At 39.5% G+C, this 71,900-nt stretch overlaps 3 non-coding genes across 3 annotated transcripts; 1 reads left to right on the forward strand and 2 right to left on the reverse strand.

The window, feature by feature from the left end:
• Nucleotides 1-23,138: 23,138 nt before the first annotated feature.
• LOC148555264 (small nucleolar RNA R71) lies at nucleotides 23,139-23,245 on the reverse strand. Its single transcript, XR_015887837.1, has one exon. It is a non-coding gene; the product is annotated as a small nucleolar RNA R71 (small nucleolar RNA).
• A 15,162-nt stretch (nucleotides 23,246-38,407) lies between these two features.
• Nucleotides 38,408-38,514, reverse strand: LOC148555265 (small nucleolar RNA R71). The gene has a single exon (XR_015887960.1). It is a non-coding gene; the product is annotated as a small nucleolar RNA R71 (small nucleolar RNA).
• Nucleotides 38,515-47,764: 9,250 nt separating this feature from the next.
• Nucleotides 47,765-47,868, forward strand: LOC148555266 (small nucleolar RNA R71). Its single transcript, XR_015886446.1, has one exon. It is a non-coding gene; the product is annotated as a small nucleolar RNA R71 (small nucleolar RNA).
• Nucleotides 47,869-71,900: the final 24,032 nt, after the last annotated feature.

Here is a 71,900-nt window from a genome sequence, read left to right on the forward strand (position 1 = left end):
ATTAAGGAACTGTTGAGTTCGGAACTGAAATGTGAATGAACAGTGGTTGAAAAGAGTCGAGGGCTCTGAATGAAGTGATGGATTCATCTTGTATTAAAAATGTTTTTAAAAACCAATGCACTACTTTTCATTGAGATTATGAGATGCTATGCGCCCGGCAGGGGCCGAGGTTGGATCCCGCCTGTCGAGGTAGCGGCGGCGGTGTAAGGGCGGTGGTTCGTCCCGCTTGTGCTTAGATGTGTGGCCGGTGGCAATAGATCTCGCTCGCATCCCTTCGAATCATCAGAGCGTACAGGCGCAAAACACTGGATAGTGATCCGAGCACTATATCTCGGGGGTTCCCACACCATGATTTCGAAGGGCAACATCTCCATGGAGATGTGTCGGGTTGGCAGTTGAACTGACAATGGGATATTGATGAGTATTTTGGTGAAAAATAAATTTCCCCCAAAACACACAAATCTAACCGGCAAGTATACCGGGTCGTATCAAGTAATAAAAACTCACGGGAGTGAGGTCGATCCCACAGGGATTGAAGGATTGAGCAATTTTAGCTTAGTGGTTAATTTAGTCAAGCGAATCAAGGTTTGGTTGAGTGTTTTGTGATTTGCAGAAATTAAATTGCATGGAATTAAAGAGAACATGAAATAAATTGCTGAATCTTAAAGAACAAGAAATTAAATAACAGAAACTTAGAATGCAAGAAATATAAATTGCGGAATCTTAAAGTGCAAGAAATGTAAACAGCTGGAATTGTAAAGGGAATTGGGGAATGGATTTGCAGAATTTAAACAAGGAAAAGTTGGATTGCATTAAACAGAAGAGGAAAAGGGAATGGGGATTGAAACGGATCTTGAAGCAGTAAAGTAAATGAACATTAAAAGCAAGAAACAGAGAATGTAAAATTGAGATCTCAGGGCCCAGAGACTAGAAAACCAAGTCTAGATCTCAATGCCTTCCTAGATCCAACAAGAACAATTGCAAAGAAAATGTAAATTGCAAAGAAAAGAGATGAAGAGCAATTAACAGAAAATTAAATTCAATTATGCAGTGAGTAAAGCAGAGGGATCCAAGGATAAGATTGAAATAGAATTTCTTCAATTCTCCAACCCAAGATCCAAGACAAGTGTAATTGAAATTGAAAGCAATAAAACTAAGAGGAAGAGAAGTGAATTCTCCTTCCCCAAGAAATTAAAGATCACTCAATATCCAAAGCTCTCCGAAAACTATTATGAAAATTTCAAAAGAAAAGCTCCAGAAGAACTTGAATTCTATCCTATTTATACACTTTCTTCAAATGATCTTCAAGCCTTGAGTTGGGCCTTTGCTCTTGGTGGAATTGGGTTGAAAGAGGCCTTGGTTGATTGCTCTTGAAGTTTGGAGAAGAACCAAAGTGAACCAATTGAACCGGTTTTGAAGTTAGCAAAAGTTGGACCAAAAGTTTGAGCCAAAGTTAGGGGTCTAACTTTGGCTCCAACTTTTCATATCAGCTAGCACAATTTGCTGATATCAACGTTGGTGCCAACGTTAGGGGTCTAACTTTGACCCTAACGTTGGCCTTGCCTAGTGTGCTTGTGGCGCCAACGTTAGCCACCAAGTTAAGGGGCTAACGTTGGCGCAAACTTTTGCTCCTCTCCCTTGAATTTTCATGTGCCAACGTTAGCCTCCAAGTTAGGGGTCTAACGTTGGCGCAAACTTTTGGTGCCCAGGGGAGAAATTCATGTGCCAACGTTAGCCTCAAAGTTAGGGGGCTAACGTTGGCGCAAACTTTTGGTGCCCAGGGGAGAAATTCATGTGCCAACGTTAGCCTCAAAGTTAGGGGGCTAACGTTGGCGCAAACTTTTGGTGCCCAGGGGAGAAATTCATGTGCCAACGTTAGCCTCAAAGTTAGGGGGCTAACGTTGGCGCAAACTTTTGAAGCCCAGGGGAGAATTTTCAAGTTCCAACGTTAGCCTCCAAGTTAGGGGGCTAACGTTGGGGCTAACTTTTCAACCAAAAGTTTGTGCAAAAGTTTGATGCTAAATTTAGGTCCAGCTTTTTGCTTCCTGGTTCAATTTCACTTATTCCATTGTCCTCTCTTCACTCCTAGCCATTCCTTCTTGCTTCAACCTTTCTCCAAGCTTTCTTCACCTATCATTAATCAACCAAACTCATCAAAGCTATGCTCAAAATCATGAGATATTCATTCTTTCATAATATGCAACAAATATAGCATAAAACCTCATGAAATGGCATGAATTCATATATGGTTGGTTTAATCAAGGGAAACATGAAAATCTACTCAATTAGCTTGCTTGTAGCTCAAGAAAGTGCATAATTCTAATGAAAACAAGAGAAAAAGACTAGCTAAAATAGGCTAGGATGACTTGTCATCACAACACCAAACTTAAAGCTTGCTTGTCCCCAAGCAAGAAAAGATTTATTGAAAAGAAAGAATGAAATGGAAGAGGATGTTCATGCTAGCAGAGTATTATTGATAGTTCATAGGGTTTTGTGTGGATATGCAAATACTCACTTCTTATTGACTCCTAGGCCTAGAAAGTCTCCTTCAAGCTTCAAGTGACATATTGCTATGACCTCTCATTATTCTTTTATCCTTGGCTATTACTTTGTTTATAAGCTTTATTTGAGTGTCATGTGTAGCAAGTTCATTTTCTTTTCTTTATACTTGACACATTATTCACCATAGACACTTGGCTCACATTTCTTCTTAAAACATTGATGCCCAGCACCTCTTTGGGTTACTAAATGCCTTGTAGTTAGGTTGCTCTTGATAGTGGACTTTCAGCTGATGATCCCGGATTAGTTAACCCAAGTCACCGAGTGTTGAGGCACTCCTAAGAGCTTACTAATCCAAGCAGATCCTAGTACAAAGACATCACAGGCATATATTTTAAAGTTCAAGCTATTGGTGTCCAGCTTTGTTTCTTTTTGTTTCCTTTTGTTCTGCCACTTTTTGGCTATCTTTTTTTCTTTCCTTCTTTTTGTTTTTCTTTCTAACCACGGAATTTAATTCAATTGAGATTCATAGACAGTAAGCCACTCTTTACTTAGAAGGAGATATCCTGGCTCTTTATTCACTAAAAGTGAGCTATTATACAATCACACACATACCACCACTTACTTTTATTCTACTTCTATCTAACAGAGACTATCTTGCTTCACATTCAAACTGTTCTTTTATTGAATTAAAAGATGCAGGGGACAACACATGCTTCTTGTCAAGTGAAAGTGAACACACAAGCACACACATAAGCTAGTTTACTTATTTTAAAAGAAACAAACATAATGCAAAGACTTTTAAAGGACTACTTAAAAATGCAAAGACAACTTAGAACAGATAGATTTTATAGTGATGAATAAGGAGCAAGTCCACCTTTCATTTGTCATGCCTTTTCTTTCTCCTTTCATACACTTGGCTGCTAGTGTTCCCACCATCCTTGTTTGGTGCCTGTTGATCTTGCCAAAAGCCAGCTTTATTCATAGCCTCCTCCACTCTATCTTCAAGTCTCATAGCCCTGCTTACTTCTACCTCACTTCTCATTTTGAAGAATTCATCAAAAGTTGGGAACGCCGGATCCATGTTGTGCAAATGTTCTCCAATATAGTTCAGTTTGATTTGGCTATTGACGTTGTAATCGGCTTGCACTTCATACCTTGCATCTTGGAGTGTTGTGAACTCTTTAAGAGCCTTCAAATTTTCAGCTTGCATTTGTTCCAACTTCCCAAAAGATTCATGAGATTGAAAGGCATGTTCTTCTTGCATCACAAGGAATCTTGACTCGAATTTATTTTGTTTGTTCATTATTCTTAGCTCTCTTTCTTCTTGTGCTTGTTGGTTTTTCATGTACAGAGAATGGTATTCCTCTTGCCTTTCTTGGATTCTCGTGTACTGTTGAGACAATCTCCCTATTGCTTCTTGCATTTGAGTCATATCCATATTGCCATGTGGGAAAAAGTGTGGCTGTTCCTCCTCCTCTTGTGGCTCTTCTTCTATGTGTGGCTCATCTTCTTCCATTGGTTCTTCTCTTTCCCTTCCTCCATGTGGTCTTCGGCCTTGATGTGCTTCAAGGGGCATCATCATTCGTTCAATGGTTATGGGCATGCCTTGGCTTATCCACATTGGATTCTCCTCTTCCATTGGAACCTTAGCCTTTGCACACAACCTCCAAATGGTGCTCGGATAGTACAACCAAGATCCGGCCGAATTCTTTTCAGCCAGCTTTTGAATGTCTTTTGCAAGGATTTCATGAACTCTTATCTCTCCTCCCACAATGATGCAATGCAGCATCACGGCTCTCTCTCTGTTAACTTCTGAGGTGTTCACAGTGCCCAGAATTGATCTTTTCATCAACTCATACCATCCTTTTGCTTCCGGAGTGAGGTTACATCTCTTCAGGAACTTGTATCTATTCTTGTTATCTCCTTCCCATTCTGAGTTCTCAAAACAAATGTCTCTCGCAATCTCCTCATAATCTTGATCCTCATTCAATCTTTGTTGGTATCCCGGTTCATCAAAGCGGACTGACTTTAGTTTCAAAACTTTTTTGATTGCATCTGGGCTAAAGTCTACTTCCACCCCCCGTACATAGCTCTTGTACGTTGGGGGCTCACGCATGTCAAGCCTTGGGACATTTGCATAGAACTCTCTTATGATATTGGCATTGATTCGGGTGGCTGGTGATGCAAGTTCCTCCCACCTCCTCTTCCGGATTTTGTTCTTCATTTCTTGACATCCATCATCCGGTAACAAGAATGGAATTTCAGGATAGATTCTTTTCTCGTTCATCCATTGAATTTGCATTTGATGAAACCAAGACTTGAACCTCCGTTGGTCATATTCATGTGTGTCTTCCTCCACTATGGGATCTTTTCCTTTTCGTCGTTTGGTTCTTGAGGAGGAGGCCATGGTCACTTGGTTGGTTGAGAAAGAGTGTGAAGAATGTTGGATAGTTTGATGTGTGTTTGGAAGAAGAAGAAATTAAGGCCGAACTTGCTATGACAAGAAATAATGAAGAGAAGTTTAAGTGGTTGGAGTTTAAAGTAAGAGAAATGTTGCACTAAGCTCGTTATGTTGAGGAGTGATGAAGGGAGTGAAGTTTCTAAAGTTGGAGTGATTTGATCATGTGCATGGCTTGAAGGTGGTATGCTTTTAAATGAGCAATGAAGGGTTGGGATGCAATTAGACTTATGGAGATCAAAGGTATGCATGTAAGGATGAATGAAGACAAAGTTTGCTCCTTCCCTTGCCTTTGCCGTGATCATTCTCAAGGAGTGGCAGATTTCTTTCTTGGAGCATGTGATGGGATTTTGTCCTCATGCTATGCTTTCCTTTGTCTTGTCTTTTTCATTGAAGATTCTTTGACCTCCTAGTCATCACAACAAGACAACATACATTAGTCTTATCCAACCGTAGCAAGAGTGTTCTTTTAGTAATACCATGTGAACCATAAATTCTTATATTAATTGAACTGTGACACTCTCTCTTTAAGACACCAAACTTAGTGTTTGGTCATATATAAAGAAAATGAGTATCTTCCTCCAATTAGTGAGATTCAAATATTAAATGTTCATAAGAATTGTTTTCATCATACTTTCTTTTTCTCTTTTCTTTTTTTTTTCATGAAGGATCAATTGTATCCCTAAATCGGTGCATCAAGGTTTGGTGAACACCAAACTTGTTTCTTGTCAAAGGGTACATCACAATCAATGCCTTCATTACCAGAAAAGAATTTTTTTCATTTATAAGATTTTGAAAAACAACAATTGTATGATTATTGATGCATGAGTTTCTACTTTTCATGAAGCTATGTGGACACCAAACTTAGTGTTCGGCCATATGCTTTGTCAAGATGCTCCAAACATGCAAAATGGGATTATTTGTAACATTGGTTTAGTGTGCTTGAAGGTACACCAAACTTAGCATATGTTTCAAAATAGTGCATGCAGTCAATGGACATGTTCATGAAAAGAGAAAAGAATTCATGCTCAATTGATCATAACTTATTGAATTTAAAATGACATGAATCTTAAAGCATGGGTTGCCTCCCATGGAGCGCTCTTTTATTGTCATTAGCTTGACATTGAGGCTTTCTTTTATGGTGGTTGGTGCTTGTAGGGCCTCAATTTGTCTCCTCTGACCGTGATCCTCTTCTTTGTTTTCTGGTGTTCAATTTCAGCATGCTCTAATGATAGTATGTTGCTGACAGTGTAGTAATCCTCAGTTTGTTGATTTGCCCCCAGCTGTTGATATATCAGTTGCACTTTGTCACCTTTGGAAAGCCCCTCTATTGGAATCTTTCTATTCTTCCAGCCCCTTTTTGCTTTGTTTCTGCGTTTCATCTTTCCTTTTGTTGATCTTTCTTTTCTGGCCATAGGCTTTCCTTGGGGGCCTCTCTTTTCAGTGGCTAATACTCTAATACCCTCTTGGGCTTTTTCATCAGTCTGCACAATCCTTAGCATTGGGATGTTGCTGTGACTTTCCTGGTCATTTTTTATATAGTCTTTCTTCTCCTTGCTAAATTGTGCCTCTGGTAATACCTTCAGAGTGACACTCTGGTCATGCATTCTTAGAGTTAACTCCCCTTCCTCTACGTCTATGATAGCTCTAGCAGTGGCCAAGAATGGCCTTCCCAGTATAACAGAGTCACCATCATCATCGTTTGATTCTAGAACCACAAAATCAGCAGGGTATATAAAACTGTCCACCTTGACCAAAAGATTTTTAATTACACCCCTGGGGTATACCATTGACTTGTCTACCAGTTCCAGAGACATTTGTACTGGTTTGACCTCCTCTATATGCAGCTTTTTCACCAAGGAGGATGGTATTAAGTTAATACTTGCTCCGAGATCGCACATTGCTTTAGTGATGGTCAATTCCCCAATGGTGCAAGGCAACAGGAAGCTCCCTGGGTCCTTAAGCTTGGGAGGAAGCCCCTTTTGAATCAAGGCCCTGCATTCCTCAGTAATCATTATGGTTTCTTTCTCATCCCAGCTTCTTTTCTTGTTGATAAGATCCTTCAGAAATTTGGAATATAGAGGCATTTGCTCAAGTGCTTCAGCCAAGGGAATATTGATTTCCAGCTTCTTAAAAATCTCAAGGAATTTGTGAAAATGCTGGTCTTTAACCTCTTTGTTGAACCTCTGGGGATATGGCAGTGGAGGTGTGATGCTCTTTCCTATTTGCTGCTGTCCCTGAGCTACTTCCTTTGAGCTATGTGGCTGGTTATCTTTCTCTTTAAGTTTCTCAGTGCCTTTGTTTGGCATCATAACTTGCTCCTTAGCTTCATCTGCCTTTGTTTGATTCTCATCCTCCGTTGGCTCTTTGATGTTCTCTGCTTGCTTCCTTGTAGTGTCATTGTTGCTTATCAATGTTCTCCCACTCCTTAATTGTATTGCCTTGCATTCCTCCTTGGGATTTGGAATTGTGTCACTGGGCAGTGAGTTTGAAGGTCTCTCAACAGATACTTGCTTGGAGAGTTGCCCCATCTGTCTCTCTAGGCTCTTCAGGGAGGCTTCCTGATTCTTGGTTACCATTTCTTGGTGTTTCAACATTTTGTCTATCATGGCCTCCAAGTGAGTGATTCTTTGGGCTTCAGGTGATACTTGAGGTGGGTTATGAGATGTGGGTGGTGGATGGTAGGCATTTTGGTTGGTGGGTTGGTTATTAGATTGGTATTGGTTGAGGTTGGGGTAGTTGTTTTGAGGTTTTCTGTAGGGGTTTTGGTTAGTCTGCTGCTGGTTGTGATTTTGGTTGCTTCTTGGGTTGTGTTGGTTTGAATTCCTCTGCCATGGTTGTTGGTTTTGGGTATGGTTATCTTCCCATCTGAGGTTTGGGTGGTTCTTCCAGGATGGATTGTATGTATCACCATACACTTCATTTGGTCCTTGGTTGTGCATATACTGTATTTGCTCTTGTTGTTGTTCTTCTTGAGTTTCTTCACTCTGTCCCCAAGTGGTTGATGGTTGGCTAGTGTTAACTGCTGCAACTTGGAGACCATCAATCCTCTTGGCCATTTGCTCAAATTGTTGTTGAATTTGCTGCTGCATCATCTTGTTTTGAGCTAGGATTGAATCCACTCCTTCTAGCTCCATTACTCCTCTCCTTTGTGATGGTTGGCGGCCTCTTTGATGAGCAAAGAAATATTGGTTGTTGGACACCATATCAATGAGTTCTTGAGCCTCTTCTGCAGTTTTCATGAGTTGCAAGGAACCTCCAGCTGAATGATCCAAAGCTTCCTGGGATTTCAGTGTTAAGCCTTCATAGAAGTTTTGAAGCTTCTCCCACTCATTAAACATAGCAGGGGGACATTTCCTGATCAGAGCCTTGTACCTCTCCCATGCCTCATAGATGGGTTCGGCCTCCATTTGTGTAAATGTTTGTACCTCAACCTTTAACCTTATAATCCTCTGAGGTGGATAAAATTTGGCAAGAAACTTAGTTACCAAATCATCCCAGTTGTTGATGCTGTCCCTTGGAAAAGATTCCAACCATTGAGTGGCCTTGTCCCTGAGAGAAAATGGGAATAGCATCAGTTTGTAACTGTCAGGGGGCACTACATTAGTTTTGACAGTGTTGCATATCCTCAAGAAAGTGGATAAATGTTGGTGTGCGTCCTCAAGTGGTCCTCCACCAAAAGAGCAATTATTCTGAACCAAAGTGATGAGTTGTGGTTTGAGTTCAAAATTGTTAGCATTGACATTTGGAGCCAAGATGCTGCTCCCACAATGTCTAGGATTTGCAAAGGTATAGGAAGCCAAAACTCTCCTCTGGGGTGGGTTGTTATTGTTGTTGTCTTCTCCACCTGGTGGATTGGTTGAATGTTCCTCCATCTCTTGGAATTCTTCGTCTGATTCCTCTTCTCCAACAATATTTTTCCCTCTTTCAGCTCTTCTTAACCTCCTGAGAGTTCTTTCGTCTTGTTCATGAAAATTGGGTATGGTTCTTCTTGTACCTGACATACAAGCAGAACATAAGAAACGCACAGAATCAGTGGCACTTCAATCTATTGCTAGAATGAAGTTCCAGTTAGCTTAAACAAAAATTCAAACAGTTAGTGGGTTAGTCAAAATTAGAGAAAAATAAAGAAAAAGTGCTTGATCTAGATCACCACCTTACTTAATCATTGTCAATCTAATCAATCCCCGGCAACGGCGCCAAAAACTTGATGAGTATTTTGGTGAAAAATAAATTTTCCCCAAAACACACAAATCTAACCGGCAAGTATACCGGGTCGTATCAAGTAATAAAAACTCACGGGAGTGAGGTCGATCCCACAGGGATTGAAGGATTGAGCAATTTTAGCTTAGTGGTTAATTTAGTCAAGCGAATCAAGGTTTGGTTGAGTGTTTTGTGATTTGCAGAAATTAAATTACATGGAATTAAAGAGAACATGAAATAAATTGCTGAATCTTAAAGAACAAGAAATTAAATTCAATTAAAGAAAATGTAAATTACAAAGAAAAGAGATGAAGAGCAATTAACAGAAAATTAAATTCAATTATGCAGTGAGTAAAGCAGAGGGATCCAAGGATGAGATTGAAACAGAATTTCTTCAATTCTCCAACCCAAGATCCAAGACAAGTGTAATTGAAATTGAAAGCAATAAAACTAAGAGGAAGAGAAGTGAATTCTCCTTCCCCAAGAAATTAAAGATCACTCAATATCCAAAGCTCTCCGAAAACTATTATGAAAATTTCAAAAGAAAAGCTCCAGAAGAACTTGAATTCTATCCTATTTATACACTTTCTTCAAATGATCTTCAAGCCTTGAGTTGGGCCTTTGCTCTTGGTGGAATTGGGTTGAAAGAGGCCTTGGTTGATTGCTCTTGAAGTTTGGAGAAGAACCAAAGTGAACCAATTGAACCGGTTTTGAGGTTAGCAAAAGTTGGACCAAAAGTTTGAGCCAAAGTTAGGGGTCTAACTTTGGCTCCAACTTTTCATATCAGCTAGCACAATTTGCTGATATCAATGTTGGTGCCAACGTTAGGGGTCTAACTTTGACCCTAACGTTGGCCTTGCCTAGTGTGCTTGTGGCGCCAACGTTAGCCACCAAGTTAGGGGGCTAACGTTGGCACAAACTTTTGCTCCTCTCCCTTGAATTTTCATGTGCCAACGTTAGCCTCCAAGTTAGGGGTCTAACGTTGGCGCAAACTTTTGGTGCCCAGGGGAGAAATTCATGTGCCAACGTTAGCCTCAAAGTTAGGGGGCTAACGTTGGCGCAAACTTTTGGTGCCCAGGGGAGAAATTCATGTGCCAACGTTAGCCTCAAAGTTAGGGGGCTAACGTTGGCGCAAACTTTTGGTGCCCAGGGGAGAAATTCATGTGCCAACGTTAGCCTCAAAGTTAGGGGGCTAACGTTGGTGCAAACTTTTGAAGCCCCGGGGAGAATTTTCAAGTTCCAACGTTAGCCTCCAAGTTAGGGGGCTAACGTTGGGGCTAACTTTTCAACCAAAAGTTTGTGCAAAAGTTTGATGCTAACTTTAGGTCCAGCTTTTTGCTTCCTGGTTCAATTTCACTTATTCCATTGTCCTCTCTTCACTCCTAGCCATTCCTTCTTGCTTCAACCTTTCTCCAAGCTTTCTTCACCTATCATTAATCAACCAAACTCATCAAAGTTGTGCTCAAAATCATGAGATATTCATTCTTTCATAATATGCAACAAATATAGCATAAAACCTCATGAAATGGCATGAATTCATATATGGTTGGTTCAATCAAGGGAAACATGAAAATCTACTCAATTAGCTTGCTTGTAGCTCAAGAAAGTGCATAATTCTAATGAAAACAAGAGAAAAAGACTAGCTAAAATAGGCTAGGATGACTTGTCATCAGATATCACAGCCAGTAGGACAGGCATTCATCATGTTCATTTTCTATCTGTTTGTATGCTTTGCCGACTTGAGATTGTTTGCCTATTTGTATAACATGCCTAATTGCTACTTGAATTAATTGCTTATTATGTTCCTACTTGTGTTTTACTTGCATTGTATATAATTGTGCTTTCTACTGGGATTGAGGAGGTTCGGAAGGCGGAGGCGATAGGATCGCATGGAGGGTAGGCTGATGAAGGCTGTGGGACAGCGGTGTTGGTTTAGATTAGAAACTCCCCTAAGATGTAGTACCCGGTTTATTTATGTTAAGGTTTTATATAATTATGCTTAATTGTTTAGTATGCCTTAAGTTTGAATCTTGTGATGGATATGGAGCTTAGAATTGCCTTTGGCATCCCGGGGTCTTATATCCTACATCACTGGGCACTATTACCATACTGAGAACCTCCGGTTCTCATACCATATTTCTGTTATATTTTTCAAATGCAGGTCGCAACCCACCTCGGTGAGTTGTTTTAGATGGTGACAAAAGCGGAGGATCTTGGATTCTTTTGGAGTCTTTTTGGTTTATTTTGTTTATATGTCTCTCACTTTTGTATTTTGGTTTTGCCTAGAGGCTTGTATTTGAGAGAACAAAACTGTATAAGATGTTTTTACTATCAGGTTTCTGTATGGTCAGTATAAGTCTAGCCGGCTTAAACTTCGCGATTCGTGGCTAGATTTCTTATGATATTACACTATTATACTATTATGTTTGTTTATATCACACCTGTTTCTTGTGCTTTAAGTTAAACGCTTCGTTAGTACATTTTGCGCTTTTAAATCGAAACTTTGAGCTATATCTTTCATCGGGCTTCTAGATTATTATATTATTCCTTATATATATATATATATATGATGACATGTCACCATGTCATGTTTTTCTATGCTTTTTCATACAAAAAATTTATGATTAGTGCTTAAATATTGCATTCTTTGGTGCTTAAATAGTATATTTCTTTGATCTTTTGATTTGATAAACTTTGTAGGAAATAAGAAGAAAAAGAAGCAAAAAGAGCACAAAATAAGGTAAAAAGAAGAAAAGAGGAATTTCGGGCACACTTTGAAGTTGGAGCACATTTTAGAGGCTTAGGCCACACTTTTAAAAGCGTGGCCCATGACCAAATCAAGGAAGAGAAGCATGGCCCAAAGGAAGAAAAACGTGGCTCAAAACAAGGAGCAAGAGCACAAAGCTCTTGCCGAGAGCTTTAGAGCTCTTGTGGAGAGCTTTACTTCAAATAATCAAAAGCCAAGCTCTTGCCAAGAGCTTAAAAGCTCTTGCCCAAGAGCTTTTTCGGGCTTGCCTCAAGGAAAATGAGCATTGGAAGCAAATTTTCTCTAAGTTAAAATATGGGCGCTCACAGCATGACCATGCCTTCTTCAAAGGACTATAACTTGAGCTACAAAAGTCTGATTGATGTGCTTTCAGTTGCGTTGGAAAGCTGACATTCAGAGCTTTCCAACGATATATAGCAATCCATATTTGGCATAGAATTGAGGCACGAGTGGAAGGCATCTTTAAGGGCTAAAAACAAGTAAAAATGAATCAAAGTGCTTCCACCAGGATTCGAAGAGGGATACCAAGGGAAGACACTAGGCGCTACTCTTGTGCCAAGGAAAATGGCCAGCAAATGCTTCACCCAAGACTTGAACCATGGACCTCAAGGACAAGTAAAGCTCTTGGGCAAGAGCTTTTAAGCTCTTGCAAAGAGCTTTGTTCTCTTGTCACAAGGAAGGAACGTGCGCACACTTTGGCAAGGAAGGGAACCAAAGCTCTTGGCCAAAGCTCTTGCCAAGAGCCGAGCTTTCCCCTGGGAGGTGGACCATGGGCCAAAATTCAACCAAAAATTCCAATTAAATTCAATTCTTCACCAAATTGAATTGAGGCCAACCAAACCCATCTCTCTTCAAATCCAAAGCAAGCAAAGCCCACATCATCACTCAAAGGCACAAGAACAAGCTAGAATTAGGATTTTTATTTAATTTGTTTTTCATTTCAATTTCATTTTATTTTGTAAAACGCCTATATAAAGGCATCACTCTCATTTTCAAAAGGGGAGCTCGATTAGAAAAGAGGCTAGCTCCAATAGGGAGTTGTGCACTCTTTAGTTTTCATTTTTCTTTCTTTCATAGTTTTCTTCTCTGTTTTGAAATTTTGGATTGAGATTGGAAGGAATTCTGTTTTCATTCTCCATCTACAACTTCTCTTGTTCTTTTTCTGCAATTTAATCTTCCATTTTCATTTTGCAATTGTTCTTGTTGGATCAAGGAAGGATTTGAGATCTAGACTTGTTTTCTAGTCTCTTCCACTCCTGAGATCTTCAACCTTCTTTTAAATTGCTGCAAATTAAGCATTGCTTTTCTGTCTTTACGATTCTTCAAGGCATTTTACTCTTCTGTTTAAATCTGTTGCATGATTTTGCATCTTTTACTTCTCTGTTTGATTGCTATTTACACTTTCCTGTTGAATTTTACATTTCCAGCACCCACTCCCCTTTATATTTCATCAATTTACATTTCTTGTCATTTAAGATTTTTGCAATTTACATTTCTTGCTCTTTAAGTTTCTGTCCAATTTACTTTCTGCAATTTATAATTTCTTGTCATTTACTTTCTGCTGCTTTAATTGTCACTCAAATCACTCAATGTTAGCTTGACTAAACTAATCACCCACTAAAGTTGCTTGATCCATCAATCCCTGTGGGATCGACCTCACTCTAAGTGAGTTTTACTACTTGATACGACCCGGTACACTTGCCGGTTAGTTTTGGGTGTTTTGGAAAATTCGTTTTTCCACAAAAATACAATCTAATTTTTGGCGCCGTTGCCGGGGATTGATTTAGATCAACAATGATTAAGTGGGTGAGAAGTCTAGATCAAGCATTTTCTTTATTTTTGTTTTCTATTTTAAATTGAAACCAAGGTGTTTGAGTTTTTGCCTCACTAAGAAATTCTCATCTCTGATATGAGTAATTTCAATTTTTCTTGGTGTTGTGTTTTCCAAAATTCAAATTGAGTTCAACTCATCTTATGATCAAACAAATTTTATGGGATATTACCCACCATCACCAATCTCTAATGGTGGCTGGGAATATCACCAAGAAAATACAAATTCTAAGCAATCCATGGAGATTTGCTTCAAAGACACAAGATGAGCAAGAGAATCATATGGGATATTTTCCTCCACCACAAAATGATGCAAGTCATTATTCTAATGGTGGCTGGGAGTATCACCAAGGAATGAAAGAGCATCCACCCTCACGTCCCAGTTTCTCATTTGAAAGATCTTCATCACTTGATTATGCCTCAACACAAAGTTTCCTCCAAAATCCATACAAGTCATCACATCAATCACACAACTCATTCCACACCCCTCAACACAACTTCACCATAATACATACATGTCACCAAAATTATTCTCAACCTTCATCTCTTGAACCAATAGATGAGGATTACCTTCAAGCCATTAAAATACACAGAAAGCTCGTGGAAAGATACACAAAATCCCCATCCTGGAAAGAAATCGTCTTCAAGAAGATGAATGGGCCCTTAGAACAAACAAGGGGGAACTTAAAATCATCAAAAATTAAGGATGAAGACCAATTAATGGATGTGAAGGATAAAGTGGAAGAGCAAGATGAGGAGGCTACTGCATCAATTTCAATGAAGAATGAGATGGTTGAAAATGAAACTGCACTTGAGGTGACAAGGGAACATGAAGACTCCCAACTCTCACAAACCTCCCTGACTCAAAAACTCTCAACAATTGAATCTGTGATTGAAAAATATGAAGAGGAGATGAAGAAATGTTGGGAAGATCAAGAAACCTCCTCAATGAAAAAGCTATTAAGTCAAATGTTGAGTGCAAAGGAGGAAGTAGAAGAGCAAGAAAGTGAGAAAGACAACCAAAGAATTCCAAACTCAAGTGAAACAGAGAAGTACATAGAGGAAAAGCTCATGGAACCACCAATTCAAAAGGCTCTGGATGAATACAACACTCCAATAATCACACAGCAACCAAGTTTTGAATTCAAGGAAGTGAAGGCAACTAGCAAGAGCACCAATTCTGTCCCTAATCCAGCAAGCAAGATCAATCAAGCCATTTGTAAAAGGAAACTTGCTGAGGAAAGGCCAAGGCAAGGGACACGAGCTGAATCTTCCCCCCCCCTTGAGGTCATTCCTCTTAACAAACTGGAAGAAGAGGAAGAAAGTGAACAACATGTCAACCGTAGGTATAATTTCTCTTCTCTGCTTTGTTTTCGTTCTTTGTTTTGTTTAAATTCAATAAATTGGCATATGGTTACATTCTAAGTTTGGTGTTGCCTTGCAACAAATTATTTTCAATCTTTTTGGATGATTGCATCAAATCAAAAATGAAAGTGACACACCAAGATTCTAAGTTTGGTGTGCCACTAATTTTCTATGCAATTCATTCAAGCAACACTACTTGTCTGCATAATCATAATGCCTCTGCAGTTTTATTTTTCTCTTTTAATTTGACACTTTTTCATTCTACTTTCTTTAGTCATTTTTCTTTGTTTTAAATGCTTTCATTTTAGTTTTCTTATTTACTGTGTTTGTTAATACATCACCAAGAGAGCTTTATTCATGACAGATTCTTGACTTGGTGATTGTACTTAACAAATAACAGTTTCATTTGCTTAGTTTTAATTCAAATAAATTGACATGTGGTTGCATTCTAAGTTTGGTGTTGCTATGCAACAAAATTTGGTTCTAATCCTTACAAGATACTTGCATCAATTCCAAGTGAAAGTGTCACACTAAGTTTGGTGTGCCACTTATTCTTTATGCAAAGTATTATGCTCACCTTCTTAAGTTTGCAATCATAATGTCTCTGTCTCTTGTGCCTTGATTATTATCTTTAATTTTGCTTGCTTAGAACACATGTACTACTAACTTTTCATTGTGTAAGACATTCATGATCCATCTTAGCCCCATAGCCATTGTTCTAATTGTTGCTTGAGGATGAGCAAGCATTCTGAGTTTGGCAAGGGAAGGAGGAAGAATAGAGGAAAAAGGACAACAATAATGAAGATGAACTACAAGGTTGTAGAGTTCCTTTTCTCCTCATTTGTTTCCAACACTTAAAATGCATGATTGTCTTTATATTCTCTGTATGCATGTGTGGTATGAATAAGCATAGCTTGAATATTGATTTGTAACATATTGCCATGCCATTATGACTACCAACTTGAGTTTTGTAAAGCTTAAAGCAGTAAAGTATCATGATCATAAACAAACAAGGAATTAAAGAAGAGTTTAGCATGTGCATGTAAGTTTTGGAAAGCTAGTATGATTAATTGTTGCTCAATTGCATTGGATTTTATTTAATTGAAGTTTTCATCTAGTACATTTTGTGAAATCTTTTGAAAATCATAAAAACCTTGAAGAAGTAAATACAAATTGAGGCAAAAAAAAAAGAAAGAAAAAGGGAAAGAATGAGAAAGCTGAAGGCTCTGAGTACCAATGACAATATGTTAAGTACTTGTGGTGTTTATGTATCAAGCCAAATGCTTGAAAACAAAACACTTAGAAGTCAAGGCTAGGCTCAAGTGCAAAAGCACTCCCTCAAAGCTCAAGGTTCTGAGCATCAATGATTAGAGAGTCAAGAAAAGAAAAGAAAAATGAGCTTAATGAAGTCCTCTAATTCAAATGCTTGTGGTGCTTATGTATCAAGTGGTAATACTTGAAAACAAAGCATTTAGAATCGTAGCTTTGTTATTAACTCATGGGGCAAAGCACCCAAAAGGAGAAGCTAATAAGAAAATCAAAAGCTTGTTTCAAGGGAAAATTATAAGGAAAAAGATTTCATAAATTGAGTTAGATAGAAGCATCAATCATTTATATTTCTTTTGTGATTGTAGCATGCATAAGAAACTAGCCTACCATGAACATTAACTTGCTATTCTTCTTACCTTGGATTGTCAATCTTAATTGCATGATTCTTTTCTTGCTTGGGGACAAGCAAGGTTTAAGTTTGGTGTTGTGATGACATGTCACCATGTCATGTTTTTCTATGCTTTTTCATACAATAAATTTATGATTAGTGCTTAAATATTGCATTCTTTGGTGCTTAAATGGTATATTTCTTTGATCTTTTGATTTGATAAACTTTGTAGGAAATAAGAAGAAAAAGAAGCAAAAAGAGCACAAAATAAGGTAAAAAGAAGAAAAGAGGAATTTCGGGCACACTTTGAAGTTGGAGCACATTTTAGAGGCTTAGGCCACACTTTTAAAAGCGTGGCCCATGACCAAATCAAGGAAGAGAAGCATGGCCCAAAGGAAGAAAAACGTGGCTCAAAACAAGGAGCAAGAGCACAAAGCTCTTGCCGAGAGCTTTAGAGCTCTTGTGGAGAGCTTTACTTCAAATAATCAAAAGCCAAGCTCTTGCCAAGAGCTTAAAAGCTCTTGCCCAAGAGCTTTTTCGGGCTTGCCTCAAGGAAAATGAGCATTGGAAGCAAATTTTCTCTAAGTTAAAATCTGGGCGCTCACAGCATGACCATGCCTCCTTTAAAGGGCTATAACTTGAGCTACAAAAGTCCGATTGATGTGCTTCCAGTTGCGTTGGAAAGCTGACATTCAGAGCTTTCCAACGATATATGGCAATTCATATTTGGCATAGAATTGAGGCACGAGTGGAAGGCATCTTTAAGGGCCAAAAACAAGCAAAAATGAATCAAAGTGCTTCCACCAGGATTCGAAGAGGGATACCAAGGGAAGACACTAGGCGCTACTCTTGTGCCAAGGAAAATGGCCAGCAAATGCTTCACCCAAGACTTGAACCATGGACCTCAAGGACAAGTAAAGCTCTTGGGCAAGAGCTTTTAAGCTCTTGCAAAGAGCTTTGTTCTCTTGTCACAAGGAAGGAACGTGCACACACTTTGGCAAGGAAGGGAACCAAAGCTCTTGGCCAAAGCTCTTGCCAAGAGCCGAGCTTTCCCCTGGGAGGTGGACCATGGGCCAAAATTCAACCAAAAATTCCAATTAAATTCAATTCTTCACCAAATTGAATTGAGGCCAACCAAACCCATCTCTCTTCAAATCCAAAGCAAGCAAAGCCCACATCATCACTCAAAGGCACAAGAACAAGCTAGAATTAGGATTTTTATTTAATTTGTTTTTCATTTCAATTTCATTTTATTTTGTAAAAAGCCTATATAAAGGCATCACTCTCATTTTCAAAAGGGGAGCTCGATTAGAAAAGAGGCTAGCTCCAATAGGGAGTTGTGCACTCTTTAGTTTTCATTTTGCTTTCTTTCTTAGTTTTCTTCTCTGTTTTGAAATTTTGGATTGAGATTGGAAGGAATTCTGTTTTCATTCTCCATCTGCAACTTCTCTTGTTCTTTTTCTGCAATTTACTCTTCCATTTTCATTTTGCAATTGTTCTTGTTGGATCAAGGAAGGATTTGAGATCTAGACTTGTTTTCTAGTCTCTTCCACTCCTGAGATCTTCAACCTTCTTTTAAATTGCTGCAAATTAAGCATTGCTTTTCTGTCTTTACGATTCTTCAAGGCATTTTACTCTTCTGTTTAAATCTGTTGCATGATTTTGCATCTTTTACTTCTCTGTTTGATTGCTATTTACACTTTCCTGTTGAATTTTACATTTCCAGCACCCACTCCCTTTATATTTCATGCAATTTATATTTCTTGTCATTTAAGATTTTTGCAATTTACATTTCTTGCTCTTTAAGTTTCTGTCCAATTTACTTTCTGCAATTTATAATTTCTTGTCATTTACTTTCTGCTGCTTCAATTGTCACTCAAATCACTCAATGTTAGCTTGAATAAACTAATCACCCACTAAAGTTGCTTGATCCATCAATCCCTGTGGGATCGACCTCACTCTAAGTGAGTTTTACTACTTGATACGACCCGGTACACTTGCCGGTTAGTTTTGGGTGTTTTGGAAAATTCGTTTTTCCACAAAAATACCATCAATATATATATATATATATATAATGTATGAGCTTAGAACTATCGTAAGCTCTGCTTAACTTTTGCTTTACGACGCGAGGTAAAGCTTAGGCTAATTAGGGTATTACATATCTCAAGATCCCAAACTTTGTTTTTGCATCCGTCTTCTAGTTGATTACCAAGGTTCTATCCGGGTGACAAGATGTCAAAATTCTCTTTTAATTGTCAAACCATCTTCTTAGATCCATTGAATCAAGCATTGTGCCAGCCTTGGAACTCCAACCTTGAGGTTTCAACCCTAATGAGCCTTGACTTATGTCGCTAACCACTAACCATCTCTCTCTTACTCATCAATCCACAAAGAGCCCTAAATTGCCCATTCGTTTCTAGCAAACCGTATTCAAGTGGACCAATAAAGTTGAAGGATAACATTTTTACCCACTCAAATGGTGTGTTGGATGGTGACTTAGCAAGGAATATTTCCAATGGATGTGCTATGGTTGTTCCCTCTCCCTTTGACTTTTTGATGAGCGGATAATTTATACGCTTTTTGGCATTATTTTTACATAGTTTTTAGTATGATTTAGTTAGTTTTCAGTATATTTCTATTAGTTTTTTAATAAAAATCATATGTCTAGACTTTAATATGAGTTTCTGTGTTTTTCTGTGATTTCAGGAATTTTCTGGCTGAAATTCAGGGACTTGAGCAAAAATCTGATTCAGAGGCTGAAGAAGGACTGCAGATGCTGTTGGATTCTGACCTCCCTGCACGCAAAGTGGATTTTCTAGAGCTACAGAAGTCCAAATGGCACGCTCTCAATTGCTTTGGAAAGTAGACATCCAGGGCTTTCCAGCAATATATAATAGTCCATACTTTGCCTGAGTTTAGATGACGCAAACTGGCGTTTAACGTCAGCTTTCTGCCCTATTCTGGAGTTAAACGCCAGAAACAGGTTGCAAATTAGAGTTAAACACCAGAAACAGGTTACAACCTGGCGTTTAACTCCAAAAAGAGTCTCTACACATGAAAGCTCAATGCTCAGCCCAAACACACACCAAGTGGTCCCGGAAGTGGATTTCTACATCATTTACTCATTTCTGTAAACCCTAGTAACTAGTTTAGTATAAATAGTACTTTTTACTATTGTATTTACATCTCTGGAGGTTTAGTTCTTAGATCATGGAGGCTGGCCATTCAGCCATGTCTAGACCTTGTTCTTATGTATTTTCAACGGTAGAGTTTCTACACACCATAGATTAAGGTGTGGAGCTCTGCTGTTCCTCATGAATTAATGCAAAGTACTATTATTTTTCTTTTCAACTCAAGCCTATTTCTTCTCTAAGATATTCATTCGCACACAAGAACATGATGAATGTGATGATTATGTGACACTCATCACCATTCTCACTTATGAACGCGTGCCTGACAAACACTTCCGTTCTACGTGAAAGCAAGCTTGAATGCATATCTCTTAGCCTCCTGATTTACGATCAGAGTCTTCGTGGTATAGGCTAGAATTATTGGCGGCCATTCTTGAGATCCGAAAGGTCTAAACCTTGTCTGTGGTATTCTGAGTAGGATCTGGGAAGGGATGGCTGTGACGAGCTTAAAACTCGCGAGGGCTGGGCGTAGTGACAGACGCAAAAGGATTACTGAATCCTATTCCAGTATGATCGAGAACCGACAGATGATTAGTCGTGCGGTGACAGCACATTTTGGACCATTTTCACTGAGAGGACGGGATGTAGCCATTGACAACGGTGATGCCCTACATAAAGCTTGCCATAGAAAGGAGTATGAATGATTAGATGAAGACAGTAGGAAAGCAGAGGTTTAGAAGGAACAAAAGCATCTCCATACGCTTATCTGAAATTCTCACCAATGAATTGCACAAGTATCTCTATCCCATTTTATATTTTAATTTAACTATCAATTCACCATAACCATTTGAATCCGCCTGACTGAGATTTACAAGATGACCATAGCTTGCTTCAAGCCGACAATCTCTGTGGGATCGACCCTTACTCACGTAAGGTTTATTACTTGGACGACCCAGTGCACTTGCTGGTTACTTGTGCGAATTTGTGACAAAGAACTAAGATTATGAACGTGCGTATAAAGTTTTCAGTGCCGTTACCAAGGAATGAACGATCACGATTTCGTGCACCAAGTTTTTGGCGCCGTTGCCGGGGATTGTTTGAGTTTGGACAACTGACGGTTCATCTTGTTGCTCAGATTAGGTAATTTTATTTTAATTTTAAATTTTTATTTTTATTCTTTTTATTTTCGAAAAATTTTCAAAAAAAAATATAAATTATTCTATGGCTTCAGAATTTTTAAGAATGAATTCTAGAGTTTCTTCATGATCTGTTGAAGCCTGGCTGGCTGTCAAGCCATGTCTAAATTTTTGGACTGAGGCTTCCACTTATCATGGCAAGAGTCCTTGGACTCTCAGTTAATCAGCTATTATATGCTTGATTTGTATCTGCTGAAGCTTGGCTGGCCATTGGCCATGTCTAGTATTTTGGACCGGAGCTTTCACTGAAAGCTTGGCTGGCTAGTGAGCCATGTCTAATTCCTGGACCGGAGCTTTAGACTAACATTGCATGATTCCTGGAATTCGCATTAAAAATTTTGAAATCCTTGATTTTCTTTTTCCAATTAATTTTCGAAAAAAAATACCAAAAAAATTTTACAAAATCACAAAAAACCAAAAATAATTTTGTGTTTCTTGTTTGAGCCTAGTGTCAAGTCATAAGTTTGGTGTCAATTGCATGTTTATCTCTTTCTTGCATTTTTCGAAAATTCATGCATTGCATTCTTCATGATCTTCAAGTTGTTCTTGATGAATCCTCTTGTTTGATCTTCATATTTTCTTGTTGTGTGTTGCATCTTGTTTTTCATATGCATTCTTGCATTCATAGTGTCTAAAAATTAAAAAATTTCTAAGTTTGGTGTCTTGCATGTTTTCTTTTCTTGAAAATTTTTCAAAAATAAGTTCTTGCTGTTCATCATGATCTTCAAAGTGTTCTTGGTGTTCATCTTGACATTCATAGTGTTCTTGCATGCATCATTTGTTTTAATCCAAAATTTTCATGCATTGAGTCTTTTTGATGTTTTTCTCTCTCATCATTAAAATTCAAAAATAAAAAAAAATATCTTTTCTTTTTTTCACTCATAAAATTCGAAAATTTGAGTTGACTTTTTCAAAAAATTTTAAAATCTAGTTGTTTCTTATGAGTCAAATCAAATTTTCAATTTAAAAATTCTATCTTTTTCAAAAATCAAATCTTTTTAAATTTCTTTTTCAAATCTTTTTCAAAATAAATTTCAAATCATATCTTTTTAAAACCATATCTTTTCAAAATCATATCTTTTCAAAATATCTTCTAACTTCATATCTTTTTAAAATTAATTTCAAAATCTTTTTCAAAACCACCTAACTATTTCTCTCTCCTAATTTTCGAAAATCACCTCCCTCTTTTTCAAAAATCTTTTTTAATTAATTAATTGTTTCTTCTAACTTTTTCAAATACTAATTAATAAATAAAATAAAAACAAAAATATTTTTCTTTTTTTTTCTTCTTCTAATTTTCGAAATTCTCTCCCCCTCATCTCTTTCTAATTATTTTATTTATCTACTAACACTTCTTTTCTTCTTAAAAATTCGAACTCTCTCCCTCTTTCTGTGTTCGAATTCTTTTTCTTCTCCTCTACTCACATAAAGGAACCTCTCTACTGTGGCAAATAGGATCCCTATTATTTTTTGTTCTCTTCTTTTTCATATGAGCAGGAATAAGGACAAGAACATCCTTGTTGAAGCTGATCCTGAACCTGAAAGGACTCTGAAGAGGAAGCTAAGGGAAGCTAAAGCACAACTCTCTGGAGAAAATCTGACAGAAATTTTCAAAAAAGAATGAGACATGGCCGAAAATAATAATAATAGTGGAGATGCAAGGAAGATGCTTGGTGACTTTACTGCACCAAATTCTAACTTACATGGAAGAAGCATCTCAATCCCTGCCATTGGAGCAAATAATTTTGAGCTTAAGCCTCAATTAGTTTCTCTGATGCAACAGAATTGCAAGTTTCATGGACTTCCATCAGAAGATCCTTTTCAGTTCTTATCTGAATTCTTGCAGATCTGTGATACTGTTAAGACCAATGGGGTTGATCCCGAGGTCTACAGGCTTATGCTTTTCCCGTTTGCTGTAAGAGACAGAGCTAGATTATGGTTGGACTCTCAACCTAAAGATAGCCTGAACTCTTGGGATAAGCTGGTCACAGCTTTCTTAGCCAAGTTCTTTCCTCATCAAAAGCTTAGCAAGCTTAGATGGATGTTCAAACCTTCAAACAGAAAGAAGGTGAATCCCTCTATGAAGCTTGGGAGAGATACAAGCAACTGACCAAAAAGTGTCCTTCTGACATGCTTTCAGAATGGACCATCCTGGATATATTCTATGATGGTCTGTCTGAATTATCAAAGATGTCATTGGACCATTCAGCAGGTGGATCCATTCACCTAAAGAAAATGCCTGCAGAAGCTCAGAAACTCATTGACATGGTTACAAATAACCAGTTCATGTACACTTCTGAAAGGAATCCTGTGAGTAATGGGACGCCTCAGAGGAAGGAAGTTCTTGAAATTGATACTCTGAATGCCATATTGGTTCAGAATAAAATATTGACTCAGTAAATTAATATGATTTCTCAGAGTCTGAATGGATTGCAAGCTGCTTCCAACAGAACTCAAGAGGCATCTTCTGAGGAAGAAGCTTATGATCCTGAGAACCCTGCAATAGCAGAGGTGAATTACATGGAGGAACCCTATGGAAATACCTATAATCCCTCATGGAGAAATCATCCAAATTTCTCATGGAAGGATCAACAAAAGCCTCAACAAGGCTTTAATAATAGTGGAAGAAACAGGTTTAGCAATAGCAAGCCTTTTCCATCACCCATTCAGCAACAAACAGAGAATTCTGAGCAGAATACATCTAGCTTAGCAAATATAGTCTCTGAGGCTCATCCAGAGACCATAGAGATTCCATTGAACCTCCTTTTGCCCTTCATGAGCTCTGATGAGTATTCATCCTCTAAAGAGGATGAAGACATTACTGAAGAGCAAGTTGCTAAATACCTTGGTGCAATCATAAAGCTGAATGCCAAATTATTTGGTAATGAGACTTGGAAAGATGAACCTCCCTTGCTCACCAATGAACTGAATGCATTGGATAGGCATAAATTACCTCAAAAGAAATAGGATCCTGGTAAATTCCTAATTCCCTATAACATAGGCACCATGACCTTTGAGAAGGCTCTGTGTGACCTGGGGTCAGGAATAAACTTAATGCCACTCTCTGTAATGGAGAAACTTGAGATCTTTGAGGTGCAAGCTACCAGAATCTCATTAGAGATGGCAGACAACTCAAGAAAACAGGCTTATGGACTAGTAGAGGACGTGCTAGTAAAGGTTGAAGGCCTTTACATCCCTGCTGATTTCATAATCCTAGATACTGGGAAGGATGAGGATGAATCCATCATCCTTGGAAGACCCTTCCTAGCCACAGCAAGAGCTGTGATTGATGTGGACAGAGGAGAATTGGTCCTTCAACTGAATGAGGATAACCTTGTGTTTAAAACTCAAGGATCTCCTTCTGTAACCATGGAGAGGAAGCATGAAAAGCTTCTCTTACTGTAGAGTCAACCAAAGCTCCCACAGTCAAACTTTAAGTTTGGTGTTGGGAGGCCACAACCAAACTCTAAGTTTGGTGTTGGGAGGTCCCAACAATGCTCTAAACATCTGTGAGGCTCCATGAGAGCTCACTGTCAAGCTATTGACATTAAAGAAGCGCTTGTTGGGAGGCAACCCAATGTTCTTTAATTATATCTATTTATTTTCTATTGTTATTTTATGTTTTTTTAGGTTGATGATCATGTGGAGTCACAAAAACTACTGAAAAATCAAAAATAGAATGAAAAACAGCTTTAAAAATAGCTCACCCTGGAGGAAGAACTTATTGGCGTTTAAACGCCAGTAAGAAGCATCAAACTGGCGTTTAACGCCAGAAAGAAGCATCAATCTGGCGTTAAACGCCAGAAACAAGCACCAAGCTGGCGTTTAATGCCAGAAACAAGCATCATCCTGACGTTAAACGCCAGAAACAGGCTACATTTGGGCGTTTAACACCAAAACCAAGCAGCAAGCTGGCGTTTAACGCCAGACATGCATACTAAGGGCTTTTTACACGCCTAATTGGAGCAGGGATGTTAAGTCCTTGACCCCACTGGATTTGTGGACCCCACTGGATCTGTGGACCACACAGGATCCCCTCAGGATCTGTGGACCCCACAGGATCCCCATCTTTTCTTCTCTCCTCTTCACACCTTTTCATAACTCTCTTCCCCAAATACCCTTCACCAATCACCTCAATCACTCTTTCCCATCACCTCTGCACCACTCACATCCATCCTCTCTTCCCCAAAAACCCCACCTACCTCCAAAATTCAAACTCTTTTCCCTCCCAAACCCAACCCTAATGGCCGAACCCTAAACCTTCCCCCACTCCTATATAAACCCCTCATTCCTTCCTCATTTTCACAACACAACCCTTTCTTCTTCCCCTTGGCTGAATACACACCTTTCTCCCTCTCCTCCATTTTTCTTCTTCTTCTCCTTCTTTCTTTCCTCTTTTGCTCGGGGACGAGCAAACATTTTAAGTTTGGTATGGTAAAAGCATTGCTTTTTGTTTTTCCATAACCATTAATGGCACCTAAGGCCAGAGAAACCTCAAGAAAGAGGAAAGGGAAGGCAATTGCTTCCACCTCTGAGTCATGGGAGATGGAGAGATTCATCTCAAAGGTCCATCAAGACCACTTCTATGAATTTGTGGCCAAGAAGAAAGTGATCCCTGAGGTTCCTTTCAAGCTCAAAAAGAATGAGTATCTGGAAATCCAACATGAGATCCGAAGAAGAGGTTGGGAAGTTCTCACCAACCCCATTCAACAAGTCGGGATTTTAATGGTTCAAGAGTTCTATGCAAACGCATGGATCACTAGGAACCATGATCAAAGTGTGAACCCGAATCCAAAGAATTGGCTTACAATGGTTCGGGGGAATTACTTAGATTTCAGTCCGGAAAATGTAAGATTAGTGTTCAACTTGCCAATGATGCAAGAAAACGCACGCCCCTACACTAGAAGGGTAAACTTTAATCAAAGGTTGGACCAAGTCCTCATGGACATATGTGTAGAAGGAGCTCAATGGAAAGTTGACTCAAAAGGCAAGCTGGTTCAATTGAGAAGACTGGACCTTAAGCCTGTAGCTAGAGGATGGTTGGAGTTTATTCAACGCTCAATTATTCCTACTAGCAACCGGTCTGAAGTTACTGTAGACCGGGCCATCGTGATCCATAGTATCATGATTGGGGAGGAAGTGGAAGTTCATGAGATTATACCTCAAGAACTCTACAAGGTGGCTGACAAGTCCTCCACTTTGGCAAGGTTTGTGATGCCAGGGCATTTTGGCCAGTTTCACTGACCTTTTCTTTACTATTTTAGGGTAGTTTCATGCATTTTCTTAGGAAATAAGCAAGTTTTGGGTAGAATTTCACTTACATCTTGATTCAAGAAAACATTGTGCACTTTACATGATTTCATGAGAATTATGCATGAATTAAATGACAAATTGGATGATGCATGTCTCATGACTTGGATTAGAACTTTGATGCACTCTACTGCTTGATTTCAGGACAAAGAAAGCAAGGAAGAACCACGTTAATAGCCACGTTAGTCTAACTAACGTGACCACTAACGTGGAAAGAGAGCTAGCTTGCAACGTTAATGAGAAAAGTAATCGCCAATAATGTCCTCGAAGCCATCATAGCCCACGTTAAGAGCCACGTAAACTAAGTTAACGTGAACTCTAACGTGGAAGAAGAAAATGAAGCCAACGTTAGTGACACTCACCTTTGTCACTAACGTTGAACTAAGCTCATACTGGCCACATTAAGAGCCACGTTAACTCAATTAATGTGGACTCTAACGTGAGGAAGCAAAAGAATGGCCAACGTTAGTAACACTCACCTTTGTCACTAACGTTGGACTAAGCCACTTTGAGCCACGTTAGTTGCCACGTTAACTTAGTTAACGTGGACTCTAACGTGGAGGGAGCAAAGAATCGCCAACGTTAGTGACACCCACCTTTGGCACTATTGTTGGAATGAGCCACTATGAGCAACGTTAACTCCCATGTTAACTTAGTTAACGTGGAAGCTAACGTGGAGGAAAGAATGATGAGCCAACGTTAGTGACACTCACCTTTGTCACTAACGTTAGAGATGGCTATCACTACCACGTTAGAAGCCACGTTAACATAGTTAACGTGAACTCTAACGTGGGAAGTAGGGGCGCTTTGGAATGTTAGTGACAAAGGTAAGTGTCACTAACGTTCTCGAAGATTTGGCAAGCCTACATTAAAGGTCACGTTAGCCACACTAACGTGAACTCTAACATAGGGGGAAGGGAGGACTCTCAACGTTATTGGAAAAGGTAAGTCCCAATAACGTGTGCGAAGGACCAAGAGGCAACGTTAGTGGTCACGTTGGTACCACTAACGTTGAAGTTAACGTAGATCATCCCTGGGTTAGGAACGTTAGTGAAAAAGGTGATTGTCACTAACGTTCTCGAACCCACACTTTCACTTAACGTTAACGCCACTAACGTCCTAAGCTAAAGTCCCTGCCTGCTTCACACTTTCTCTCTGCAAGTAAAGCTAAGCCCACTGAAGAGGATAACTGCTTCAAACTCAAGATCCAAAGGCCCATATCCAAGACTTGAAGAACCAACTAGAAGATCAGAAGATTAGTATATATAGAGAGAACTTTGAACCAGAAGGAGTTTTTGGACATTATTAGAATTACTCTCTGTATTTTACTTTCTCTGCACTTCTAGTTTAACTTTCAAAATGTACTCTTCATCTTTGCTTTCATTTCTCAGAGCTATTAACAACTAAACCCCTTTCATTGGGTTAGGGAGCTCTGTTGTAATTTGATGGATCAATAATAGTTTTCATTATCCTTCTTCTCTCTTTTCTCTTGATTTTACTAGAAAGTTTTCAATCTTCATCCAATTGAGTAGTTATCTTGGAAAAGAAGCTATTCATACTTGGATCTCTTCTGAACCTTGGAAAAGGGATGAAGAGATCATGCTAGAAATGCTTTCTCATGTTGGACCAAAATGGGGTTTGGGCGGATATGGTGACATATAATTCTCCCAATACTTTGATTTGGAAATACATGTGGTATAATCAGTGACCACACTTCATCTCTTCTCATGAGCAATTAGACCAAGGAATTGGCTATTGATCTAATTTGAGAGATTGAATTACCAAGGAATTGGAATTCAATCACTTAAGATTGCCAAGGAGATCAATGAATGCATTGCTTGAGGAAGAGATAAAAATGAACTTGATTCGGAGAATGCAACATCTCCTAAGCCCAATGAATTCTCCATTTCTGATCTTACCCATTCTCTTTACTTTATGCCATTTACTTTCATGCTAAACTTCCCTTCCCCATTTAAGATTCTGCAATTTACCTTCCGTCATTTATTTTCTGTAATTTACTTTCCCGCCATTTAATTTCCTGCAATTCTCAACCAAATTTTTGCTTAGCTCAACTAGAACATTCTTCCAATTAAAGTTTCTTGACCAATCAATCCCTGTGGGATTCGACCTCACTCTATTGTGAGCTTTTACTTGACAACAATTCAGTATACTTGCCGAGGGAGATTTGTTAAAGGACAAATTTCCATGCATCAAGTTTATGGCGCCGTTGCCGAGGATTGATTTTGTATCAACAATGATTAAATTGGTGGATAACTAGATTTAGCATTTGTTTTTATTTTGTTGGATTTAAGTTCATTTGAGTAATTTACTTTCTGTTTGGCTATTTTCTTCCCTTTCCCCTACCCATTTTCTTAGTTGTTTACAGTTCAGTCACTAACCCACTAACTGTTTGATATATTGCATCACTCACACTAACAGCATTTCTGTAGAAATTACTGTCTGCATCTATCTCTCTTGCTTGTGCCTTGTTGGTTGTATGACAGGTAGAAGAAGCGGGGCTTCAACTTCCTTTGATTCTGAACCTGAGAGGACCTTTCTTAGATTAAGGAGGGAAGCAAGAGGAAAGAAAGTAGTTGGTGCTGAGGAAGAGGAAGAGTACTTTGAACCAGACATGGATGAGAATGTGGAAAACCATCATGAAGAAGAGGCTCACAACCATGGCAGAGAAGGTCCAGCGCATCAGGCTGGGCAAGAGAGAAGAGTTCTGGGTTCTTACATCAACCCAAACCCAGGAAACTGTGGGAGTAGCATCCAAAGGCCAACCATACATGCCAACAACTTTGAACTAAAGCCACAGCTCATCACCCTTGTTCAAAACAATTGTTCATTCGGAGGAAGTGTCCAAGAAGACCCCAATCAACATCTAACCACCTTCCTGAGGATATGCGATACTGTGAAGTCTAATGGTGTTCATCCTGACACTTATAGACTACTTCTGTTTCCCTTCTCACTCAAGGACAAAGCATCTAAAAGGCTGGAATCCTTTTCAAAGGAGAGTTTAGCAACCTGGGAAGATGTGGTAAACAAGTTCTTGGCAAGATTCTATCCTCCTCAATGGATCAACAGGTTGAGAGCTGAGGTACAAACATTCAGGCAGCAGGATAGTGAGACTCTATATGAAGCATGGGAGATGTTTAAGGACTTGACAAGAAGATACCCACCATATATGTTCAATGAATGGGTGCAGTTGCACATTTTCTATGAAGGCCTTTCGTATGAATCAAAGAAGGCAGTAGACCACTCATCCGGGGGATCTCTGAACAAGAAGAAGACCATTGAAGAAGCCATAGATGTCATTGAGACTGTAGCTGAGAATGACTATTTCTATGCCTCTGAAAGAGGCAACACTAGAGGAGTGATGGATCTAAACAACGTGGATGCACTGCTAGCTCAAAATAAGATGATTACCAAGCAATTAGCTGACCTCACCAAGAAGATGGAGAGGAATCAAGTAGCAGCAATCACCACTTCAGCAGCAACCCAAGAAGGAGTGAATGAAGAAGCAGAGGGTGATCAGGAACAAGCCAACTACATAGGAAATTCACCTAGGCAGCACCATGACCCATACTCCAAAACATATAATCCTGGTTGGAGGAACCACCCAAACTTTGGGTGGGGAAATCAATAAGATCAAGGCCAAGATCAGAGACGCCACAACCCCAGCAACAATGCAACTCACCAACATTCCACACAGAGATCATATCAGCACCCACCTAACAACACACCTCAACATCCATACCAAAGTCAAAATGGCCCTTCTCATCCTTCCAATCTCAACTCTCCATCATCGGAAGAAAGACTATCAAGGATTGAGACTCTACTTGAAGGCATATGCAAGGAGATTCAAGATAACAAGGTGTTCAAAAAGGAGGTGCGAGCCAATATCAAGAATCAGGGAGACACCATCAAGAAGCTAGAATTTCAAGTGGGATACCTATCTGAGAAGATTCCCAAACCTACTAATAGCTTCCCAAGTGACACAGAGAAAAATCCAAGAGGTGAAGCAAAGAAAGTCAGATGGGAAGATTACAAGATGGTTACTATAAGTGATAAGGAGACTGAGGAAGAGCTGAACAGACCATCAGAACAATCTGAAGATTCATCAGTAGGAAAGCAGGAAGAGAATCCTCAGGAAACCACAATTACGCAGAAAGAGTTGCTGAGGCTCTATGCACCCTTTCCCCAATTACTAAATGGTGGTGTAGAGAAGAGAATATACTCAAGGTTTCTTGACATATTTGCATCCCTCCATGTGAACATACCATTCATCAAGGCTCTCCAACAAATGCCCTCATACATCAAGTATATGAAGGAGCTGCTGACCAGGAAAAGCTCACTCAAGGGAGGACAAACCATAGTGATGAACAAGGAGTGCAGTGCTCTCATTCAACCAGAGCTGCCTACAAAAAGGAAGGACACAAGGAGTTTTCACATCCCCTGTGCCATAGGAAAAATAATGTTTGACAAAGGACTCTGTGATCTGGGAGCAAGCATCAACTTAATGCCTTTATCCCTTATGAAGAGGTTGCAAATCAATGAGCTGATGCCCACAGACATAGTCATCAGGCTGGCGGACAAAACTCAAAAACAAGCAATTGGAGTGGTTGAAAATGTGCTGGTGAAGGTTGGGAACTACTTCCTTCCCACAGACTTTGTCATACTGGAAATGGAAGAAAGTCACCTTCACCCAATCATATTGGGAAGACCATTCTTAGCTACAGCCAGAGCGCTCATAGATGTGGAGCGAGGAGAGCTAATACTGAGGATACATGACGAACAACTCACCTTCAACGTCTTCAAACCCTCACAAGAAGCAAGTTAGGAAGGCAAGAAACTAAGGCCAGAGCATGACAGAGCAATGGTGGGAGAAAAAAGCATTGAAGCACAAGCTGTACACCCTGGAAGTCCTTTGAGTGATGAACAAGAGAATCAGCAGCTGTCACAGCTAAAGGAAACTCAAGTGGAGCCAAAACTACCAGAATTATATGAGACCAGCAACAAAATTTCCCTAGGGAAAGAGACCACAAAGAGCAAGATAACAGCAAAAGAAATAAAGAATAAAGTACCAAGGAGATGGAGGAATAAAAAGATCCCTACAGAAGATTTCTCTCGAGGGGATAAAGTGATCTCAGCTTACTTCCTAGATATCCCACCTCATCTCCCCACCATCCCATCTCAGTTACCTAAGGTTTTCACCATCAACAAAGTTCTCTCCCTAGAACATGTGGAGATCATTGATGAAGCCAATGGATATAGGTTTACTGCAAGAGGGGAAGATCTAAAGCATTACCAACCACCATGACAAAGGCAGAACGTCAAGCTAGTGACGCTTAAGAAGCGCTTCATGGGAGGCAACCCATGTTTTACATGCTTTTAAAAGTAGTTAATAAAGCAAGGTTCAGGGATTTCAACTCAACTTGACATGCACTTGAATGAATCCTTTTGTGCAACATATAGTGAGGAACAAGTTTGGTGTTCAAGGCATACTAAGAGAACATAAATGTAACCCATATCATGTCACTCTTAGGGGCCTTGAACAAATCTTTTACACCACATGGCACCAAAATAAGTTTGGTGTTGCCAATGTTGCATACATGGATGTTGAGTTAGTCAGTTGGTGTGCACTCATGAACAGCACTTAGTAGTTAGAAACAAAAACTTTAAAAAGCAGTTATTCTTTTAATTTTGCCGCCACTTTCCACAAGTTTTCTTTTAATCACATTTCTTTTATTTTGTAGGAGAATTGATGGGGCAATTGAAAGATTCGGGCACCACAAAAAGAGAAGACTATACACGTGTCTTCAAGGGGATTGCATTGGAAATTGTTGCCATGCAACATTGGAAGGAGAACAAGCTTGGAAACTGAACCAACACCATCATAAAGTTGATGATCCTTGTGCTCATCCCATGCTAAACCCCATCCGTCCATCACACAACCATCCCATCAATCCACCTCTTTCATTCACTCATCACTTTCCTATATAAGTGAGTCCTAGTCCGTACTTCCCTTCACATTCCAGCAACCACTTCTTCAAACTTCTCACTCTCGAAGTACAACTCTCCAAGCCACACCCTATCCAAACCTAACCAAATTCCACCACTTATCCACAACCCCTCAACACTTTCACATATCAACTCTTACTCATGGCATCATCAAGCTCTAAAAGAAGAAAGGGGAAGGAGCCTATGGATCAACGCCCCTTTGATGAAAAGAAGTTTAGAACTTTTTACCATGCACTTCAATTTGGATGGATGGCTGATAAGGAGATCATATATGAGCTAGGCTTTCAAGTCAAGAAAACTGAGTGCCCCGAAATCACAGAGAAGGTAGAAAAGAGAAGATGGGAGCTCCTCACCGATCCAATCACCGCGAGGATAAATGCAATGCTCGTAAGATAGTTTTACGCAAACGCAGTGAGGTATGATAGGAAAGAGAAATCTTATATAAGTTTTGTAAGAGGAGTAACTGTGGATTTTAGTCCCGTGAGCATCATGAGGGTGTTGAAGCTACGAACCATACCATTCAAGGAAGAAAGCTATCAATCTTGAATAGATAGTAGTCCTAATTATGACCAAATTGTGAAGGATATCTACGTACAAGGAGCGGATTGGGTGAGAGATCCCAATGGAAAGCCCAAATTCATAAAAAGAGGTGATCTCACCCCTGAAGCAAAGGGGTGGTTCGAAATTGTAAGGAGATCCATCCTCCCTGCCGGAAACAATTCAGAGGTGAATCTTAAGAGAGCAACGATGGTGCAATGTATACTTAAAGGGGTAGAGATCAAGGTGCATGAACTCATAGCCCAAGGCATTAGAAAGATGGCTAAGAAGAGTGATTTTGGGGGAAGGCTAGACTATCCCAGCACCATTTTCCGCCTGTGTGACAAGGCAGAGGTGGTGTTCGAAGATGAAAACCCCGAATGGATAAAAGTTGGTATCCCAATTACTGTTTGGCGTATGCATGCTGTTGCATCTCCCCTACCCCAACGAAGGATAAGAAAGAGGCCAGAGCACCAAGTGGTAGAAGGACAGAACCTAGAGGAGCAAGCCCCTTTGGACATGCACCAACTACAGGAAGCCATTGATGGCTTATCTAGACAATACTTGGAAAATCAAGGGGCACAGAAAGAGCTTCACCTACAGTTGATAAACTGTCAAGAAGAGTCACTATCTAGATGGATGAATCAATAAGGGGAGTGGCAAAGACAATTGATGGAGCAGCAACTGGAGCAAGGAAAACAATGGGGAGAATCCTTCCACAGGTTGGAACAAAGGCAGGATCAACAACAAGAAGCCATCCAAAAGCTAATCAACATCCAAGCACATCAAGGTGCACACATACATGAAATGCATCGGAAACAATTAGAACAGGCAGAACTCTTCGACGAACACAGGGCATTTTCAGAAGGAGTTTACATGAGCCAGACTGGACACCAGGTGAACACTCAGGCCAGGCTCGGATACTTACTCGGACAACTGCCTATACTACATCCGGGAATCATAAGCTATGAAGAAGTGAAGGATGAATTAGCACGAGAAGAAAGAAAGAGGGTAGAAAAGAGTCATGAATCAGTAAGGAAAGCACTTAAAGATTGGAAAAGAGCTAGACTGGCACGTATGCAAGGAAGCACAAGTGGACACAAAGAGGACAAACAGGAAGGAGAGCGCGAACAACCCCATGAGTAAAAGGTGGTGGAGTTCCCTCATTGTTCTATTTTTCTTTTTCAAGTCTTTTAAATAAGGAAAATCATGTATGAGATAGAACATGCTTCCATAGTAGCTTAGGAATTTTCAATTCTGTCTTTAAGTTTGTTTTTGCTTAGGTCTATGCTTGCTAGTCAAGTTGCCTATTTTCATTTTCATCTTGCTTATTGTATGCTTGTCCCTTTAAGCTAAATAAAAAAAAAGAGAGATGTTATGAAAGACTAGAGTGGAGTTCAATTTGTGGAGTAAGTTATTATATTTGTGGTGTAGTAATCACTTAGCTAAGTTGGTTCACCAACAAGGTGGGAAGGCAACTATCTGTCCTAAATCATATGCTTGAAACATACCCCATGAGACTAGCTAAATAACAAGATCCTAATAAGAAAAAGGGGAAAAGAAAAATGAAAGTTGGGAAATAAAAGAAAAAGAATAAGAAATAAGGCTAGGCACCAAGGGTTTGAATCATGAGGCATGTGTCTGTGGTGCTCCTGTGTAAGGGATTTACTTGGATGAATAAGCTCTTTGGGGTGCCTTATCACTTGGTAACTTGGGTTAACTAACCCGGGATTATCAGTTGAAAGTCCACTATCAAGAGTAACCCTTGCTACAGAACACTTAGTAACCCAAAGAGGTGCTGGACACCAAGGTTTCAAGAAAGAAAATAAACAAACCATGTGCCTGAGGTATGTATGTATGGGGAAAAGAGACTTGAGGGAGTAAGTCCTTAGGGGTGTCTTAACACCTAGCACCTTGAACCAACTGGTTTGGGAGTGCTAGCTGAAAGCTTATCTTAAAGAGTCGCCCCCTCACAGAGCACCTAGTCTAAAAAGCACAATCAAACCCTGAAAACCACAAAAGGATCAATGAATAAAAGTCTCGTAGGGTGCAATCAAGTGAGTATTCCAGGACATGATAAAGGTCTAAAAGCCAGTGAAGGAATGAACCTAAGTTGCTATGCACGAAACCACCATAAAACCAAGGACATGACTTCCACAATAATGACTCATTTCTCTTGGCATTCCATTCATCATTCTCTTGTTCCAGTACTTGCTTAGGGACAAGCAAGCTTTAAGTTTGGTGTTGTGATGCCAGGACATTTTGGCTAGTTTCACTGACCTTTTCTTTACTGTTTTAGGGTAGTTTCATGCATTTTCTTAGGAAATAAGCAAGTTTTGGGTAGAATTTCACTTACATCTTGATTCAAGCAAACATTGTGCACTTTACATGATTTTATGATAATTATGCATGAATTAAATGACAAATTGGATGATGCATGTCTCATGACTTGGATTAGAACTTTGATACACTCTACTGCTTGATTTCAGGACAAAGGAAGCAAGGAAGAACCACGTTAACAGCCACGTTAGTCTAACTAACGTGACCATTAACTTGGAAAGGGAGCTAGCTTGCAACGTTAATGAGAAAAGTAATCGCCAATAACGTCCTCGAAGCCATCATAGCCCATGTTAAGAGCCACATTAACTAAGTTAACGTGAACTCTAACGTGGAAGAAGAAAATGAAGCCAACGTTAGTGACACTCACCTTTGTCACTAACGTTGGACCAAGCTCATATTGGCCACGTTAAGAGCCACGTTAACTCAACTAACGTGGACTCTAACATGGGGAAGCAAAAGAATGGCCAACGTTAGTGACACTCATCTTTGTCACTACCGTTGGACTAAGCCACTTTGAGCCACGTTAGTTGCCACGTTAACTTAGTTAACGTAGACTCTAACGTGGAGGGAACAAAGAATCGCCAACGTTAGTGACACCCACCTTTGTCACTAACATTGGAATGAGCCACTATGAGCAACGTTAACTCCCACGTTAACTTAGTTAACGTGGAAGCTAACGTGGAGGAAAGAATGATGAGCTAATGTTAGTGACACTCACCTTTGTCACTAACGTTGGAGATGGCTATCACTACCACGTTAGAAGCCACGTTAACATAGTTAACATGAACTCTAACGTGGGAAGTAGGGGCGCTTTGGAACGTTAGTGACAAAGGTAAGTGTCACTAACGTTCTCGAAGATTTGCAAGCCTACGTTAAAGGTCACGTTAGCCACACTAACGTGAACTCTAACGTAGGGGGAAGGGAGGACTCTCAACGTTATTGGAAAAGGTATGTCCCAATAACGTGTGCGAAGGACCAAGAGGCAACGTTAGTGGTCACGTTGGTGCCACTAACGTTTAAGTTAATGTAGATCATCCCTGGGTTAGGAACGTTAGTGAAAAAGGTGATTGTCACTAACGTTCTCAAACCCACACTTTCACTTAACGTTAACGCCACTAACGTCCTAAGCTAAAGTCCCTGCCTGCTTCACACTTTCTCTCTGCAAGTAAAGCTAAGCCCACTGAAGAGGATAACTGCTTCAAACTCAAGATCCAAAGGCCCATATCCAAGACTTGAAGAACTAACTAGAAGATCAGAAGAGTAGTATCTATAGAGAGAACTTTGAACTAGAAGGAGCTTTTGGGCATTATTAGAATTACTCTATGTATTTTACTTTCTCTGCACTTCTAGTTTAACTTTCAGAATGTACTCTCCATCTTTGCTTTCATTTCCCAGAGCTATTAACAACTAAACCCCTTTCATTGGGTTAGGGAGCTCTGTTGTAATTTGATGGATCAATAATAGTTTTCATTATCCTTCTTCTCTCTTTTCTCTTGATTTTACTAGAAAGCTTTCAATCTTCATCCAATTGAGTAGTTATCTTGGAAAAGAAGCTATTCATACTTGGATCTCTTCTGAACCTTGGAAAAGGGATGAAGAGATCATGCTAGAAATGCTTTCTCATGTTGGACCAAATTGGGTTTTGGGCGGATATGGTGACATATAATTCTCCCAATACTTTGATTTGGAAATACATGTGGTATAATCAGTGACCACACTTCATCTCTTCTCATGAGCAATTAGACCAAGGAATTGGCTATTGATCTGATTTGAGAGATTGAATTACCAAGGAATTGGAATTCATTCACTTAAGATTGCCAAGGAGATCAATGAATGCATTGATTGAGGAAGAGATGAAAATGAACTTGATTCGGAGAATGCAACATCTCCTAAGCCCAATGAATTCCCCATTTCTGATCTTACCCATTCTCTTTACTTTATGCCATTTACTTTCATGCTAAACTTCCCTTCCCCATTTAAGATTCTGCAATTTACCTTCCGTCATTTATTTTCTGCAATTTACTTTCCTGCCATTTAATTTCCTGCAATTCTCAACCCAATTTCTGCTTAGCTCAACTAGAACATTCTTCCAATTAAAGTTGCTTGACCAATCAATCCCTGTGTGATTCGACCTCACTCTATTGTGAGTTTTTACTTGACGACAATTCGGTATACTTGCCGAGGGAGATTTGTTAAAGGACAAGTTTTCGTGCATCAAGTTTATGGCGCCGTTGCCGGGGATTGATTTTGTATCAACAATGATTAAATTGGTGGATAACTAGATTGAGCATTTGTTTTTATTTTGTTGGATTTAAGTTCATTTGAGTAATTTACTTTCTGTTTTGCTATTTTCTTCCTTTCCCTACCCATTTTCTTAGTTGTTTACAGTTCAGTCACTAACCCACTAACTGTTTGATATATTGCATCACTCATACTAATAGCATTTCTGTAGAAATTACTGTCTGCATCTATCTCTCTTGCTTGTGCCTTGTTGGTTGTATGACAGGTAGAAGAAGCGGGGCTTCAACTTCCTTTGATTCTGAACCTGAGAGGACCTTTTTTAGATTAAGGAGGAAAGTAAGAGGAAAGAAAGTAGTTGGTACTGAGGAAGAGGAAGAGTACTTTGAACCAGACATGGATGAGAATGTGGAAAACCATCATGAAGAAGAGGCTCACAACCATGGCAGAGAAGGTCCAGTGCATCAGGCTGGGCAAGAGAGAAGAGTTCTGGGTTCTTACATTAACCCAAACCCAGGAAACTGTGGGAGTAGCATCCAAAGGCCAACCATACATGCCAACAACTTTGAACTAAAGCAACAGCTCATCACCCTTGTTCAAAACAATTGTTCATTAGGAGGAAGTGTCCAAGAAGACCCCAATCAACATCTAACCACCTTCCTGAGGATATGCGATACTGTGAAGTCTAATGGTGTTCATCCTGACACTTATAGACTACTTCTGTTTCCCTTCTCACTCAAGGACAAAACATCTAAATGGCCAGAATCCTTTTCAAAGGAGAGTTTAGCAACCTGGGAAGATGTGGTGAACAAGTTTTTGGCAAGATTCTATCCTCCTCAATGGATCAACAGGTTGAGAGCTGAGGTACAAACATTCAGGCAGCAGGATGGTGGGACTCTATATGAAGCATGGGAGAGGTTTAAGGACCTGACAAGAAGATGCCCACCAGATATGTTCAATGAATGGGTGCAGTTGCACATTTTCTATGAAGGCCTTTCGTATGAATCAAAGAAGGCAGTAGACCACTCATCCGGGGGATTTCTGAACAAGAAGAAGACCATTGAAGAAGCCATAGATATCATTGAGACTGTAGCTGAGAATGACTATTTCTATGCTTCTGAAAGAGGCAACACTAGAGGAGTGATGGAGCTAAACAATGTGGATGCACTGCTAGCTCAAAATAAGATGATTACCAAGCAATTAGCTGACCTCACCAAGAAGATGGAGAGGAATCAAGTAGCAGCAATCACCACTTCAGCAGCAACCCAAGAAGGAGTGAATGAAGAAGCAGAGGGTGATCAGGAACAATCCAACTACATTGGGAATTCACCTACGCAGCACCATGACCCATACTCCAAAACATATAATCCTGGTTGGAAGAACCACCCAAACTTTGGGTGGAGAAATCAACAAGATCAAGGCCAAGATCAGAGACGCCACAACCCCAGCAACAATGCAACTCACCAACATTCCACACAGAGATCATATCAGCACCCACCTAACAACACACCTCAACATCCATACCAAAGTCAAAATGGCCCTTCTCATCCTTCCAATCTCAACTCTCCATCATCGGAAGAAAGACTATCAAGGATTGAGACTCTACTTGAAGGCATATGCAAGGAGATTCAAGATAACAAGGTGTTCAAAGAGGAGGTGCGAGCCAATATCAAGAATCAGAGAGACACCATCAAGAAGCTGGAATTTCAAGTGGGATACCTATCTGAGAAGATTCCCAAACCTACTGATAGCTTCCCAAGTGACACAGAGAAAAATCCAAGAGGTGAAGCAAAGAAAGTCAGATGGGAAGATTACAAGATGGTTACTATAAGTGATAAGGAGACTGAGGAAGAGCTGAACAGAACATCAGAACAATCTGAAGATTCATCTGCAGAAAAGCAGGAAGAGAATCCTCAGGAAACCACAATTACGCAGAAAGAGTTGCTGAGGCTCTATGCACCCTTTCCCCAATTACTAAATGGTGGTGTAGAGAAGAGAATATACTCAAGGTTTCTTGACATATTTGCATCCCTCCATGTGAATATACCATTCATCAAGGCTCTCCAACAAATGCCCTCATACATCAAGTATATGAAGGAGCTGCTGACCAGGAAAAGCTCACTCAAGGGAGGACAAACCATAGTGATGAACAAGGAGTGTGATGCACATAAACTAGTTATGCTACGATTTAGGAAATTGCACGATCGGCAAAATTCCTTCCGGCAAGTGCACCGGTTATCGTCAAGTAAAACTCACAATAGAGTGAGGTCGAATCCCACAAGGATTGGTTGAGTGAGCAATTCGGATTAGAAGTGTGTTCTAGTTGAGCGGAATCAAGATTGAGATGAGTATTGCGGAATGTAAAATTGGCGGGAAAAGTAAATGACAAGAAATTGAAATGGCGGAATCTTAAATTGCATGAATTAAAGAGCAGAAACTAAATTGCTGAAATTAAAAGGGAATGGGGGTGATTGCATGAATTGAGTTGCAGAATGTAAAGAGAAAGTGGAAATCAGAAATGGGGAATTCATTGGGTTTTAGGAGATATTGAGATCTCCGAATCAAAACATGTTTATCTCTTCCTCAACCAATGCGTTCATTGAATTTTGCTTGGCAATCTTATATGATTGGATCCCAATCCCTTGGCTCACCAATTCTCTCTAAAGACAAACAAATTCCCAATCCCTTGGTTTAAATGTTCATAAGAAGAGATGATGCTCGATCACTGATTATACCACACAGTTTCATGAACCACAATTTGGTAGGATTACATGTCACAATATCCATCCAAACCCCAATCCAATTCACTGTGAGAAAGCTTCTCTAGCATGAATCCTCCATTCCTTTCCCAAGGTTCCGAAGGATTCCAATTATGGGTAGTTTCTTTCCCAAGACAACTACCCAATGGAATTAGATCGAGAAGCTTTCTAACAAAATTCAAGAGAAAAGATTGAAGAAGAAGATAAACTATTATTGATTCATTGAATTACAATAGAGCTCCCTAACCCAATGAAAGGGGGTTTAGTGAGTCATAGCTCTGAATTCAATTACAAAGATATGAAAACTAGCTCCTAGTGAAGGTAAAAGTCCCTTCTAACTTAAATTCTATCCTATTTATACACTTTCTATATTGAGCTTCTGTTGTGTTTCTTGGGCTTTGAGGCCTCTCCCTGCTTTCCTTTTGCCTTGGGTTTATGATCCATAATCTTGATGAGGCTGCTGGTCCAAATTCTGTAACATTCATTGAGCCAACTTAGTGATAATCAAATAATGGCACATGACTCAATAAATTGAAATTTCAGACTCATCAATCCTTCAGGCCCAATCCCATAAACCATGATATTTAATTGGGTTTCATACCAGAATAAGTTTAAGTTAATGTTTGTGCTCAAATACTAACTTAAACCACAATATCTTTGGTCCAGAAACCTTTTCCAAGAGTGGCGTTTAAGTTGCAGTTTAAGCTTAAACTGCAGCTTAAACGCCAGACACTTCCAGTGAGGCCTTTTGTAGAAGCACGTTTAAGCTTTAGTTTAAGGTTAAACTGAAGCTTAAACGTGGAAATGGAAGAAGGCAGCCCTGGAGAGTCATGTAGTCGAACACGTTTAAGCTCCAGTTTGAGGTCAAACTGAAGCTTAAACGTGGATATAGGAAGGGCAGCCCTGGAGGTCGAACACGTTTAACCTCCAGTTTAAGGTCAAACTGGAGGTTAAACGTGGAAATGGAAGGAGGCATCCTGGAGGTCGAACACGTTTAACCTCCAGTTTAAGGTTAAACTGGAGGTTAAACGTGGAAGCTTAGAAGGGTAGCCCTGGAGGTGTCGAACACGTTTAAGCTCCAGTTTGAGGTCAAACTGGAGCTTAAACGTGGAAATGGAGAGAGCAACCCTGGAGGAGAAAACTTGGTCGAACACGTTTAAGCTCCAGTTTGAGGTCAAACTGGAGCTTAAACGTGGAAATGGCTCCCTGGTGCTTTTCCCATTCTGGCGTTTAACCTCCAGTTTAAGGTTAAACTGGAGGTTAAACGTGGAACTCCTTCCTGAGTGGCATTATCATTCTGGCGTTTAACCTCCAGTTTGAGGTCAAACTGGAACTTAAACTTCACATTTGATATTCAAGCTTCCTTTATTGATTTTGTTGCTTCCTTGCTTAGCCTCTTCTTCCCTGAAATCATCCAAACAATTGCATCAAAGTCTTGCAAAATTTCATGAGAAATCTTCCATTCATAGCATTCAAGTAATATAACTAAAACTCATGGAATTTGCATTAAAATCATACTGTTTGGATGGTTTATTGATTTGTTCTTCATTTAACCATTTTTGGTTACTTTAAGCTCAAGAAAATGCATAAAACAACTAAAACTAACAGAAAAATGCTAGTGAAACTAGCCTAAGATGCCTTGGCATCACAACACCAAACTTAATACTTGCTTGTCCCTAAGCAAGTCCTGAGTTATTTGAGAAGAAAGTATGAAACAGAAAGCAATTACATTGGCTATATTAGCAGGCATTTGAAGTTCATCAGAAGGGTTTTATGCAGAAAGTTGCAGCATCACTTTTTCATACTTATCAGGTAAGATTATCACTTTTTCATTGCATCCATCAAACACTGCTATGGCCTCATGTTATTCTTATGTCCTTGGCACCTTTCTCTTCTTTGTTTTTCTTTTCTTTTTCTTAGAGCTTCTTTTGCTCCTTGTTTGCTTAGTGTCATGTGCTGTACAAGCCTTTGGCATTTTCTTTTTCTTATCAGTGCACTACACATATCCACTTTAGGCACTTTAGTTCACATTTCTTCTTGAGACATTGGTGCCCAGCACCTCTTTGTGTGACTAAATGTTTTGTATTTAGGTTGCTCTTGATAATGGACTTTTGGTTGATAATCCCGGGTTAGTTAACCCAAGTTACCAAGTGTTGAAACACTCCTCAGAACCTATTCATCCAAGCATATCCTTAATACATAAACACCACAGGCATTTGTCTCAGAAGTTCAAACCATTGGTACCTAGCTTATTTTCTCAATTTTTTGCTTTTTGGTTGCCCTTTTTCAGTGGCTTTTTCTTCTTCTTTTTCTTTCTTTTTCATGGCCAAAGACATTTATTCATCAAGATCCATAGACAGTCTTCAATTTCTACACAAAGAATGATAATTCTACACTCTAATTCCAGTGATCTGACTAAACAATCAAGCATGCATACCACCACTTAATTCTACTTGATTTGTCACTAATTTAGCCAAGTTACTTTTGTTCAAACTTTTCTTTTATTTTTGGAAACAGAACAAGCATGGCAAGCACTCGTTTAAGAAGGTGAAGTTATATCCAAACATCTAGGCATTCACTTTATTCAAAGCAACAAACAGACACTCATACTAAAAAAAAAAAAAAAACTCCACATAACACTTAAATGACTTATGATGAAAGAAAGCTCATAAAGACAATCCACCAATGATCATTTGATTATTAAGGAACGAGACCACCTCTTATTTATTGCTTGGTTCTTCTTAATTCTTGGGATCCTGCTTCTTCTTGCTTCCTGCCTCTTTTTGACCACTTGTGCTTCCTTTGTCTTTTCTTATGAGCTTTTTCCAGAATCCAGCCTTTTTCATCGTTTCTTCCACTCCTTTTTCAAGGATCATTGCCTTGTTTATTTCTCCTTCTTTCCTCCCTTTGAAATACTCATCAAAAGCTGGGAATGCTGGGTCCATCTTGTGTAGATGTTCCCCTATGTAGTTAAGCTTGATTTGTGAACTGATGTTGTAATCAGCTTGGACTGAGTATCTTGCATTCTGTAAAGTGGTGGCTTCCTTGATTGCCAAGACATTGGCATCTTGGTGTTGGCATATGTGGCTGAAGGATTCCTGTAAGTGTAAATTCTATTCCCTTTGCAGATCGAAGAATCTTGATTCAAAGTTCCTTTGCATATCCATCATTTTTAGGTGAAAGTCCTCTTGTCTCTCCTGAGACCTCATGTATTGTTGAGACATTCCTTCCATGATTTCCTGCATTCTGCTCATATCCATGGGGTCTCTGGGAATTCGTTGTCTTCTTTCTGGAATTGCTTGCTCTTCTTGCTCTTCTTCTCTGTCTTCTCCTTCCTGTCTTTCTTGTTCTGCTTCTTGCTCGGCTTCCACTTGTTGCCCTTCTTCATTTCTTCTTCTTGTATGTCTTGGAGGAGTTGGGCCAAGAGTCATTCTGTACGCAGTTATGGCCAATCCAGGATATAGCCAATTAGGCCTTTCATCCTCAAGTGGTACTTGGGCATCGATGCATAGTCTAATGATAGTGCTAGGGAAGTGGAGCCAGGATTCAGGGTCACTTTTCTCACTAAACTCTTGTATCTGTTCAGCAATGAGTTTATGAACTTTGATCTCCCCTCCCACCATAATGCAATGTAGCAAGATGGCTCTTTTAGGGACTATTTCTGAAGAGTTTGCAGTGGGTAGGATGGATCTCCTAACTATTGCATACCACCCTTTAGCTTCAGGTGTTAGGTCTCCCCTTCTCAAGACTCTTGGAGCCCCTCTTGTTTTTCTCACCCATTCAGCTCTGATGGCACAAAGGTCTTCAGCAATAGTTGCATAGTCAGGTTCTCCTATCATCCTTTCTTCATAACTTGCTTGGCTGAAATGTATGTTTTTCAGGCCAAGGGTTTTCATGATTGCTTTGGGACTGAAGTCAACTTCCACCCCTCTCACATAGCTTTTGTATGTGGGTTTCTTGGTTGGATCCTCTCTTACTGCATTTGCATAAAACTCTTTCACCAAGTTGATGTTGATTTTAGTGATTGGCTTAGTCAGGAGCTCCCACTTCCTCTTTTTGATCTTTTCCCAAACACCTGGGAACTCATCCTTTTCAAGGTCAAAGGGAACCTCAGCTAGTACCGTTTTAGGTCTCATCCATTCGGCTTGAATCTCATGGAAAACTGATCTGTATCTCCATGCATCGAATTCCCTGTTTTCCTCCATTGGCTGCTTGTCTTTTCTCCTTTTGTGGCTAGATGAAGCTGCCATTGGTTCTTTAGTTTTGGTAAGTGACAAGCTAAAGTTGACAAGGTGAAGCAAGAAGTGTTGTTGGAAGTGTGGGGAGGTTGTTTTCGGCAAGAGATAGTTTATGCTATGATGAAGGAAATGTGCATGAAGGAGATTTGGTGGTGTTGAACTTGTTCCCCAAGTGGTTCTTTATAGTGCCCGTAAGTGCAAAATGGACGGCTAGGGTGATTTGTGAAGGGTGGCTTGATGGTAAATATATGAATTAGGGAGAAGGACGAATTGCTTTTCATTTTCTTGGAAGTATTCTGGGTGCATTAGGTTGTACATGTAGCTATCTTTTCTTGCAGAACTTCCTTTTCCCATGTGTTAGTTTCAAAGACTTGTGAATTTTCTTTTTGACCAAGCATCGTACCTCCCTTTGTCTTTTTCCTCCATTTTTGTCTTTTCTTTTGTACCTGCACAAACAAACAAATTTGCTATCATTTTTCGGTCCATGTGAATTATGAATAGTACTTGCACATGTAAATCAATGATTGTCTTTATGAGCTTATAGCCGTGACTTCTACATGTATGCACACTTATTATTTGGACACCAAACTTAGTGTTTGGTCAAGTCTCCTGATGACATGAAATCCATATTGGTTGTCCTTAATGAATGTGCTTAATTCTAATAAATCATAGTCACCTTGGCTCTTTGATTCTAAACAAATTTACTACCCTAAGTAATTGAAACCAAAGCATTAAAACATGCGAATGGTGTACTTGTCATGAATTTCGAAATCCAGAGGAACTTCGTGCTTTTCATGAACCGTGTTCAAAGAGGAACACCAAACTTAATCTTTGGTTGTGCACTAAAAATTGAATGCATTTTGAATAAAATTTGGGGTGCCTTCAGGCACACCAAACTTAGAGGCAATTTGCATTTTACATGCAATGTTTAGTGCACTCTTTCAGCAGTTGTCCTGAGGATTCAAGTTCATGCATAAGAAACCATGCTTTATTAGATGCACAACAAAACAAAAAAAGTAAGGGTATTAAAACATGGGTTGCCTCCCATGAAGCGCTTCTTTCACGTCACTAGCTTGACGGTTGTCCCTTGTTAGGGTGGATTGTAGTGCTTGACGTCTTCTCCTCTCACTATGAAAACGTCCCCACTTGATTCATTCATGACCTCTAAATGTTCCATAGAAAGAACTTTCCTGATTGTGAACACTTGAGGGAGCTGGGAAGGAATGGTTTTGAGGCCAGATGGGATTGGCAGATAATGACTTGATATTACGTTATCTCCCGGAGAAAAACTTTCAGTGGGAATTTTCTTGTTTCTCCACCCTCTTGGCAATCTCCCTATCACTCTTCCCTTTCTCTTGAGGATTTCTTCATTGACCCTTATGTCAGGAGGATCCTTCTGATCTGTTTCCACTGATTCTTGTGGCTTTAACTCTTGCAACTCTTGTTTGCCTTCCAAGGACTGTTTTAGAGTTTCAGCTGCTGGATTACTTTCCTCCAAACACAGATGGCTACTATCATCCTTAGGCTTTTCAGGTTCTGGTTCAGGCGCAGATGCAGGTTTGAAAACTTTGAAAATGAGCTGTTCATCATGTATTCTCAGAATTAGCTCTCCTTGTTCTACATCTATGAGCGCTCTAGTAGTGGCTAGAAATGGTCTGCCCAGAATGATAGGGTGTAAGTAGCTTTCCTCCATGTCCACAATGACAAAGTCTGTGGGGAAGTAATAATCCCCCACTTTCACCAGCACATTTTCAACTACCCCTTCAGCTTGCTTCTGAGTTTTGTCAGCCAGTTGTATGATTACATCAGTGGATCTCACCTCATTCAGTTGTAGCCTCTTCATAAGAGTTAGAGGCATCACATTTATGCTAGCTCCTAGATCACAGAATCCTCTGTCAATTTTTGTTTCCCCTATGATGCAAGGGATATGAAAACTTCCTGGGTCCGTTTTCTTAGAGAGTGTGTCCTTCTTGATGAGAGCACTGCATTCTTTGTTCATTGTTACCGTTTGTCCTCCCTTCAAAACTCTTTTCTTGCTTAACAATTCCTTTAAATACTTGATGTGTGTAGGCATTTGATGGAGAATCTCAAGAAAGGGAATATTGACATGGAGAGAGTTAAATGTCTCTAAAAACCTTGAATAGGTTTTCCCTTTTTCACCTCCTCCTAACCTCTGAGGAAATGGTGCTTTTGGTTGGTATATTTCCAGCATGCCTTTTTGCAGTTCCTTGGCTTGCTCAGTTCCACTTTCCTGCTTAACTTCTTCCACACCTTCCTTCAAGATTTATGGCTCCTGCTCTGAGGGCCTGATTCCTTCTTCTTCTGAAACTTCCTTCAATATGGTGATGGCCTTGCATTCTTCCCATCTCACTCTCTTTTGTTCCCCTTTAGGATTCTTTTCTGTGTCACTAGGGAACACTGCAGTTGATTTGACGGCCTGTTGAGATAGCTCTCCTACTTGAGACTCCATCCTCTTGAGTTTTTCACCATGGTTTCTTAAGGTAGCTCTCACATCATCCCTGAAGCTTTTCAATTCGGTTATGTCTTGACTCATGGTTGCCATCATTCCTTCTATCTGGTTTAATTGATCTTGAAATTGTTGGTTCGGATTAAGTTGGGTAGGTTGATTATTTTGGCCATGATATGATGGTTGGGGGTAAGTGTTTTGTGTGGCTTGGTATGATCTTTGGTTGGAGTTTTGGTATGTGGAATTGTTATGTTGGTTGTGGTTGTAAGGTTTGTGGTTTTGTGGTTGGGTTTGTTGGTTCCCCCACCCAAAGTTTGGGTGGTTTCTCCAGCCTGGGTTGTAAGTGTTGGAATGTGGATCATATGATTGCCTTTGTTGGTTTCCCACATAGTTGGCCTCTTTCCAATCACCTCCTTCAATGCTTACTTCCTCTTGATCTTGTGTGTGTATTGCAGCCACTTGCTTTGTTTCTAATTGCCTGGTAAGCTCTGCTAGTTGTTTGGCAAACACCTTGTTTTGGGCTAGAATTGTATCAACATGGTTCAGCTCCATGACTCCCTTAGTGTTGTGCCTCTCTGATGCATAGTAGTACTCATTCTCAGCCACTGTCTCAATCACTTCAATGGCTTCTTCCACAGTCTTTTTCCTGTTCAATGAACCTCCTGATGAATGGTCTACAGCCTTCCTTGATTCATAAGATAGTCCATCATAGAAGATATGCAATTGCACCCAATCATGGAACATGTCTGGTGGGCATTTCCTTGTCAAGTCCTTGAATCTCTCCCATGCCTCGTAGAGAGTTTCACCATCTTGTTGTCTAAAAGTTTGAACCTCAGATCGAAGCCTATTGACCTTTTGTGGGGGGTAGAAACGTGCCAGAAACTTGCTTTCCACCTCATCCCATGTTGTTAGACTCCCCCTTGGGAATGATTCCAGCCACTTAGCTGCTTTGTCCCTAAGTGAAAATGGGAACAAAAGCAGTTTATAGGCATCTTCCTGGACTCCATTGGACTTCACAGTGTCACAAATTCTCAGGAATTTTGTGAGATGTTGGTTGGGATCTTCATTAGCACTTCCACCAAATGAACAATGATTCTCCACAAGTGATATTAGCTGTGGTTTGAGTTCAAAGTTGTTGGCCTGAATGGGTGGTTTCTGGATGCTGCTACCACAATTCCCAGAGGTTGGGTTTATGTATGAACTAAGAACCCTCCTCTCAGGAATGGCATTGTTTTCATCAGCTCTCTCATGGTTGTGAACTTCTCTATCCATGTTGAGATCTAGAGCTTCCTCAAAATTGTCCTCAGATTCTCCTTCAGATTCCTCTTCTCCCACTACTCTCTTCCCTCTTGCTTCCCTTCTCAGTCTATGAAAGGTCCTCTCTGGTTCGGTATATGGAGGAGTTGATGTCTCTCCTCTCCTACCTGTCATACAAGAACACAGCACAGGCACAAACAAGTGAAATACTCTTGGTTAATGGAAGAGTATGGTTAGAGCAATTGAGGAATTAATTCAAACAGTTAGTGAGTCAGTGAGTTAGTTGCTTGAATTTAAAGGCATAAAGAAAGAAAGCATGTAACCGAGTGCAGAAATTAAAATTCAACAAGTAACTTGAACAGAATTAACAAAGCAAGAAAAATTGCTCAATCTAGTTAACTTCCAATTTGAGAATTGTCAATCGAAAACCAATCCCCGGCAACGGCGCCATAAACTTGATGCACATAAACTAGTTATGCTACGATTTAGGAAATTGCACGATCGGCAAAATTCCTTCCGGCAAGTGCACCGGTTATCGTCAAGTAAAACTCACAATAGAGTGAGGTCGAATCCCACAAGGATTGGTTGAGTGAGCAATTCGGATTAGAAGTGTGTTCTAGTTGAGCGGAATCAAGATTGAGATGAGTATTGCGGAATGTAAAATTGGCGGGAAAAGTAAATGACAAGAAATTGAAATGGCGGAATCTTAAATTGCATGAATTAAAGAGCAGAAACTAAATTGCTGAAATTAAAAGGGAATGGGGGTGATTGCATGAATTGAGTTGCAGAATGTAAAGAGAAAGTGGAAATCAGAAATGGGGAATTCATTGGGTTATAGGAGATATTGAGATCTCCGAATCAAAACATGTTTATCTCTTCCTCAACCAATGCGTTCATTGAATTTTGCTTGGCAATCTTATATGATTGGATCCCAATCCCTTGGCTCACCAATTCTCTCTAAAGACAAACAAATTCCCAATCCCTTGGTTTAAATGTTCATAAGAAGAGATGATGCTCGATCACTGATTATACCACACAGTTTTATGAACCACAATTTGGTAGGATTACATGTCATAATATCCATCCAAACCCCAATCCAATTCACTGTGAGAAAGCTTCTCTAGCATGAATCCTCCATTCCTTTCCCAAGGTTCCGAAGGATTCCAATTATGGGTAGTTTCTTTCCCAAGACAACTACCCAATGGAATTAGATCGAGAAGCTTTCTAACAAAATTCAAGAGAAAAGATTGAAGAAGAAGATAAACTATTATTGATTCATTGAATTACAATAGAGCTCCCTAACCCAATGAAAGGGGGTTTAGTGAGTCATAGCTCTGAATTCAATTACAAAGATATGAAAACTAGCTCCTAGTGAAGGTAAAAGTCCCTTCTAACTTAAATTCTATCCTATTTATACACTTTCTATATTGAGCTTCTGTTGTGTTTCTTGGGCTTTGAGGCCTCTCCCTGCTTTCCTTTTGCCTTGGGTTTATGATCCATAATCTTGATGAGACTGCTGGTCCAAATTCTGTAACATTCATTGAGCCAACTTAGTGATAATCAAATAATGGCACATGACTCAATAAATTGAAATTTCAGACTCATCAATCCTTCAGGCCCAATCCCATAAACCATGATATTTAATTGGGTTTCATACCAGAATAAGTTTAAGTTAATGTTTGTGCTCAAATACTAACTTAAACCACAATATCTTTGGTCCAGAAACCTTTTCCAAGAGTGGCGTTTAAGTTGCAGTTTAAGCTTAAACTGCAGCTTAAACGCCAGACACTTCCAGTGAGGCCTTTTGTAGAAGCACGTTTAAGCTTTAGTTTAAGGTTAAACTGAAGCTTAAACGTGGAAATGGAAGAAGGCAGCCCTGGAGAGTCATGTAGTCGAACACGTTTAAGCTCCAGTTTGAGGTCAAACTGAAGCTTAAACGTGGATATAGGAAGGGCAGCCCTGGAGGTCGAACACGTTTAACCTCCAGTTTAAGGTCAAACTGGAGGTTAAACGTGGAAATGGAAGGAGGCATCCTGGAGGTCGAACACGTTTAACCTCCAGTTTAAGGTTAAACTGGAGGTTAAACGTGGAAGCTTAGAAGGGTAGCCCTGGAGGTGTCGAACACGTTTAAGCTCCAGTTTGAGGTCAAACTGGAGCTTAAACGTGGAAATGGAGAGAGCAACCCTGGAGGAGAAAACTTGGTCGAACACGTTTAAGCTCCAGTTTGAGGTCAAACTGGAGCTTAAACGTGGAAATGGCTCCCTGGTGCTTTTCCCATTCTGGCGTTTAACCTCCAGTTTAAGGTTAAACTGGAGGTTAAACGTGGAACTCCTTCCTGGGTGGCATTATCATTCTGGCGTTTAACCTCCAGTTTGAGGTCAAACTGGAACTTAAACTTCACATTTGATATTCAAGCTTCCTTTATTGATTTTGTTGCTTCCTTGCTTAGCCTCTTCTTCCCTGAAATCATCCAAACAATTGCATCAAAGTCTTGCAAAATTTCATGAGAAATCTTCCATTCATAGCATTCAAGTAATATAACTAAAACTCATGGAATTTGCATTAAAATCATACTGTTTGGATGGTTTATTGCTTTGTTCTTCATTTAACCATTTTTGGTTACTTTAAGCTCAAGAAAATGCATAAAACAACTAAAACTAACAGAAAAATGCTAGTGAAACTAGCCTAAGATGCCTTGGCATCAGAGTGCAGTGCTCTCATTCAACCAGAGCTGCCTACAAAAAGGAAGGACCAGTGAGTTTTCACATCCTCTGTGCGATAAGAAAAATAATGTTTGACAAAGGACTCTGTGATCTGGGAGCAAGCATCAACTTAATGCCTTTATCCCGTATGAAGAGGCTGCAAATCAATGAGCTGATGCCCACAGACATAGTCATCAGGCTGGCGGACAAAACTCAAAAACAAGCAATTAGAGTGGTTGAAAACGTGCTGGTGAAGGTTGGGAACTACTTCCTTCCCACAGACTTTGTCATGCTGGAAATGGAAGAAAGTCACCTTCACCCAATCATATTGGGAAGACCATTCTTAGCTACAGCCAGAGCGCTCATAGATGTGGAGCGAGGAGAGCTAATACTGAAGATACATGACGAACAACTCACCTTCAACGTCTTCAAACCCTCACAAAAAGCAAGTCAGGAAGGCAAGAAACTAAGGCCAGAGCATGACAGAGCAATGGTGGGAGAAAAAAGCATTGAAGCACAAGCTGTACACCCTGGAAGACCTTTGAGTGATGAACAAGAGAATCAGTAGCTATCACAGCTAAAGAAAACTCAAGTGGAGCCAAAACTACCAGAATCATATGAGACCAGCAACAAAATCTCCCTAGGGAAAGAGACCACAAAGAGCAAGATAACAGCAAAAGAAACAAAGAAGAAAGTACCAAGGAGATGGAGGAATAAAAAGATCCCTACAGAAGATTTCTCTCCAGGGGATAAAGTGATCTCAGCTTACTTCCTAGATATCCCACCTCATCTCCCCACCATCCCATCTCAGTTACCTAAGGTTTTCACCATCAACAAAGTTCTCTCCCTAGAACATGTGGAGATCATTGATGAAGCCAATGGATATAGGTTTACTGCAAGAGGGGAAGATCTAAAGCATTACCAACCACCATGACAAAGGCAGAATGTCAAGCTAGTGACGCTTAAGAAGCGCTTCATGGGAGGCAACCCATGTTTTACATGCTTTTAAAAGTAGTTAATAAAGCAAGGTTCAGGGATTTCAACTCAACTTGACATGCACTTGAATGAATCCTTTTGTGCAACATATAGTGAGGAACAAGTTTGGTGTTCAAGGCATACTAAGAGAACATAAATGTAACCCATATCATGTCACTCTTAGGGGCCTTGAACAAATCTTTTACACCACATGGCACCAAAATAAGTTTGGTGTTGCCAATGTTGCATACATGGATGTTGAGTTAGTCAATTGGTGTGCACTCATGAACAGCACTTAGTAGTTAGAAACAAAAACTTTAAAAAGTAGTTATTCTTTTAATTTTGCCACCACTTTCCACAAGTTTTCTTTTAATCACATTTCTTTTATTTTGTAGGAGAATTGATGGGGCAATTGAAGGATTCGGGCACCACAAAAAGAGAAGACTATATACGTGTCTTCAAGGGGATTGCATTGGAAATTGTTGCCATGCAACATTGGAAGGAGAACAAGCTTGGAAACTGAACCAACACTATCATAAAGTTGATGATCCTTGTGCTCATCCCATGCTAAACCCCATCCGTCCATCACACAACCATCCCATCAATCTACACCTTTCATTCACTCATCACTTTCCTATGTAAGTGAGTCCTAGTCCGTACTTCCCTTTACATTCCAGCAACCACTTCTTTAAACTTCTCACTCTCGAAGTACAACTCTCCAAGCCACACCCTATCTGAACCTAACCAAATTCCACCACTTATCCACAACCCCTCAACACTTTCACACATCAACTCTTACTCATGGCATCATCAAGCTCTAAAAGAAGAAAGGGGAAGGCGCCTATGGAGCAATGCCCCTTTGATGAAAAGAAGTTTAGAACTTTTTACCATGCACTTCAATTTGGATGGATGGCTGATAAGGAGATCATATATGAGCTAGGCTTTCAAGTCAAGAAAACTGAGTGCCCCGAAATCACAGAGAAGGTAGAAAAGAGAAGATGGGAGCTCCTCACCGATCCAGTCACCGCGAGGATAAATGCAACGCTCGTAAGAGAGTTTTACGCAATTCGGCTGGAATTGACATAGAGGGAGACATCCTCATTGAAGAGGACAAGCCCATCACCAAGAAAAGGATGGATCAAACAAGAGATCATGGATCTCAACAAGAGAATGAGGAAATTCCTCACCATGAAATCCCTGAGATGCCTCAGGGGATGCACTTTCCTCCACAAAACTATTGGGAGCAAATCAACACCTCCCTAGGAGAATTAAGCTCCAACATGGGACAACTAAGGATGGAGCACCAAGAGCACTCTATTATTCTACATGAGATTAGAGAAGATCAAAGAGCTATGAGGGAGGAGCAACAAAGACAAGGAAGAGACATAGAGGAGCTCAAGAGCACCATTGGTTCTTCAAGAAGAAGAAGACGCCACCATCACTAAGGTAGACCCGTTCCTTAATCTCCTTGTTCTTATTTTTCTGTTTTTCATTTACTATGCTTTATATTTTATTTATGTTTGTGTCTTATTACATGATCATTAGTGTTTAAGTGTCTATGTCTTAAAGATATGAATGTCCTATGAATCCATCACCTCTCTTAAATGAAAAATGCTTTTAAAAACAAAAGAACAAGAAGTACATAATTTCGAATTCATCCTTGAAACTAGTTTAATTATTTTGATGTGGTGACAATACTTTTTGTTTTCTGAATGAATGCTTGAACAGTGCATATGTCTTTTGATATTGTTGTTTATGAATGTTAAATATGTTGGCTCTTGAAAGAATGATGAAAAGGAGAAATGTTATTTGATGATCTGAAAAATCATAAAAATAATTCTTAAAGCAAAAAAAAGCAGTGAATAGAGAAAAGCTTGCGAAAAAAAAGAGAAAGAAAAAGAAAAAGCAAGCAGAAAAAGCCAAAAGCTCTTTAAACCAAAAGGCAAGAGCAAAAAGCCAATAGCCCTTAAAACCAAAAGGCAAGGGTAATAAAAAGGATCCAAGGCTTTGAGCATCAGTGGATAGGAGGGCCCACAAGGAATAAAATCCTGGCCTAAGCGGCTAAACCAAGCTATCCCTAACCATGTGCTTGTGGCGTGAAGGTGTCAAGCCAAAAGCTTGAGACTGAGCGGTTAAAGTCGAGGTCCAAAGCAAAAAATAAAATAAAAAAGAGTGTGCTTAAAAACCCTGGACACCTCTAATTGGGGACTTTAGCAAAGCTGAGTCACAATCTGAAAAGGTTCACCCAGTTATGTGTCTATGGTATTTATGTATCCGGTGGTAATACTGGAAAACAAAGTGCTTAGGGCCACGGCCAAGACTCATAAAGTAGCTGTGTTCAAGAATCAACATACTGAACTAGGAGAATCAATAACACTATTTGAATTCTGAGTTCCCATAGATGCCAATCATTCTGAACTTCAATGGATAAAGTGAGATGCCAAAACTATTCAAAAGGCAAAAAGCTACTAGTCCCGCTCATCTAGTTGGAGCTAAGTTTCATTGATATTTTGGAATTTATAGTATATTCTCTTCTTTTTATCCTATTTGATTTTCAGTTGCTTGGGGACAAGCAACAATTTAAGTTTGGTGTTGTGATGAGCGGATAATTTATACGCTTTTTGGCATTGTTTTTACATAGTTTTTAGTATGATTTAGTTAGTTTTCAGTATATTTCTATTAGTTTTTAAATAAAAATCACATTTCTGGACTTTACTATGAGTTTGTGTGTTTTTCTGTGATTTCAGGAATTTTCTGGCTGAAATTGAGGGACTTGAGCAAAAATCTTATTAAGAGGCTAAAGAAGGACTGCAGATGCTGTTGGATTCTGACCTCCCTGCACTCAAAGTGGATTTTCTGGAGCTACATGAGTCCAAATGGCACGCTCTTAATTGCGTTGGAAATTAGACATCCAGTTTCCAATAATATATAATAGTCTATACTTTGCTCGAGTTTAGACAACGCAAACTGGCATTTAACGCCAGCTTTCTGCCCTATTCTGGAGTTAAACGCCAGAAACAGGTTGCAAATCAGAGTTAAACGCCAGAAACAGGTTACAACCTGGCGTTTAACTCCAAAAAGAGTCTCTACACATGAAAGCTCAATGCTCAGCCCAAACACACACCAAGTGGGCCCGGAAGTGGATTTCTGCATCATTTACTCATTTTTGTAAACCCTATTAACTAGTTTAGTATAAATAGGACTTTTTACTATTGTATTTATATCTCTAGATGTTTAGTTCTTAGATCATGGAGGCTGGCCATTCAGCCATGCCTAGACCTTGTTCTTATGTATTTTCAACGGTAGAGTTTCTACACACCATAGATTAAGGTGTGGAGCTCTATTGTTCCTCATGAATTAATGCAAAGTACTATTGTTTTTCTATTCAACTCAAGCCTATTTCTTCTCTAAGATATTCATTCGCACACAAGAACATGATGAATGTGATGATTATGTGACGCTCATCACCATTCTCACTTATGAACGTGTGCCTGACAAACACTTCCATTCTACATGAAAGCAAGCTTGAATGCATATCTCTTAGCCTCCTGATTTACGATCAGAGTCTTCGTGGTATAGGCTAGAATTATTGGCGGCCATTCTTGAGATCCGGAAGGTCTAAACCTTGTCTATGGTATTCTGAGTAGGATCTGGGAAGGGATGGCTGTGACGAGCTTAAAACTCGCGAGTGCTGGGCATAGTGACAGACGCAAAAGGATTACTGAATCCTATTCCAGTATGATCGAGAACCGACAGATGATTAGCCGTGCGGTGACAACGCATTTTGGACAATTTTCACTGAGAGGACGGGATGTAGCCATTGACAACGGTGATGCCCTACATAAAGCTTGCCATAGAAAGGAGTATGAATGATTGGATGAAGACAGTAGGAAAGCAGAGGTTCAGAAGGAACAAAAGCATCTCCATACGCTTATCTGAAATTCTCACCAATAAATTGCATAAGTATCTCTATCCCATTTTATATTTTAATTATATTTTAACTATCAATTCACCATAACTATTTGAATCCGCCTGACTGAGATTTGCAAGATGACCATAGCTTGCTTCAAGCCGACAATCTCCGTGGGATCGACCCTTACTCACGTAAGGTTTATTACTTGGATGACCCAGTGCACTTGCTGGTTAGTTGTGCGAAGTTGTGACAAAGAACTAAGATTATGAACATGCGTATAAAGTTTTTAGCGCTGTTACCAAGGAATGAACGATCACGATTTCATGCACCACTCTTCTTTAACAACCTCCATCTCTTGACAAACTTCTTCTATTTCCATCTCTTATTCACCGACTTCATCCAAATCATATTCATTGCTCAAAATATATTTCAGAGGTTGTGTGGTGCACGAATTATGAATTACACTTTTCACTACTCGTACCACTGACCAGCAAGTGCACTGGGTCGTCCAAGTAATACCTCACGTGAGTAAGGGTCGAATCCCACGGAGATTGTTGGTTTGAAGCAATCTATGGTTATCTTGTAAATCTTAGCCAGGAAGTCAATTATGTTTATCAATTGAATTGCGAATAAACAAGAGAGCATGGATTAAAGGTTACTTGTTATGCAGTAATGGAGAATATGTTGGAGTTTTGGAGATGCTTTGTCTTCTGAATCTCTGCTTTCCTCTGTCTTCTTATTCACGCATGCACGTCCTCCTATGGCAAGCTGTATGTAGGGGTTCACCGTCGTCAATGGCTACATCCCATCCTCTCAGTGAAGAATATGCTCACATGCTCTGTCACAGCACGGCTAATCATCTGTCGGTTCTCGATCATACTGGAATAGGATTCTTCGTCCTTTTGCGTCTGTCACTAACGCCCAGCACTCGCGAGTTTGAAGCTCGTCACGGTCATTCAATCATTGAATCCTACTCGGAATACCACAGACAAGGTTTAGACTTTCCGGATTCTCATGAATGCCGCCATCAGTTCTAGCTTATACCACGAAGATTCTGATTAAGAGATCTAAGAGATACTCATTCAATCGGATATAGAACGGAGGTGGTTGTCAGGCACACGTTCATGGTTTGAGGGAGGTGATGAGTGTCACAGATCATCACCTCCATCACAGTTAAGCGCGAATGAACATCTTAGATAGGAACAAGCATGTTTGAATGGAAAACAGAAATACTTGCATTAATTCATCGAGACACAGCAGAGCTCCTCACCCCCAACAATGGGGTTTAGAGACTCATGCCATCAAAGAGTATAAGGTTTTGATCTAAAATGTCATGAGATACAAAATAAGTCTCTAAAAGTTGTTTAAATACTAAACTAGTAGCCTAGGTTTACAGAAAATGAGTAAACTATAGCAGATGGTATAGAGATCCACTTATGGGGCCCACTTGGTGTGTGCTGGGGCTGAGATTTAGGCAATTCACGTGCATAAGGCCATTTTGGGCGTTCAACGCCAGGTTTGGATCCATTTCTGGCGTTGAACTCCAAATTATAATCCTTTTCTGGCGCTGGACGCCAGAATTGGGCAGAGAACTGGCGTTGAACGCCAGTTTACGTCGTCTATCCTTGAGCAAAGTATGGACTATTATATATTGCTGGAAAGCTCTGGATGTCTGCTTTCCAACGCAATTGGAAGCAAGTTCGAGTTCTGTAGCTCTAGCAAATCCACTTTGAGTGTAGGGAGGTCAGAATCCAATAGCATCAACAGTCCTTTTTCAGCCTGAATCAGATTTTTGCTCAGCTCCCTCAATTTCAGCCAGAAAAATACCTGAAATTACAGAAAAATACACAACTCATAGTAAAGTCTAGAAATATGAATTTTTCTTAAAAACTAATGAAAATAAACTAAAAACTAACTAAAACATACTAAAAACTATATGAAATTAACCCCAAAAAGCGTATAAAATATCCTCTCATCACAACACCAAACTTAAACTGTTGCTTGTCCTCAAGAAAATAGACAAATAAAATAGAAGACTAATAGGTTGAGAAGCAATAATATCTCAGAGTTTTTTGAGTGAAGCTCAGATTCTAATTAGATGAGCGGGACTAGCAGCTTTTTGCTTCCGAACAGTTTTGGCATTTCACTTTATCCATTGAAGCCCAGAGTGATTGGCATCTATAAGAACTTAGAATTCAGGTAGTGTTATTGATTCTCCTATTTCAGTATGATGATTCTTGAACACAGCTATTTCATGAGTCTTGGCCGTGGCCCTAAGCACTTTGTTTTCCAGTATTACCACCGGATACATAAATGCCACAGACACATAATTGGGTGAACCCATTGGATTGTGACTCAGCTTTGCTAAAGTCCCCAATTAGAGGTGTCCAGAGTTCTTAAGCACACTCTTCTTTCTGCTTTGGACCTTGACTTTAACCGCTCAGTCTCAAGTTTTCACTTGACACCTTCACGCCACAAGCACATGGTTAGGGACAGCTTGGTTTAGCCGCTTAGGCCAGGATTTTATTCCCTTAGGCCCTCCTATCCACTGATGCTCAAAGCCTTGGGATCCTTTTTATTGCCCTTGCCTTTTGGTTTTAAGGGCTATTGGCTTTTTGCTCTTGCCTTTTGGTTTTAAGAGCTTTGGCTTTTTCTGCTTGCTTTCTCTCTCTTCTTCTTTTTTTTTTTCTGCAAGCTTTGTTCTATGCTGCTTTTTCTTGCTTCAAGAATCATTTTTATGATTTTTTCAGATTATCAATAACATGTCTCATGTTCATCATTCTTTCAAGAGCCAACATATTTAACAGTCTTAAACAACAAATTCAAAAGATATATGCACTGTTCAAGCATTCATTCAGAAGACAGAAAGCATTGCCACCACATGTAACTAATTAGAATTTCTCTTATTAAAAACTCGAAATTTTATTGCCTCTTATTCAAAAGATCTACTATTTTATTCATGTTTGATGATGATGAGAAAAATAAACTATAGCTTAATTGGAGATAAAATCAAAATAGATACTAATTACTACTATATGACTCCTAAGGTGAACTTTTATAATGACACTATCACAGAGTTAAAGCAGAAATTGGAATTTAACAACCTTTGTTCTGGGAAATGGGTGTTCTTCTGATCCGTGGGGTGCTTGATTCTTCAAGAGAAAACTTCTGGCGCTTAAATTCCCTTAAGTCACGCCCTTGCTCCTCTTGTTCTTTAAACATATAGGTCAGCATTTGACTGTGTTCCTTCTGTTCTTTTATTATTTGCTCCATAGCTTCCCGTATCTTGGTGACAGACGTCTCAAGATACTCCCAGTATTCAGATTGAGGGATTTCTGGAAGAAATTCCTGTGCTTTCTTCTTGGTGGGATCCTCCTGCGCTTGTTGTTTTTCCATTGATGCTTTGGTGATTGGTTTCTCAACTGAGATATACTCAGTTATTCCCATTCTTACTCCGGCATCCTTGCATAGCAGAGAAATCACGCTTGGATAAGCCAACCTGGCATCTTTAGAATTTTTGTTAGCAATTTTGTAGAATTCAGCTGAGATCAGCTGATGAACCTCCACTTCCTTTCCCATCATGATGCAATGGATCATCACTGCTCTTTTAACTGTGACTTCAGAACGGTTGCTAGTAGGCAACAGAGAATGCCCAATGAAGTCCAGCCATCCTCTGGCGACTGGTTTGAGATCCTCTCTCTTGAGTTGATTTGGGACACCCTTTGTGTTGGTGGTCCACCTGGCTCCAGGGATACATATGTCCTCTAGAATCTTATCCAGGCCCTTGTCTGTTCTCATCATTCTCCTGTTGAAGGAGTCTGGATCATCTTTCAGCTGAGGTAGCTTTAAGATCTCTCTGATCTTATCAGGGATGGTATGAACAATCTTTCCTCTGACCATGGTCCGATATTCATAGAAAGTAGTTCCAGATAGTTTTTGCTTGTCAGTCTGCCACATATTAGCATAGAACTCCTGGATCATATTCCTTCCCACTTTCGTTTCAGGATTAGCTAGGACTTCCCAGTTCCTGATTCGAATTTGCTCCTGGATCTCCGGATATTCATCTTCTTTCAGATCGAATCTAACTTCTGGGATCACTGATCTCAGACCCATTATTTTGTTATAATGGTCTGAATGTTCTTTAGATAAGAACTTTCCTTGATTCCAAAGTGGTTTTGGAACGCTCTCTTTCTTGCCTCTTGGAGTGGGTTGTTTTCCTTTGGGAGCCATGATCTTAGTGATCGCGGATAAACACACCAAACTTAGAGGTTTGCTTGTCCTCAAGCAAAAGAAAAGAAAGGAGAGGGATAGAAGGAGAGCTAGGTGCAATTGTTGATGGGAGGGGAAGGAGGCTAAACTCAAATTTATAGGGAGGGGGTGGGTTTTCGAAAAAAGAGATAAAGATATGATAAAAAGATTTATTTGGAAAAGATAAGATAGAAGATATGATAAGAGAAGATATAGTTTAAAATTGAGAGGATATGAAAGATTTTTGAAAAAGATAGATTTAGATTTTGAAAAAAAAAAAGATAAATTGGAGGTTTTGAAAAAGATATTGATGAGTTGAAAAGATAGATTTGTAAAAAAAAATTTTGAAAAGAGTTGGATTGAATTTGCAAAGAGGGCTTGTGCTTATGGATTAAAATACATTTGATATTTTTAAGGTAGGGTTTTTAGAAATTATGGAATTTAGAAATCAGGGTTCTTAACATGTTTATGTAAGAAATCATGAATTGAAGTATGAAAATCAAGATTTAGAATGAAAAAATTTGAAGAAGAATGAGTTTTGTCTCCTCCCTGCCATCCTGGCGTTTGAACGCCCAAACACTGCCTGTTTTGGGCGTTCAACGCCCAAATGCTGCTCTCCCGGGCATTCAACGCCCAACTGCTGCCATTACTGGCGTTCAACGCCCAGTGGGTGCCCATTTCTGGCGTTGAACGCCCAGATTGCTACCATTACTAGCGTTTTCTTGCCAGCGAGCTTTTTTTCTCTGTTTTGTATGCCAAGTCCTTCTGTAACTCTGTGGACTTATACAAATGATTCCTCACCTTAGTGTCAGTGAACTTTATATAAACAAATAAAAATAAAAATAGGACAAAATGCTTAGAGGATTGTTGCCCCATGGCTGGGTTGCCTCCCAGCAAGCGCTTCTTTATTGTCTTTAGCTGGACCTTGCTGAGCTTTTAATCTAGCTTCAGCCTTGAGCACTCTTGCTCAATGTTGCCTTCAAGATAGTGCTTGGTTCTCTGTCTATTGACAATGAACTTCTTATCAGAATCAATATCTTGAAGCTCCACATAACCATATGGTGATACACTTGTAATCACGTATGGTCCCCTCCACCGGGATTTCAGTTTCCCGGGGAATAGCCTGAGTCTAGAGTTGAACAACAGAACCTTCTGTCCTGGTTCAAAGATTCTAGAAGACAGCTTTCTGTCATGCCACTTTTTTTATTTCTCTTTATAAAGCTTGGCATTTTCGAAAGCTGTGAATCTGAATTCCTCTAGCTCATTTAGCTGGAGCAATCGTTTTTCTCCTGCTAATTTGGCATCAAAGTTTAGGAATCTGGTTGTCCAGTAGGCCTTATGTTCCAGTTCCACGGGCAGATGACATGCCTTACCATACACGAGTTGGTATGGAGAGGTCCCTATAGGGGTCTTGAATGCTGTTCTGTAAGCCCACAGAGCATCATCCAAGCTCCATGCCCAATCCTTTCTACGGGTATTTACTGTCCGTTCCAGGATTCTCTTTAATTCTCTGTTAGAGACTTCAGCCTGCCCATTAGTTTATGGATGATATGGAGTAGCCACCTTGTGGCGAATCCCATACCGAACCATGGCAGAGTAAAGCTGTTTATTGCAGAAGTGAGTGCCCCCGTCACTGATTAGTACTCTAGGGACACCGAACCTGCTAAAGATATGTTTCTGGAGGAACTTCAGCACCGTTTTAGTATCATTGATGGGAGTGGCAATGGCCTCAACCCATTTTGATACATAATCAACTGCCACCAGAATATAAGTGTTTGAGTATGATGGTGGGAAAGGTCCCATGAAGTCAATTCCCCATACATCAAACAACTCAATCTCCAAGATTCCTTGTTGAGGCATGGCGTAACCATGAGGCAGATTGCCAGCTCTTTGGCAACTGTCACAGTTACGTACAAACTCTTGGGAATCTTTATAGAGTGTGGGCCAATAGAAGCCACATTGGAGGACCTTGGTGGCTGTTCGCTCACCTTCGAAATGGCCTCCATATTGTGATCCATGGCAATGCCATAGTATCCTCTGTGCTTCTTCTCTAGGCACACACCTACGGATTATTCCGTCTGCACATCTCTTAAAGAGATAGGGTTCATCCCACAAGTAGTACTTTGCATCAGTAATTAATTTCTTCTTTTGTATCCTGTTGTACTCCTTGGGTATGAACCTTGCAGCTTTATAGTTTGCAATATCGGCAAACCATGGTGTTTCCTGAATGGCAAATAAATGCTCATCCGGAAAAGTCTCAGAGATCTCAAGAGAGGGGAGGGGCGTCCCTTCTACTGGCTTTATCCGGGACAGATGATCAGCCACTTGGTTCTCTGTCCCTTTTCTGTCTCTTATTTCTATATCAAACTCTTGCAGAAGCAACACCCATCTGATGAGCCTGGGTTTTGAATCCTGCTTTGTGAGTATATATTTAAGAGTAGCATGATCAGTATACACAATCACTTTTGATCCTACTAAGTATGATCTGAACTTGTCAATGGCGTAAACCACTGCAAGTAATTCTTTTTCTGTGGTTGTGTAATTTTTCTGGGCATCATTTAAAACGCGACTAGCATAATAAATGACATGCAGAAGCTTGTCATGCCTCTGTCCCAATACTGCACCAATGGCGTGATCACTGGCATCACACATTAGCTCAAATGGTAACGTCCAGTCTGGTGCAGAAATGACTGGTGCTGTAACCAGCTTAGCTTTCAGCGTTTTAAACGCCTGCAGGCACTCTATGTCAAACACAAATGGCGTGTCTGCAGCTAGCAGATTGCTTAGAGGTTTTGCGATTTTTGAAAAATCCTTTATAAACCTCCTATAGAATCCTGCATGCCCTAGAAAGCTTCTGATTGCCTTAACATTGGCAGGTGGTGGTAATTTTTCAATTACCTCTATTTTTGCTTGATCTACCTCTATTCCCTTGTTTGAGATTTTATGCCCAAGGACAATCCCCTCAGTCACCATGAAGTGACATTTTTCCCAGTTTAATACTAGGTTGGTCTCTTGGCATCTTTTCAGAACAAGTTTCAGGTGATCAAGACAGGAGCTGAATGAGTCTCCATATACTGAGAAGTCATCCATGAAGACTTCCAGAAATTTTTCCACCATATCAGAGAAAATAGAGAGCATGCATCTCTGGAAGGTTGCAGGCGCATTACATAGCCCAAATGGCATCCTTCTATAAGCAAACACTCCAGATGGACATGTGAATGCTGTTTTCTCTTGATCCTGGGGATCTACTGCAATCTGGTTATAGCCTGAGTAGCCATCCAAAAAGCAGTAATAATCATGACCTGCTAGTCTTTCTAGCATCTGGTCTATGAATGGTAAAGGAAAATGATCCTTTCTGGTGGCTGTATTGAGCCTTCTGTAGTCAATACACATGCGCCACCCTGTAACTGTTCTTGTAGGAACCAGTTCATTTTTTTCATTATGAATCACTGTCATGCCTCCCTTTTTTGGGACGACTTGGACAGGGCTCACCCAGGGGCTATCAGAAATAGGATAAATAATCCCAGCCTCTAGTAGTTTGGTGACCTCTTTCTGCACCACTTCTTTCATGGCTGGATTTAGCCGCCTCTGTGGTTGAACCACTGGTTTGGCATTATCCTCCAATAAGATTTTGTGCATGCATCTAGCTGGGCTTATGCCCTTAAGGTCACCTATGGACCACCCAAGAGCTGTCTTGTGTGTCCTTAGCACTTGAATCAGTGCTTCCTCTTCCTGTGAATTTAAGGCAGAGCTTATGATCACTGGAAAGTGTCACCTTCTCCCAGAAATGCATATTTCAAGGATGGTGGTAGTGGCTTGAGCTCGGGTTTAGGAGGTTTTTCTTCTTCCAGAAGAAATTTCAGAGGCTCTTTCATGTCCTCTGAATCCTCTAAATCAGGCTGAACATCTTTAAAGATGTTTTCCAACTCTGATTCAAGACTCTCAGCCATGTTGATCTCTTCTACCAAAGAGTCGATAAGATCAACTTTCATGCAGTCTTTTGATGTGTCTGGATGCTGCATGGCCTTGACAGCGTTTAACTTGAATTCATCATCATTGACTCTCAGGGTTATTTCCCCCTATTGGACGTCAATGAGGGATCGTTCAGTTGCTAGGAAGGGTCTTCCTAGAATGAGAGTAGCACTCTTGTGCTCCTCCATTTCCAGCACAACAAAGTCAGTGGGAAAGGCGAATGGCCCAACTCTGACAATCATGTCTTCAATCACGCCTGATGGGTATTTAGTGGAACCATCAGCAAGTTGGAGACATATCCGGGTTGGTTTAACTTCTTCAGTTAAGCCAAGCTTTCTGATAGTGGATGCAGGTATTAGGTTGATGCTTGCCCCAAGATCGCATAAAGCTGTCTTGGTGCAATTACCTTCTAATATGCATGGTATCAGAAAACTCCCAGGGTCTTTAAGCTTTTCAGGAAAGCTTTTCAGAATGACTGCACTGCATTCTTCAGTGAGGAGAACTCTTTCTGTTTCTCTCCAATCCTTTTTATGACTCAAGATCTCTTTCATGAACTTGGCATAAGAAGGTATTTACTCAAGTGCTTCTGCAAATGGAATCTTTATTTCAAGAGTCCTGAGATAATCTGCAAAGCGAGCAAATTGCTTATCCTGCTCCTCTTTCTGGAGTTTTTGAGGATAAGGTATCTTGGCTTTATATTCTTCAACCTTAGTTGCTGTAGATTTACTGCCTACAGAAGTGGTTGAAGAAGCCTTTTTAGAGGGGTTGTTATCAGCATTTGTGTGTGTCTGATCCCTCACTGGCAATTGAGTGCCAGGATTAGAAACTGGAGTGACGTGAGATGCCAACTCATTGTCTGTTCCTGGCGTCTGAACGCCAGAACTGTGCCCATTTTGGGCGTTCAGCGCCAGGTCTTGCCCATTTTGGGCGTTCAACGCCAGATTCTTGCCTATTTCTGGCGTTGAACGCCAGTCCTGCCTTGTTTTTGGCGTTGAACGCCAGTCCTGAGCATGGTCTGGGCGTTCAGCGCCAGCTTTCCACCAATTTTCTGGCGTTTTAGTTCCAGAATTATTTTTCCCTGGGCTCTTACTGTCCTCAGGTGAATTTTGGGTGGTTTGCTCATTTCTTAGCTTTTTGCTGCCTTGAGGTGGGGTATTTAATGTTTTCCCACTTCTTAGTTGAACTGCTTGGCATTCTTCTGTTATTTGCCTTGACAGCTGCTGCTTTGTTTGCTTAAACTGTTCATCCATATGTATATTAGCCATCCTTGTCTCTTGTAGTCTATCTTTGAATTCGGCTAACTACTTTGTTAGAAAGTCCAATTGCTGATTGAATTCAGCAGCTTGTTTTACAGGACTGAGTTCAGCAGTTGCTGTTTTAACCTCTTCTTTCATGGAAGGGTCACTACTTAGGTACAGATGCTGATTCCTGGCAACTGTATCAATGAGCTCTTGAGCCTCTTCGATTGTCTTTCTCATGTGGATAGATCCACCAGCTGAGTAATCTAGAGACATTTGAGCTCCTTCAGCAAGCCCATAATAGAAGATGTCTAACTGAACCCACTCTGAAAACATTTCAGAGGGGCATTTTCGTAGCATCTCTCTGTATCTCTCCCAGGCATCATAAAGAGATTCATTATCTCCTTGTTTAAAGCCTTGGATGTCCAGCCTTAGCTGTGTCATCCGTTTTGGGGGAAAGTATTGATTCAGGAATTTTTCTGTCAGCTGTTTCCATGTCCTTATGCTGGCCTTAGGTTGGTTATTCAACCACCTCTTAGCTTGATCTTTTACAGCAAATGAAAACAGTAATAGTCTGTAGACATCCTGATCTATTTCTTTATCATTACTGTGTCAGCAATCTGTAGAAACTGTGCCAGAAACTCTGTAGGTTCTTCCTGTGGAAGACCAGAATACTGGCAACTTTGCTGCACCATGATAATGAGCTGAGGATTCAACTCAAAGCTACTGACTCCAATGGAGGGTATGCAGATACTACTCCCATATGAAGCAGTAGAGGGGTTAGAATATGACCCCAGAGTCCTCCTGGACTGTTCATTTCCGCTTAGGTCCATGATGGAGCAAGGAAGATGATATAAAAATTATTTTTATTTATTTATTTATTTATTTATTTCAAAATCAAAATAAATCAAATTAAAATAAATAAAAATGAGTGAAAGATTTTCGAAAAAGTGAGGAGAGAGAAAGTGGTTAAGAGATTTTGAAAAGGATATGATGATTTTTGAAAAAGGTTTTAAATTTTGAAATAAAAATCTGAATTTTAGAAATAGATTTCAAAAAAGATGCTTTAAAATAGATAGAAAAGATATTTTTGAATTTTAAGAAGAGAGAGAAAAACAATAAGATAGCACAAGATTTAAAATTTTTAGATCTAATGCTCCTTGTTTTCGAAAATTTTTGGAGGAAAAACACCAAGGAACACCAAACTTAAAAAATTTTAAGATCAAGACACAAGGAAAACTCAAGAACACTTTGAAGATTCACAAGACACAAAAACACAAAGGAAGAACACCGAACTTAAAATTTTTAGAAAACCAGAATAAATTTTCGAAAATTTTAAGGAGAATCAACAAGAAAACACCAAACTTAAAGTTTGGCACAGGATTTAATAGAGAAATTATTTTTGAAAACTATTTTAAAAAGAAAATAAGGATTTTAAAATTTTAACACGACAATAATAAGAGACTCTAAACAAAAAAGAAATTTTTCCTAATCTAAGCAACAAAATAAACCGTCAGTTGTTCAAACACGAACAATCCCCGGCAACGGCACCAAAAACTTGGTGCACGAATTGTGAATTACACTTTTCACTACTCGTACCACTGATCAGCAAGTGCACTGGGTCGTCCAAGTAATACCTCACGTGAGTAAGGGTCGAATCCCACGGAGATTGTTGGTTTGAAGCAATCTATGGTTATCTTGTAAATCTTAGTCAGGAAGTCAATTATGTTTATCAATTGAATTGCGAATAAACAAGAGAGCATGGATTAAAGGTTACTTGTTATGCAGTAATGGAGAATATGTTGGAGTTTTGGAGATGCTTTGTCTTCTGAATCTCTGCTTTCCTTTGTCTTCTGATTCACGCATGCACGTCCTCCTTTGGCAAGCTGTATGTAGGGGTTCACCGTCGTCAATGGCTACATCACATCCTCTCAGTGAAGAATATGCTCACGTGCTCTGTCACAGCACGGCTAATCATCTGTCGGTTCTCGATCATACTGGAATAGGATTCTTCGTCCTTTTGCGTCTGTCACTAACGCCCAGCACTCGCGAGTTTGAAGCTCGTCACGGTCATTCAATCATTGAATCCTACTCGGAATACCACAGACAAGGTTTAGACTTTCTGGATTCTCATGAATGCCACCATCAGTTCTAGCTTATACCACGAAGATTCTGATTAAGAGATCTAAGAGATACTCATTCAATCAGATATAGAACGGAGGTGGTTGTCAGACACACGTTCATGGTTTGAGGGAGGTGATGAGTGTCACAGATCATCACCTCCATCACGGTTAAGCGCGAATGAACATCTTAGATAGGAACAAGCATGTTTGAATGGAAAACAGAAATACTTGCATTAATTCATCGAGACACAGCAGACCTCCTCACCCCCAACAATGGGGTTTAGAGACTCATGCCGTCAAAGAGTATAAGGTTTTGATCTAAAATGTCATGAGATACAAAATAAGTCTCTAAAAGTTGTTTAAATACTAAACTAGTAGCCTAGGTTTACAGAAAATGAGTAAACTATAGCAGATGGTATAGAGATCCACTTCTGGGGCCCACTTGGTGTGTGCTGGGGCTGAGATTTAGGCAATTCATGTGCATAAGGCCATTTTGGGCGTTCAACGCCAGGTTTGGATCCATTTCTGGCGTTGAACTCCAAATTATAATCCTTTTCTGGCGCTGGATGCCAGAATTGGGCAAAGAACTGGCGTTGAACGCCAGTTTACATCATCTATCCTTGAGCAAAGTATGAACTATTATATATTGCTGGAAAGCCCTGGATGTCTACTTTCCAACGCAATTGGAAGCACGCCATTTCGAATTCTGTAGCTCCAGAAAATCCACTTTGAGTGTAGGGAGGTCAGAATCCAACAGCATCAGCAGTCCTTTTTCAGCCTGAATCAGATTTTTGCTCAACTCCCTCAATTTCAGCCAGAAAAATACCTGAAATTACAAAAAAACACACAACTCATAGTAAAGTCCAGAAATATGAATTTTTCCTAAAAACTAATGAAAATAAACTAAAAACTAACTAAAACATACTAAAAACTATATGAAATTAACCCCAAAAAGCGTATAAAATATCCGCTCATCATTGTGCACGGCCCTCTTCAACTTCAATTTCAAATCCAACGGAAGAAAAGTCAACTTGTTTCAAGTCATGCTTAAACTTCTCTTCTTTCCCTTGAAGTTTCAAGCTCTCTTCCACTCCACTTCTTCAATTGAAGTTGATTCTTCGCATTCATCTGTGGACATGCTTGGATTGTTGTAAGAGCTTGTTGAGGCCAATCGGGTTAAAGCTTCGGCTAAGTTAGCTATGATAGCATTTTGACGCTCGATTGATTCTTGCTATTCCTTTCTCACCTCGCTTTGTTTTTGAAGGAAGGAGCGGAGAGTATCATCCATCAACTCCTCTTTCTCCAATTGGGGCTCCAAGCTCTCTTTCACACTACGTTTTTCGGTTAAAACTAATTCTTCACATCTATTAACCGGAGTACTTTGATTGCCGTGTGAGTGAAGTGAGGTTAAACGAGCAATGGTTTCTGCTAAATAAGCCATTTTTTGGGAGTCTTCTTGTTCTTGGAAAAAACTTGATAAAGGTTGAAAATCTTCTTCCATGGAGGGTTGTGGTAGAAAAGATGGTTGATTGTGTTGGAGGTAGCAATCATATATGGGAGGTAATTCATAAGAGTGGAAATATTGAGCTGGTGTTTATGGAGGTAATGGTTCAATAAGGCCATGAGAGTATTGATGTTGAGATGGTGGTAGTTCTAAGTGTAGTTTATATGACTCATATAGTTAGTGGTATGGTGGTGGATATGGATTAGGATTATATAGAGGTGTTTGGTGGTAAGATTGGGCTTGTGAGTATGGTAGTTGAGGACAATGTTGAGGAGGTGACTAATAAGCATATGGTGATTGAGGTTTATAACCATAAGGAGAGCTACCATATCCATTGGACAGGTATGCATTATGGGGGTGGATTGTGACTATATTAGTTTGGAGGATATTGTTGCCATGAAGGTCGTCCATAAGAACGTGACTTCCCTCGCAATTGATTTCTTGATCCATAATGCAAACCATCATTGAAGTTTTCATTTTTTACAACATAGTTACAACCAAACTCAGCCAAAAGGGTGAGAATTCATAGAGAAAAGAGAAAATAACAACAAAACTATCAAGAAACAAAGAAAAACACACTCCTAACTACTAATAAAAACAAGCAAACAAGCAAAAAGCAAACTATTCACAATATTAACATATTAACAATAACCAATAATAAGCACATATTGTAATTTTCCGGCAACGGCGCCAAAAACTTGACGCGGGCCAAATGTCGGTCTAGAATTTCTCAAAAAGAATCACTTCGTTAATAGTATAGTTCCAAACCAATGAATGACCCGTATCAAAGTTTAGAAGATTGTCACAAATTCAAATCAATAAAAACCAAGAGTTTTAAATACCGGGTCATCTCTCAAAGGAATTGCAATGAGGTGTGCGCATCATTGGTTATGAGAATAAATGATTTTAAAAGCAATTGACAAGAAATTAAATTGCAAGAAAATAAAAAGCAAACAAGGAATTTAAATACTAAAAGGCATCTTGGCAAGGATTGAGAGTTGAGATTTTCTATCCAAGTCTTAATCACAAACATGGTAATTATGAAGAGTTAATCCTACTTCGTCATCCCCTAATATCGGGAGAAAGTCAAATGGGTATAATTGATCTTAATTCACAAGTTCTAGCTAATTCACTAATTAGACTTAGTGAAAGACTAGCATCAGTGGAAACAAAACTAACTAACAACTCTAAATTACCAATCAATATTGGACTTCAATGACTTAAGGTCACCTAAGTCCTCAATTCCAAGGCAAAAATATAAAATTCTACTCTAAAACTAGAAAAGACATTTTAATAGACACTTAGAATGCATAAAATGAAAACATGATAAATTGCAAGAATCAATAAAATCTATGACTACCAATTGTAAAAAACAATAATAACAACTCAATTAAGCAACAATAAACATGAAAATATAAAATTGCATTAAAGGAAAATAAAATTCAAACAAGTGTTTATAAACTAAAATTGACAAAATAAAGAAACTAATAAGTAGAACTAGGCAAATTAAAATTCTAGAACATGAAAATATAAAGGAAACTACACAAAAATAATAATTAAAACCTAAATTTAAGAAGAAACTAAACTAAAAATCCTAAATTTTAGAGAGAAGTTGGAGCTTCTCTCTCTAGAATTGACCTAAAACATGATACTAAAACTATTCCTATTACTACTTTCTACCTATTCGGTTGATCTCCCTTGAGTCTTGCCTTCAAATGCATCAGAAATAAGTTGGATTGGGCCAAAATTGGACCTGAAATCGCAAGTCACATGCCATTTTAAGTAAGGCGCGAGATTGGGTGATGCGTATGCATGACCCATGCATACGCACAACTATGAAAATCTCCAATCTTCGTTTCTTCATGAATTCTGGACTTTTACATGATATCTTTCCATTTTGTCAAGCCATTCTTGCTTTATAAACCTTCAATTATCCAAAAAAAAGAAAACACATCAAGACATCGAATAAAATAATAATGAATTAAATTTAGTAATTTTCAAGTATAAAAAGCATATTTTTCACCATTAACCATAATTAGAAAAAATTCATAAAATTATACATTTTCAATGAATAAGTGCAAGATAAGTTGATAAACTCTATGTTTTTTATCTAAAATTCATTATAAAATATGGGTTTATCAGTTAAATTCTTGACAAAACATTGAGTGGAAGTAATTAAGAAGACCATTTGCTTTTAAGTTTAACTAAATGTCTAATTAAATGTATGCTCACTTTGTTAACTGTATTGTAGGAAATAAGAGTTAGCTAGTCTGAGAACTATGTATCTGAGGTAGAAGCTACAAAAACAATCCAGCTAAACCTTGGAAATTCAAGCCGAATGTGCAAAGAAACGTTGTTGATCAAGCACAAAAACAAGCTAACTTAATGTGTGTGTAACTATTTCTCTTATTTCATTGCGTTGAATGTTCAAACTTTTACTTATTTAGCTATGGAGAGCTTTAAAAGGAATTTTTTTATCACCATATCCTTTTTATGTACTATGCAAAATGTTTATCCTTTTTCCACTTCTACGCAGAATAAGAGAGAAAAGTTCTACGAATCAAGGTCAACAGTACGGCTTCTTCTATTAGTCATTTCCTATTTGAAAATGACTCCTTTCTACTTACCAAAGCATCTTCCTCTCATTGTGCTAATTTGGTGGAATAAAGTTCCAATTTTTTTTTGTTGTAACACACCACAAATTGTGAAACCAACATGAAAACTAGATGAGCATACATAATATTAGATCACATGATGATTATTTTTATTTGCCGTTCACAAATCTTTGTTAAGTTAGAAACAAGGGGAACGACAAACTCCAAAGCTGGAACATCGTTTCGATTCTTTATCACTGAATCACACCCAACTTCAGATGGTGTATAGCAGCATTCACCTGAACAATGCATGATTTATCACGTAGAAATAACTATTGTCAGGAGGTTTTTT

Source organism: Arachis ipaensis, chromosome B6 (assembly GCF_059453495.1).
Source record: "Arachis ipaensis isolate K30076 ecotype BB chromosome B6, ASM5945349v1, whole genome shotgun sequence".
In the NCBI taxonomy this organism is placed as follows: Eukaryota; Viridiplantae; Streptophyta; class Magnoliopsida; order Fabales; family Fabaceae; genus Arachis; species Arachis ipaensis.